Below are 67121 nucleotides of genomic sequence, written 5' to 3'. Positions count from 1 at the left end.
CAATGGAAACAGGATGCACCTGAGCTCAATTTCGTGTCTCAGAGCAAAGGGTCTAAATACTTATGTAAATAAGGTATCTGTATTTTATTTTTAATAAATGTACATTTGTAATTTATTTTTAATAAATGAATATTTTTAATAAAATATTTCTAAAAACTTGTTTTCACTTTGTCATTATGGGGTGTAGATTTCACTTTGTCATTATGGGGTGTAGATTGCTGAGAAAAAAAGAATACATTTTAGAATAAGACTGTAACGTAACAAAATGTGGAAAAAAGTGAAGGGGTCTGGGTACATTCCGAAGGCACTACATTACAATAAGGTAATGAGCTTACCAAGACGTCCTGCTAATCAGAGAAAAGACTCCTCCTCATCCAGGAACAGTGTTACATCATGGGTGTCACGTTCTGACCTTAGTTCCTTTGTTTTGTCTTTGTTTTAGCATTGTCAGGGCGGGAGTTGGGGTGGGCAGTCTATGTTCTTTTTTCTATCATTTGGGATTTCTGTGTTTGGCCTGGTATGGTTCTCAATCAGAGGCAGCTGTCAATCGTTGTCCCTGATTGAGAACCATTCTTAGGTAGCCTGGTTTCACCTTTGAGTTGTGGGTGATTATTTTCTGTTATTGTTTTTGTTCAAGTGTTCAGTATTCGTATTAAATACAATATGGACACCTACCACACTGCTCATTGGTCTGACATTTCTTACTCCTCACCTGAGGAGGACAAAGACAAGCGTTACAATGGGCCACAACAGCGACCCTGCGGGTGATTTTTTTTATGCCCCCCCCAAAGTAAAAAAGACTGTAAAACCACCAGGAATTCAGCTAAAATAATTACTTACATTTAGGAAATCTGTTACCAAGTAGTCTCACAAATAAACATAAATAGACATATGTGATCGTGTCTTAATGTAATCAAGGTATTAAATTTTGTTATTTTCAAATACAATCTCTTATTGGGCTTAGTTGTGGTTTTTGCATACTCCTGTACTACAGAATTCATTAGCACATGTGGCAGGTGAAGCTGATTATATCTAAGCGAAATTACCAACTTAACAATCTTTCAGTCTGCTCCTTAGGGCAGTTTTATCCACTGATGAGTCCTGCTTTTTGGCTTCTCAAATCATCCAAGGGCTTTCTTAACTTCTCTTTAGCAACATATTGATGATGGAGAAAACAGCAGGCCAAAAATGAAAATGGGCAAATTGAGGGTAAAATTACAGCAAAAACGTGTTCCTCCAAGTGTTTCTGCACAATAATAGTTTTCATGTGTCCACAATTCAGCGGCTCCTTTTTCACACCCTCTCAGCCTCCCTCTCTCTTTTTTTCTTTCTCTCTTTCTCTCTTTCTTTCTTTCTTTCTTTCTTTCTTTCTTTCTTTCTTTCTTTCTTTCTTTCTTTCTTTCTTTCTTTCTTTCTTTCTTTCTTTCTTTCTCTCTCTCTCTCTCTCTCTCTCTCTCTCTCTCTCTCTCTCTCTCTCTCTCTCTCTCTCTCTCTCTCTCTCTCTCTCTCTCTCTCTCTCTCTCTCTCTCTCTCTCTCTCTCTCTCTCTCTCTCTCTCTCTCTCTCTTTCAGTATCTCTGGCACCCTCTCTCCACCGCTATTTATATAGACTTCTGCATTGCAGATGTCCCAGAGCCCTGCAGTCGTGTTGGAGCTCCTGAGGAATCCCAGCCAAATTCTGCCACTGACAGACAGTACAGCAAGACATCACACCACCGTGTACCCAATACGTAATATAGCATGACTGGGCAAAGTCGGGTGCCACACATTGCAGGGGAAGCAACGCCACATACCACAGATCACATACACAACACTGCAGTCATAATCCAAAAATGAAATGTAACATGCTGCACACCTGTATCGCTACAGATTGGTTTATCTCTTTCCGCACTACAGGGGTATTTGATGAGTCATACATATCAGTGCTGTGCTAAAGCATGGGCTACAGTGGTGAGAGGGGTTTCAGTGGACTTACGCAAGAATCAAATGAAGTAACAAACAAAAAACATTACTTCACAGTAGACCTATTTCACATGAGCACTGATGTTTCTGTAGAAGTTGTAGTTAATTATTAGCCTACTTTTCAGACTTTGAAGTTCTGTGGATGACACATAGATGACACATTGACTATTAAGAGGAGAAAAGAGGGGAAACGCCCTGGGAAGCTTAAAAACGTAGCATTTGTGTTTTGTCTGCAGTGCTGCTCTCCCTTCACTCTGACTCTGCAGGAAGCCATTAAGTATTTATACAGCTCTGTGACCCTATCACGCCACAGGGCTGAACACATCCCTGTGCTCCTGGGGAGGGAGAGGCACACATGCACGTATAAGCAAGCATGCAGGCACACACACACACACACTCACACAAGCAAGCACACACACACGCACACACACACACACACACACATGCACACTCACACAGTACTCATTCAATACATTTGTGGGCCTTTGCTGCCACATAGCGTGAAAAATTCCAATTGCAAAACAAAAATATATCATTTTCAAAATGCCTCCAAGGTCAGCCGGAATTGTAACCCACTACCAGCAGAGTGATATATACATTAATGTATATGAAATACGCAACCCAAAAACCACAACCAACAGACCAACTCTGGAATTCATTCAAGTCTAGATTAGAACAGACAAGAGAAAGTGGATTTTAAAGTGTTTCGCACCAATTGCAAAGCAACGTTACAAAACGTCGCGATACAGAATGCAACTCAGACCATTTAGCAACTTCGGGAAACGACTTTGTGGGAGGGGCAACGCAGAGAAAGGAACACACACACTCACACAAGCAAGCACACACACACACATGCACACTCACACAGTACTCATTCAATACATTTGTGGGCCTTTGCTGCCACATAGCGTGAAAAATTCCAATTGCAAAACAAAAATATATCATTTTCAAAAAGCCTCCAAGGTCAGCCGGAATTGTAACCCACTACCAGCAGAGTGATATATACATTAATGTATATGAAATACGCAACCCAAAAACGTCGCGATACAGAATGCAACTCAGACCATTTAGCAACTTCGGGAAACGACTTTGTGGGAGGGGCAACGCAGTGAAAGGAACGTGCATCATCTGGGGCGAAAAATAATTTATGTCGAACCAAACGGGCGTATTTGTTATTTAGCAAGCTAGCAAAGGTTATAAAATAGCTAGCAAGCCGTAACATACACTCCTCTGTAGTAGCCTGGACAAGAGTTGCACAAATGACAGAGCTACGGCACCGCGGAACGACGGAAAACGACCTGCAACATCAACAATCCGAAGACAAGGTACGGAGTGTTTATGGACTGCGGTTTGGACAGACCTCTAGCTAGCTAGCCAAGGGAAGAGAAACATCCGCTACATGCACATGATGCAGCGAGACCCTTCCACACATTATGATATAGTAATTATAGCACATGTTTTAGCTAGTTAACTATATCTAGTGTAAAATGCAAGTTAGCTAGTTGACCAGCCACGTCTGCAATTAATACATTTGCGCTAGCTTGCTATCAAAACAGATAAAATGTTAACAACACGATATGGATGCTGCTTTGCTGCTAACATTAGTTCTAACATGAAAGGCACTCGTTTACTTCAGTGGTTAGTTGTTTAGCTATCTTATCTAACGTTAACGTTTGCCTGTGTTGCCAGGTCAAAGAGGGCAGCTAAAGTTAGGTATTCAATTGATTAAATCGAAGATCGTTCCATGTCATTTCAGCAGGCCATAACACCCACCATCTCAGATGGTTCTGAAATCGTTTCTGTAGTTAGAAACAGGTACGATTAGTATTCACGCAAGATTATTGTGTTTAAATATAATTTGATCTCTGAGAAATCAATGCACTTGATCAAATTATATTTCAACAAAATAATGTTGCTGGAATGATAATCTTATCTGTTTACTTTCTATCAACAGAAACTATTTCAGAACAATCTGATGGTGGGTGTTAATCCTCTTTCTTGTGCTTTTTGAGGTGGAACTACCTTCAATTTAGTCATAAACTCTGCCTAGTTTTTCCAATGTATGGGTTGGATTTCAACTCATAAGGTAGCTAGGCTGAAATGAAAAGGCCAATCAACTCTGCAGGAAGGACATCCCACATACACATTTGTAGCCAGATACAAATATACTTCCACAACTGCCTCAACTTAGCTAGTGTGCACCAACAAACTAACATGGTTCAAGCACACCAAGACAGTCGTGAAGAGGGCACAACAAAACCTATTCGCCCCCAGGAGACTGAAAAGATTTGCCGTGGGTCCTCAGATCCTCAAAAGGTTCAACAGCTGCACCATCGAGAGCATCCTGACTGGTTGCATCACTACCTGGTATGGAAACTGCTTGGCCTCCGACCGCAAGGCACTACAGTGGGTAGTGCGTACGGCCCAGTACATTTCTGGGGCCAAGCTTCCTACCATCCAGGAACTCTATACCTGGCGGTGTCAGAGGAAGGCCCTAAAAATTGTCAGACTCCAGCCATCCTAGTCATAAACTGTTCTCTCTGCTACTGTATGGCAAGCGGTACCGGAGCACCAAGTCTAGGTCCAAGAGGCTTCTAAACAACTTTTACCCCAAAGCCATAAGACAACTGAACATCTAATCAAATGGCTACCCAGACTATTTGCATTGTCACCCCCCCCTTTTATGCTGCTGCTACTCTCTGTTATTATCTATGCATAAGTCTATACATAAGTCACATTAATAACTCAACTAACCGGTGCCCCGCACATTGACTCTGTTATTTTACTGCTGCTCTTTAATTATTTGTTTCATTTTTTTATATATATTTTTTCTTAACTGCATTGTTGGTTAAGGGCTTGTAAAAGCATTTCACTGTAAGTTGTATTTGGCGCATGTGACAAATAAAATGTGATTTGATGCCAGTTGTGGGCTCTTTTGAAGAAAGAAACATGAGTTATATGTTAAAGTCAAGGGTGTTCATAAGTTCTATTAAAAACAGATGGTGTCCAGCAGCTTTGGTGTGTATTGCCTGTTCTCTAATTCGACACAGTTCCACTTTGGGGCTTTATTAGATTTTCAGTGCCCCTACACTTGGCTTGGCATAGGGCCTTTCATTGTGGTTTTTGATCAGTAATTGACATTACCCCCAATCTGGGTTTGACTGCTGAAGAGAAGGATAGTGTTAACAACTGTCAGGCAGGCCTCATGCAGCTGTGTTGTGCTAGTGGTATAGAGCTGTGGTGCTGTGCTGTCGATGGTTCGGTGTAGTCATATGTCACTGTAGGAGTTCCCTGACTGCAGATGCAACTTTCCATGGAAAACAAGTTGTCTGTCATCTGCACCCTCAATTTTTGTTGATGTTGAAACCATATGAGCCAAATTTAGAAGAGTAGGCCTAAGCTTGCATGATTGACAGGAGTCAAAAGACAAGGTAGAAATAGCATAGGCACATGGTTGAATAAATCTTTTGATTCTGATGTGAAATGGGAAAGAGTGTAGTGGTACTCTTTCCTACACAGGAAGCATGAAAATGGTCTCTTCAGTAGCAGGAGTGTTTGTGTGAAAGGAGGGGCTATTTTTAACCAAGGCATCCTGACTGACGTGATATGGTCTCCATGGAAACCAGCGAGCCTGGAGGATCCATCAGCTTGATGGCTACTGCTGTGTGTGTGTGTGTTTGCAACCAACATAGCTGTTAGCCTACACTATTTATATCTGTTGTGTTATTAGGAGGTTAGACAAATGCGTTACTTTGGTAGCGCCCGGGGGGGGGGGAGCGACAACGAGGACTTTACAGCAGTCTGCTGTCTCCTGATAACACATTTTGGTGACTGTTACCACGGAAAAGTAGAGGGTCATCCAGATTAATGCAGTTTCACAACAAAAGCTCTCGGAGCATCAAGGGGCAGACAGACACTGAAATATATTGATTTCTCTGTCGCTATCAGACCTACATTTATCATGCAGAATATCCTAACACCAAATCAGGAAAGCTCTACAAGATTCCTTGCAATGTTTTTATTCACTGACAAAAAAATAGAGCTAGAAAGGAAGTGGGAGAGCATTCCTCATAGGTAGCTAGCTGTGTTTATTTACATTGTCTGACTCACTCTCTCCCCGTCTCTCTGTCTGTCTGTCTCTCTCTAGGGATCTGAGAGTGAGGGGAAAGCAGAGAAGGATGGGGTGTCTGACAGTGAGAGCAAGCCTGATACAGGACCCCCGGGGGTGCCTGTCCCTGCTGATGACACCCCCGAAGTCCTCAACAAAGCCCTGTCTGGACTGTCCTCACGGTAAACACTACCAAAGTAACAGATTTCTATTTACTGTCTTCTCATGGTAATCCCAACATCTCCAGTTTGGGAATTGTTTAGAGCAAGGGAAAGATCATAGTTTCACAACACACGGTGCCTGAGTCCCACAGGGTTCGGGTTAAAAGTAGTGCCACTTTATAGGGAATAGGGTGCCATTTGGGACACACGAAGCCTATAGAATTTTTTTGTTGTACTGTCTTCTGTTTGCTCCTCCTTCCTAACAACATCCTGCTGTTCAGTCATGAATAATTGAATGCTTATGAAACCGCACCTGAAATACTCAATAGAACTCCTATTGATCTGTGTCGGCCTATATTGACATTCTTTAGGAATGTGTTGGTCAACAAATATCTTGGATGCTTATGGTTCCCCTCTTCATTTCACTGTGTTAATTTCACAATCTATTAAACACAGCATACGGGTATTAACTGTGTGTGTTCTCAGATGGAAGAACTGGTGGGTGCGAGGGATCCTGACTCTGGCCATGATCTCCTTCTTCTTCTTCATCATCTACCTGGGCCCCATGGTGCTCATGCTGATTGTGAGTGCTCCTCCTCCCTAAGCCTTCTGTCAGTCCAGTTTGTTAGCCGATCCCAATTCGCTCCCTACCCCGCTCCCTTGGTCCCTCGCCGTTTCCAGATCAGTAGGTTCAGGATAGGTAAAAGCAGTGCATCGGTGGTGCTTCTACCATGTTGTTAACACACCTTACAGATCTGCAGAAACAAAGCGTTAGGAGAGGGTGAGGGATTTAATTGGGTCTGTCCTTTTAATAGTTTCAGGTTCAGAGTGTAGGTCAGTGGAAATAACATGCTTTTCTTTGCTCTGCTTTAATGGTCTGTTGGACTTGTTGGGAGGGAGAAAGCATGCTGCCACATCCAGACACTGCAGGAACTAAATCGAGAGCAAAAAAACAACTCTAAATGGTCATAGCACAAGACATGTCCAAATGTGTGTGATTAAATTAGATGGTTTTGAGCAATGAGGAATCATACACAGACCAGATGCTGTTGTCAGAGCGATATCAAACGTGTGGTAGGGGAATTCCATGTAGATGATACCAACACTCAGTCATCGGCAAACCTCAGTAATTTATTACAGACCCGTTGCATATTTGCAGTAATATTGGATTATCTGTCTCTGCCCAGGTGCTGTGTGTGCAGATCAAATGCTTCCAAGAAATCATCCACATCGGTTACAGTGTGTACCACTCCTACCACCTGCCCTGGTTCAGAACGTTGAGCTGGTGAGACACACACACACACGCACAGTTCTATGTCTGTGTTTAAGGTTAAACAGCAACTAACCATTTGGCCACCCAAAATAATGAATTGCATGTTTTATTTCATTGCAGACTTCCTGAGATTTGTTGGTCTTGGTAATGTTTACCCACTTTAGTGTTTATCTAGCTTATTAAACCAATCAGCAGATAGACTATATCATGTTTGTTAGCTGATCAAATTGAGTATATAGCAGTGTCGTTTTTTAACCAACGTAGTGGGGATAGTATTTGTAGTATGATTGTGGTCTCCTGCCATTCACATTGCACTATGTTGGAAAAACCTGGTGAAAGGCTCTTAACATTATTGATGTAAATATTGAACCCATAATGTCCCTTAATGACTTCAGATGCATGCAAACCCCAAAGTTCACCTTTACACCAGACTTTTCTAGACTGGAGTGCATAGTGCAGTTGATCTGTGTTCTGTGTTGCAACAGTTCTGACCTCACCTTCCTCCTTCCCCTCCTCATCCTCCCCCTCAGGTACTTCCTACTGTGTGTGAACTATTTCTTCTACGGCGAGACGGTGACGGACTACTTCTCTAATCTGGTGCAGAGGGAGGAGCCGTTGCGCATCCTCAGCAAATACCACCGCCTCATCTCCTTTGCCATGTACCTCACTGGTGAGGCTGTGGCTCAAGTTCTAACTAGCTTCCTTGTGTTTTCCTCCCTGATCACTGATCTGGGCAGGCAGGATATATGGATATATGCTTTCAGGGAGTATTGAGTGAGACTGGAGGGAGAAGGGCAGTCCTCTTTTCAACTTTTAGTGTTGCTTTAGTCACTATTGGAGCTTCTGCAATTTCTATCAGTTTTTACCTGACTACGGGTTTGGTACAAGTCTCAAACGGAAGATCCACTGTGTTTCACTTGCTCCTCGCGCTTTCAGTCAGTTGGTGCAGCAGTATGGCAGCAGGATGTGGTAAAGACAGGCAGCACTTGACTTGCTAACGGCTGTTTTAGACTGCATGATCACAACTCGACTCCGTGCCTCTCAAGGTGAAAGGAGAGGAAAGTAAATACCCACCCCTCCTCCATTCACTCCTCCCTTTGGGTACATATAAAAGCCAGGCCAGGTTGTTTACTGTGGAAATGCTGACAGGAAAAGTCTTAAGGTAATCAGGCCATCTCCCCACTGCCAGATAATATAGAATGAGCTCACAGGGTCAGCTAGTTCTATCAAGATACACTAGCAGAACACTGTGTGCTTTGTTCTAGCCTGGTCCCAGATCTGTTTGTGACGTGGCCGCCACAATGACCATAAAGTTGGCAAGACTGCACACACGGATCTGGGACCAGGCTAGCTTTGTTCTTCTCTGATGAAGCCCATCTAACCAAATAATGTGAATTGGATGGATGTCTTGCCATCCAATATTCAGATGGCCAAGTTGTCCTAACTGGATTATAGTCACATTGGCTTGATCTAATTTGTTTGATTCAGTAAAAGCATCTTACTCAGAAGGCTGTCTTCTTCCTCTGCTTTGGGCAAGAATAGAATTCTTGGAACTGTAAGAAATGAAGAGTTCGATGCTGCACATTCACGTGATTGTCTTTTTATCTGTTACTGACTTTGGCAGGCTTTTAACCTCGGAACACAGAACCAATTTGGCATTTATGCATCACTGAAGATTGAGTTTTCAGGATGATATACAAGCATGCAGTTACCGGTCCTCAGTTTGAAAGCAAAGAATGACAATAACTACTAAAAACAGGCTGACTCCAAAATGCTTTGTTGACTTGTTTCCCCTCTTCTTTGTGTTTTTTGCAGGTTTCTGCATGTTTGTGCTGAGCCTGGTGAAGAAACACTATCGCCTGCAGTTCTACATGGTGAGTGTTTGTGTGCATGTGTTGCGTAGTGTACTGGGCATAGTGTTTGTGTGTTCTGCATTATATGAGCCTTCTTCCTCTTGGCTACTATTATGTTATTGATGTGGCCCGGCCTAAAAACGTGTAAGCTCTCCAACAGTGTTCTGGGTCCGTTCCAGGACATAAGACCAGGGCCTCATCCACAGTAGGGGTTCTTCTCTCCACCACATTCCTACTTTCAACTTACTGTTGAAAGTTGTAATAGCAGAATGCACAAGGTTCCCCAATGCTGTAATGGGGGCCTGAGGGAAAAGGTTTGGGAACCCCAGATCTACAGTAACTTCAGAAAGTATTCATACCCCTTGACTTTCTCCACATTTTGTTGTTACAACCTGAATTTAAAATGTATTCAATTTATTTACATTTTTTTGCTGGCTTACACACATTACCCCATAATGTCAAAGTGGAGTTATTTTTAGAAAATTGTACTAATTAAAAGCTGAAATGTCTTGAGTTAATAAGTGTTCAACCCCTTTGTTATGTCAGGCCTAAATAAGTTCAGGACAAAAAAATTGCGTAACAATTTATTTTAGGATGAGGCCTGTTTTTCTTTGGAAGCCAGGACGCGGCTAGTATCAGCTACATTTATCCCTATACTAGACTATGGTGATATTTTATATATAATTGCTTCTGCTCAGTGTTTAAGATCAATTAACACCCTTTACCATGGAGCAGTGAGATTTATTTTAAACTGTAAAACCATTAAGCACCACTGCACTTTTATATACCAGGCTTGGCTGGTATTCTCTAGTCACTTGTAGTCAATGGTATACTTTTTATTTACAAAGCCATTTTGGGTTTACTACCATTTTTTTGAGGGCCTTTTTTATTCTCCAGAAATGTGGTGGTACTCTCTTCGTTCTCAGGACTTTATCCTGCTAACTGTTCCAAATGTCCGAACTGAATTTGGTAAAAGGGCTTTTATGTACTCTGTTCCATCGGTTTGGAGCATGCGTCCTCCGAAACACGACCCTGCCAAGCCGCACTGTTTCTTGACACACTGCTCGTTTAACCCAGAAGCCAGCCACATCATTGTGTCAGAGGAAACGCCATCCAGCTTGGCAACCAAAGTCTGCTTGCAGGCGCCTGGCCCGCGACGAGTTGCTAAAGCGCGATGGGACAAGGAAATCCTGTCCGGCCAAATCCTCCCGTAACCCAGACGTCGCTGGGCCAATTGTGCGCCGCCTCACGGGTCTCCCGGTCACGGCCGGCTCTGTCACCGCCTGGGATTGAACCCGGGTGACTTAGACTGCTGCGCCACTCGGGAGGCGTCCAATGGGACTCTAAAACAATTAGTTAAATGACCACAATACTAACCTAATTGACAGAGTGAAAAGGAAACGTACGGAATAAAAATATTTCAAAACATGCTTCCTATTTACAACAAGGCACTAAAGTAATACTGCAAAAAATGTGGCAAAGCATTTCACATTTTGTCCTGAATACAAAGTGTTATGTTTGGTGCAAATCCAATACAACACATTACTGAGTACCACTCTTCATATTTTCAAGCATAGTCGTGGCTGCATCATGTTAAGGGTATGCTTGTAATCATTAAGGACTGGAAATGGGAAACTGAATGATGCTAATCACAGACCAAGTTAGTTTTGACTTGACTCTGCTTGAAAATGTATGGAAAGACCTAAAACAAAATGTTTGTTTAGCAATGATCACCGGCAACCAATTTGACAGACCTTGAAGAATTTTGATCGGCAAATGTTTCACAATCCAGGTGCGGAGATCTCTTAGAGACTTACCCAGAAAGACTCACAGCTGTAATTGCTGCCAAAGGTGATTCTAATATGTATTGACTCAGGGGGTTGAATAGTTATCTAGTCAAGATATTAGTGTTGTATTTTTCTTCCACTTAGACGTTTGTTACTTGTGTAGATCGTTGACAAAGAATGACAATTAAATCAATTTGAATCCCACTTTGTAACACAACAAAATGAGTAAAAAAGGTGTGTGAATACTTTCTGAAGACACTTTATCTGCTGCCTTTCTCTCTCTCTCACACTCACACACAGCTCGGGGCTTTATGTTCTGAGCTCTGTCTTGACCATGTAAGGCAGTGAAAGAGCTGAGCGCTGCAAGGAAACACAGTGCATTCGGAAAGTATTCAGACCCCTTGACTTTTTCCACATTTTGTTACGTTACAGCCTTATTATAAATGGATTAAAACGTTAATCTACCCACAATACCCTATAATGACAAAGCAAAACCAGTTATTTTTAGAAATGTTTGCAAATATATATTAAAAAATAACTATCACATTTACACAAGTATTCAGACCCTTTACTCAGTACTTTGTTGAAGAACCTTTGGCAGCGATTACAGCCTCAAGTCTTCTTGGGTATGACGCTGCAAGCTTGGCACACCTGTATTTGGAGTTTCTCACATTCTTCTCTGCAAATCCTCTCAAGCTCTGCTTGGATTCCGAGACTCGGTTAGCTTTTAACAGCTAGGACCGCTATGTCTTGTCCCGGAATTCTGCTTAAAAGGTTGAAGCCTGCTTGATAGAGATGCTAAGCTGCTAGCCATCAAGCTAACGAAGTTGGTCCTAAATTAGTTTTGCAATGGAGCCCTTTTTGTCTGGAGAAATAAATTAATGGTTTCAGCGCTGTAGGAGCTGTATCTACTACGCTTTGTTTCGGGACAATCCGGATCACTGATAGTTCCAATGCAGCAATTGCTTCCTTGATCACGCAGGTCGCCAGCCTTCGTAAGAAACTGGAAAAACGCAGTGTGGAATGTGTACATTTTCTAAGCCGGTGGCTGGATGGCGTTCACGCTTGTTAGATTCCTTGTTTGTCGTTATCCGACTTGCCGGTGTTGCCCGGAGCTCCCCATTCAGTTGAAGGAGCACAGCAAGAGGAGCAAGGCAATCAACGATGGTCACATGTCACAAGCCGTGGAAGTCGAAGATAGCGGCCTCCTGCAAACTAGTTTAAACTCCCAACGAGAGGCCCAGAGTGGATTCAAACAAGGAATAGTTTTGCTCTCCTGGAGCCTGAGCTTCCTGCACTTTCATCGCTTCGGGTGCCTGTGTCTGCGGCCGCAGTGCCTACTACTACGATGTCGACAACCTTCAGCCCTGCTCTAGATCGAACGGGGCTTCTCCATCTGTCAGACGCCTGCAACGGGCTCAAATTATCCTGCCTCTCGCCCGTCCATAAAAGGTTCTCCGACTCCTGTGAACCGTGGGAGTGGGCAGATTCTCGTCCTTCTTGCCAGCTGTGATTTTTGGCAGCTCCATGGTAAGAAATGTGACCGCTCCTGGTGCAAAAACGATGTCCTATACCGGAGCTCAAGTAAATTTACATTACTAAGCTGCTCCCGAATGTACTACGTCAGGACATGGAAATCGACTCTATCGTAGTCCATGTGGGTTTTTAATGACATTATGAACGGCAGTTCTGAACAGTTGAAACTGGATTTTAAAAGAGCTGATTGACTCTGCTAGACACTAACAAAAGACCCATCATATCTGGACCTGTGCCCTCTCAATCGTGGCATTGAATGCTTTAGCAGGATTCTTTCTCCTCACAACTGGCTACGTGATTATTGCAGCTCAGTGAGTGTAACTTCTGACAATTTCGATAACTTTTGGAAACAAAACACATTTTACAAGGAGGATGGGATCCACCCAAATCATTTGGGTTCCTTTATCCTTTCACAGCGTTATAAGGCTGTGTTGAAATAATGACTTATCAATGACGCAAGCCCAGCTAATCCCTACCATTTGTGACGCAGAATTGCCATAATTCTTCAGCAAATGTACATTAAACCAGGGGCGTTGGTAGATGCAATGTAACTAACCTAATTTATGTCCCTCTAACTGCCCTGAATGTCTCTGCTGATCCTACAGCTATTGTATACTGTAATCATGTGCCTATGAACCAGAAATGTGCTTGAAAGCAGTATCCTGATCCACTAGCTGTAGTGATCATAATATAGTAGCCATATCTAGGAAAACCAAAGTTTATAATGCTGGGCCTAATATAGTGTATAAGATGTCATACAATACGTTTTGTAGTGATTCCTATGTTGATGTAAATATTTGTTGGTCCGTGGTGTGTAATGAGGAGCAAACAGACGCTGCACTTGACACATTTATGAAGTTGTTTATTTCAGTAACTACTAAGCATGCACCTATTAAGAAAATGTCAGTGAGAACAACGGTTACATCCCCTTGGATTGATGAAGTATTGAACATTTGTATGGTTGAGGGAAGAGGCAAAAGGAATGACATAAGTCTGGCTGTTCAAACAAAATGGCAAGCAAATTGCAAAAGCATGTGACTAAACTGAATAAAAAGAAAACTACACTATGAAACAAAGATAAATGACAAAGAATGACAGTAAAAAGCTTTGGAGCACCTTAAATTACATTTCGGAGAAAAGGAAAACTCAGCTCTCATTCATTGACTCAGATGGCTCATTCATCACAAAACCAACTGATATTGCCAACTACTTCAATGATTTTTTTTCATAGGCAAGATCAGCAAATTTAGGGATGACATGCCAGCAACAAACACTGACACTACAAATCCAAGTATATCTGAACAAATTATGAAAGACAAGCATTGTAATTTTGAATTCCGTAAAGTCCTTGTCTATCAACAATGACAAGCCACCGGGGTCTGACAACTTAGATGGAAAATGACTGAGGATAATAGCGGACGATATTGCCACTCCTATTTACCATATGTTCAATTTAAGCCTACTTACTATAAAGTGTGTGCCCCCAGTCTTAGAGGAAAGTTAAAGTAATTTAATTTATTTCTAAAACTAAAAGCATTGTAAGTAGTAAATACAATTTGGAACAAATCATTCACTAAACCCTAATCCTCAACTAAATCTTGTAACAAAACATGTGGAAATTAAGCAAGTTGAGGACTCATGGTCAACATATTGATACAACAGTACCTAAAAGATGGGGAGAAGTCTGTCCGTAATAAAGTGCTGCCCTACCTTCTTAACAGCACTATCAACAATGCAGGTCCTACAGGCCTAGTTTTGTCACACCTGAACAACTGTTCAGTTGTGTGGTCAGGTTCCACAAAAAGGGACTTAGGAAAATTGCAATTGGCTCAGAACAAGGCAGCACGGCTGGTCCTTGGACATACACAGAGATCAAATAATATGCATGTCAATCTCTCCTGGCTCAAAGTGGAGAGATTGACTTCATCACTACTTGTATTTATGAGCGGTATTGACATGTTGAGTACACCGAGCTGTCTGAACTACTGGCGCTCAGCTCGCCTACCCATACATACCCCACAAGACATGCCACGAGGTCTCTTCGAGTAACTGATGATGCCAGCAGTAAAATGTAGATTTAAATAAACAATAAGATAAAAATACACCTTATGGAACCGCGGGGACTGTGATTCCACACCAACATAGGAACAGACACATGCATACACTCACGATAACACACACGTACACATGGATTTTGTACTGTAGATTAGTGGTGGAGTAGGTGCCTGAAGGGACATGGTGTGTTGGGAAATGCTTTTAAAATGGTATAAACTGCCTAAATTTAGCTGGACTACAGGAAGAGTAAAGAGGATCCATTAATAAATACAAATGTTGAATGGGGAGCGTCGACTGCATAGCTATTTTCAGGTAATTTGGAGACTTGTCCCGAAGCCACTAATGTGTTGTCTTGGCTGTGTGCTTAGTGTCATTGTCTTGTTGGAAGGTACACCTTTGCCCAAATCTGAGGTCCTGAGCGCTCTGGTGCAGGTTTTCATCAAGGATCTCTGTACTTTGCTCCGTTCATCTTTCCCTTGATCCTGACTATTTTCCTAGGCACTGCCACTGAAAACCATCCATACAGCATGATGCTGCCACCACTTTGCTTCACCGTAGGGATGGTGCCAGTTTTCCTCCAGGTGTGACCTTTGGCATTCAGGACAAAGCATTCAATCTTGGGTTCATCAGACCAGAGAATCTTGTTTCTCATGGTCAGTTTCCTTTAGGTGCCTTTTTGGAGTGGCTTCCATCTGGCCACTTTACCATAAAGGCCTGAATTGGTGGAGTGCTGCAGCGAGGGTTGTCCTTCTCGAAAGGTTTTCCCATCTCCACAGAGCAACTGGAGCTCTGTCAGAGTGACCATCGGGATCTTGGTCACCTCCCTGACAAAGGTCCTTCTCCCTCGATTGCTCAGTTTAGCCGGGCGGCCAGCTCTAGAAAGAGTCTTGGTGGTTCCAAACTTCTTCCATTTTAAGAATGATGGAGAACACCGTGTTCTTGGGGACCTTAAACTGCAGATGTGTTTTGTTACCCTTCCCCAAATCTGTGCTCTGACACAATCCTGTTTCTGAGCTCTACGGACAATTCCTTTGACCTGATGGCTTGGTTTTTGGTCTGACTTACACTGTCAACTGTGGGACCTTCTATAGACCGGTGTATGTGCTTTCCCAATTCATATCCAATCAATTACATTTACCACAGGTGGACTCCAGGTTGTAGAGCTCAAAATGAGTTTCATAGCAAAGGGTCTGAGTACTTATGTAAATAAGGTATTTTTTTATTTGCAAACATTTATAAACCTGTTTTCACTCTGTCCTTGTGTGTAGATTGATGAGGAAAACAATTTATTTAATCCATTTTAGAATAAGGCTTTAACGTAACAAAATGTGGAAAAAGTTAAGGGGTCTGAATACTTTCCGAATGCACTGTACACTGCAGTAACACATCAATCAGTGAGAGGGAGTGAGCTCTAAACACTGCATTCAAGCTAAACTGCCACACACTGACTGGCCTGAGGACTTCGTCTACAGCGGTATTTAAATTTGACCCAATCACATTTATTTATAAAGCCCTTTTTTACATCAGCCAATGTTACAAAGTGCTGTACAGAAACCCAGCCTAAAACCTCAAACGGCAAGCAATGCAGACATAGAAGCACGGTGGCTAGGAAAAACTCCATAGAAAGGCCGGAACCTAGAGAGGAACCAGGCCTCTTCTGGCTGTGGAGATTATAATAGAACACGGGCAAGATGTTCAAACATTCATAGATGACCATTAGGGTCAGATGAGGTCCAGAGTACTGCTGGTTTTCTATTCTACCTGATAATTAATTTCACCCACCTGGTGTCCCAGGTCTAAATCAGACCCCCATTAGTGGACAAGAATGGGAGGGGGGGTTTAAGCAGTTAAACTGGCTTGAGGTCCAGATTTGAACGTGAGTGGTTCTAGGATATGTTTGTGTTGTTGCAAAGACCACAGAGCAATAATGACACACCTATAAGTAAGGATTGCTCTGCCAAATGCCATTCATGTCATTAACACTTAGAAATAAGCAGAGATTTGGCCAATGTGTAAATACCACAGTAATTGAATAATTTTCTTCCAACTTTTGGGTTCCTTAATATCACTTTTCTATAGAGATCCTATACTACATGATCTTAGCCTCTTGATCTTAGCCATCCCGGATCCGGGATCATGAATACACCCTCAGGCTCATTACCATAACGCAACGTTAACGATTTCTAAAAATCGCAAATGAAATGAAATACATATGCCTGCTCTCAAGCTTAGCCTTTTCTTAACAACACTGTCATCTCAGATTTTCAAAATATGCTTTTGAACCATAGAAAATCAAGCATTTGTCTAAGAGTTTTGATAGCTATTGTAGCATTTAGCACGCAACATTTTCAAAAACCAGAAAAGTAATCAAATAAAATAATTTACCTTTGAAGAACTTTGTTTTCAATGAGGAGACTCTCAGTTACATAGCAAATGTCCAGTTTTTCCTGAAAGATTCTTTGTGTAGGACAAATCGCTCCGTTTTGTACATCACATTTGGCTACCGAAACGAACCGAAAATTCAGTCACCAAAACGTCAAACTTTTTTTCCAAATTAACTCCATAATATCGACCGAAACATGTCAAACGTTGTTTAGAATCCATCCTCAAGGTGTTTTTTCACATATCTCTTCATTGATATGCCGTTCGTGGAAGCCTGCTTTCGTCTCAGAATCCCATGGAAAAATACCAGCAGCTGAGTTTTGCGCACCAATTTCCACGCAAGACACCGTGCGGACACCTGGCAAATGTAGTCTCTTATGGTCAATCTTCCAATGATATGCCTACAAATACGTCACAATGCTGCAGACACCTTGGGGAAACGATAGATTGGGCAGGCTCATTCCTGTCGCATTCACAGCCATATAAGGAGACAATGAAAAACAGAGCCTCAGAAATCCTGCACATTTCCTGGTTGCAGTTTCATCTTGGTTTTGCCTGAAGCTTCTGTTCTAGGGCACTCACAGATAATATCTTTGCAGTTCTGGAAACGTCAGTGTTTTCTTTCCAAAGCTATCAATTATATGCAGTCGAGCATCTTTTTGTGACAACATATTGTGCTTAAAACGGGCACGTCTTTTTATCCAAAAATGAAATAGCGCCCCCATAGACTTAACTGGTTTTAAGACAATATGTGTATGTAATTCTGTTTTTCCTCCCTGACAGTTTGGCTGGACTCACGTAACTCTGCTGATTGTTGTGACTCAGTCCCACCTCATCATCCACAACCTCTTTGAGGGAATGATCTGGTAAGGAATGTCCCTGTCTCTTCCTCTCTCACATGCGCACACACAGCCCACAACACATAGCACACAGAGAACATAACTATTGTAAACAGCAATGCTAATCAGATCTCTGACCACTAGTTGTTTTCCACTGTATGGGAGGGCAAATTCAGTGGTTGCGTCTTAAATGGGCTATATAGGGACTAGGGTGTCATTTGGGACATACCCAGTGTGTTTTCATTCAGCCCACACTTTCCGTTCTGTACAGTGGGAGGTAGAGGTCTTCACGGGCCCGTTCCCAAACAGACCTGGTCGGATCCAGACCTGGTCCAATCGCATCTGAGTGATGGAACAGCATAAAATAAATGTTTTAAGCTATTTTATAGGGATAGCTTTTTTAATAAAGTTTTCGCCCAAATCTAACTGCCTGCTCAGGCTTTGAAGCAAGGATATGCATATTCTTGGTACCATTTGAAAGGAAACACATTGAAGTTTGTAAATGTGAATTGAATGTGGGAGAATATAACACAATAGGTCTGGTAGAAGAAAATAAAGGGGAAAAAAAGGTTTTTTTTTCTACCACCATCTTTGAAATGCAACAAAGGTCCCAAATCTAGCCATCACAATTCCAATGGTGTCCACAAGAGGGCAGCAGTGTATGTGCCAAGTTTCAGACTGATAACTTGAAGTATGAGCAAGCTATATGACATTTAGTGTGAAGTCACCCAGGTACATTTAGGAAAATCGTGAAGGACACATTTATATTACATTGTTCTGCAAGAATACCGTCAAATCTGTTTACTTGGACTTTGATTTAGCTTTTCCAGTATTCGTAGCCATATTGTAAGTTCAGCATTTGCAAAACACAGTTTTCATAACTTCATAACTCTCCATATTCTTGCAGTTTTTGTCCAAAAGGAAAGGCTTGCTGTCGCACAAGGTTGCTGTCGCATACTCCTGTAAAGCCCAGCTCATTGGCTATCTAGCTAGCTTTGTTTGACCCGATTGGTGTTATTTGACAAAGTTACAGTCAATCAAGTGAAGACCGCCGGTGTCATCGGCGCGCAATGAAGGCATCACTCTCTGACCAAATATGGTGTCCTATAGGATATACTACACTCCTAATGATATAGTGAAGTCTGGTTAGGTTCTAGGATCTCTGTGAAATAAATCAAAGGTAATTTGACTGGTTGAAACAACATTTCGGGTTAGATTTTCAGATTCCTTTGCAAATTGAACGAGTGGAAATACAAAATTGATCATCCATGCTATATGGACCTTTTTTTAGGATATGAAAAATTATTTTATCTAACAAAATGACACAATGTTATCTCTGGGACCCTTGGGATGATACATTCTTAAATCTTGCTCTGATTTTAAGTACACATTTCACTCTCGGAGGTGAATTTATCAAATCAAATCAAATCAAATTTATTTATATAGCCCTTCGTACATCAGCTGATATCTCAAAGTGCTGTACAGAAACCCAGCCTAAAACCCCAAACAGCAAACAATGCAGGTGTAAAAGCACGGTGGCTAGGAAAAACTCCCTAGAAAGGCCAAAACCTAGGAAGAAACCTAGAGAGGAACCGGGCTATGTGGGGTGGCCAGTCCTCTTCTGGCTGTGCCGGGTAGAGATTATAACAGAACATGACCAAGATGTTCAAATGTTCATAAATGACCAGCATGGTTGAATAATAGTAAGGCAGAACAGTTGAAACTGGAGCAGGAGCATGGCCAGGTGGACTGGGGACAGCAAGGAGTCCTCATGTCAGGTAGTCCTGGGACATGGTCCTAGGGCCCAGGCCAGTTGAAACTGGAGCAGCAGCATGGCCAGGTGGACTGGGGACAGCAAGGAGTCCTCATGTCAGGTAGTCCTGGGACATGGTCCTAGGGCCCAGGCCAGTTGAAACTGGAGCAGCAGCATGGCCAGGTGGACTGGGGACAGCAAGGAGTCATCATGTCAGGTAGTCCTGGGGCATGGTTCTAGGGCTCAGGTCCTCCGAGAGAGAGAAAGAAAGAGAGAAGGAGAGAATTAGAGAACGCACACTTAGATTTACACAGGACACCGAATAGGACAGGAGAAGTACTCCAGATAAACAAACTGACCCTAGCCCCCCGACACATAAACTACTGCAGCATAAATACTGGAGGCTGAGACAGGAGGGGTCAGGAGACACTGTGGCCCCATCCGAGGACACCCCGGACAGGGCCAAACAGGAAGGATATAACCCCACCCACTTTGCCAAAGCACAGCCCCCACACCACTAGAGGGAAATCTTCATCCACCAACTTACCATCCTGAGACAAGGCCGAGTATAGCCCACAAAGATCTCCGACACGGTACAACCCAAGGGGGGAACCCAGACAGGCCGACCACAACAGTGAATCAACCCACCCAGGTGACGCACCCCCAGGGACGGCACGAGAGAGCCCCAGCAAGCCAGTGACTCAGCCCCGTAACAGGGTTAGAGGCAGAGAATCCCAGTGGAAAAAGGGGAACCGGCCAGGCAGAGACAGCAAGGGCGGTTCGTTGCTCCAGAGCCTTTCCGTTCACCTTCCCACTCCTGGGCCAGACTACACTCAATCATATGACCCACTGAAGAGATGAGTCTTCAGTAAAGACTTAAAGGTTGAGACCGAGTTTGCGTCTCTGACATGGGTAGGCAGACCGTTCCATAAAAATGGAGCTCTATAGGAGAAAGCCCTGCCTCCAGCTGTTTGCTTAGAAATTCTAGGGACAATTAGGAGGCCTGCGTCTTGTGACCGTAGCGTACGTATAGGTATGTACGGCAGGACCAAATCAGAGAGGTAGGTAGGAGCAAGCCCATGTAATGCTTTGTAGGTTAGCAGTAAAACCTTGAAATCAGCCCTTGCTTTGACAGGAAGCCAGTGTAGAGAGGCTAGCACGAGTAATATGATCAAATTTTTTGGTTCTAGTCAGGATTCTAGCAGCCGTATTTAGCACTAACTGAAGTTTATTTAGTGCTTTATCCGGGTAGCCGGAAAATAGAGCATTGCAGTAGTCTAACCTAGAAGTGACAAAAGCATGGATTAATTTTTCTGCATCATTTTTGGACAGAAAGTTTCTGATTTTTGCAATGTTACGTAGATGGAAAAAGCTGTCCTCGAAATGGTCTTGATATGTTCTTCAAAAGAGAGATCAGGGTCCAGAGTAACGCCGAGGTCCTTCACAGTTTTATTTGAGACGACTGTACAACCATTAAGATTAATTGTCAGATTCAACAGAAGATCTCTTTGTTTCTTGGGACCTAGAACAAGCATCTCTGTTTTGTCTTGAGTTTAATAGTAGAAAGTTTGCAGCCATCCACTTCCTTATGTCTGAAACACATGCTTCTAGCGAGGGCAATTTTGGTGCTTCACCATGTTTCATTGAAATGTACAGCTGTGTGTCATCCGCATAGCAGTGAAAGTTTACATTATGTTTTCGAATAACATCCCCAAGAGGTAAAATATATAGTGAAAACAATAGTGGTCCTAAAACAGAACCTTGAGGAACACCGAAATGTACAGTTGATTTGTCAGAGGACAAACCATTCACAGAGACAAACTGATATCTTTCCGACAGATAAGACCTAAACCAGGCCAGAACATGTCCGTGTAGACCAATTTGGGTTTCCAATCTCTCCAAAAGAATGTGGTGATCGATGGTATCAAAAGCAGCACTAAGGTCTAGGAGCACGAGGACAGATGCAGAGCCTCGGTCCGATGCCATCAAAATGTCATTTACCACCTTCACAAGTGCCGTCTCAGTGCTATGATGGGGTCTAAAACCAGACTGAAGCATTTCGTATACATTGTTTGTCTTCAGGAAGGCAGTGAGTTGCTGCGCAACAGCCTTCTCTAAAATCTTTGAGAGGAATGGAAGATTCGATATAGGCCGATAGTTTTTTATATTTTCTGGGTCAAGGTTTGGCTTTTTCAAGAGAGGCTTTATTACTGCCACTTTTAGTGAGTTTGGTACACATCCAGTGGATAGAGAGCCGTTTATTATGTTCAACATAGGAGGGCCAAGCACAGGAAGCAGCTCTTTCAGTAGTTTAGTTGGAATAGGGTCCAGTATACAGCTTGAAGGTTTAGAGGCCATGATTATTTTCATCATTGTGTCAAGAGATATAGTACTAAAACACTTGAGCGTCTCTCTTGATCCTAGGTCCTGGCAGAGTTGTGCAGACTCAGGACAACTGAGGTTTGGAGGAATACGCAGGTTTAAAGAGGAGTCCGTAATTTGCTTTCTAATAATCATAATAATAATCAAACGTCACGTGAAAAGTGTTTTGTTGTTAGGAGCTCTCAAACAATAGCATGGCATTTTTTCGCAGTAATAGCTACTGTAAATTGGACAGTGCAGTTATATTAACAATTTAATTTAAGCTTTCAGCCGATATAAGACACTTATATGTACCGACATTTGTTGTTTCTCTAAAATGTGCGATCATGACACACGGCGCTACATGATTTACAACTGTCCTGTTGACTGAACGCCTATCCATAAGAAGTTCCGGAGCTAAGAAAGTCTGTGAGGAGGGAGCGACGAGAGAGGTGCCGCTCTAGCATGCTGGGGAGGGGCCGTACGGTGAGCGAGTGATCCTGGGGAGCAGGCATGGAGAGAGGAGACTGCAACAAGCCGACTCGCACTATAGTAGCATCAAACCGGGAGAAGTTAGTTAAGCTAGCTGACGTTAGGCTAATTGAGGTTGCAGTTCATGCACCATCTCATACTACCGTTACAAATAACTTCATTCAGAATATAAAGTAGCAGCCTCCCGGTTGGCTTTTGGTCGTTGTAGCCTATCCTCCTCCTTTAACATTGAATTCTGTCATTTTAATTCCGTCTTCCATTGATTAGATGTCTCCTAACTTTCGCCACGCACGGTGGATCTATGACTGTAGCCTATTGACTGCTTTGTGATTGGACGGCAACACGCGCCACCCTCCACTCTCGTGAAAAGCAATAGCAGCAGCATACATTATAACATTTCTCTACTGCAGCAGACGTGTTCAGATCTGTACGGTCAGTCCAATTTACACATACCAGTGACAATCATATCAGATCCGATCCAGATCCATGACATTTATTTAGAGTTCTGGATCCGGACCCTCTCGGGTCTCAGGCCAGTTCTCGGTTATTCGGGTACGGTGGATCCGTGAAGACCTCTAGTGGGAGAGCCAGAGTGGAAAAATACTATAAGCTGATGTAATTGCGCCATGGCATGGTCCTTGTTACAGAACATTCAGGGAAATGAACTGTGTAGAAGAGACCTGCTCTGTCTCTTGTAGAGTAAATAGCTGTCTGCACAACGTACGACACTCCATTGAATGTGCCCCAGTTGTTGATACCAGTTCCTCTCTCCTTCTCTGTCTAGGTTCATCGTGCCCATCTCCTGTGTGATCTGCAATGACATCATGGCCTACATGTTTGGCTTCTTCTTTGGACGTACTCCACTCATTAAGGTTAGCAAGGCTGGCACTGTCAGTCACACAGCTATGGTCAACAGGCAACGTAGCGATCCCATGAATATGTCATGGGTATGTGGCATTTTGCCAAAGGGATACCGTTTGAACACTCTTTTAATGTGTTAACGTGACTGTGTTCCGTGCAGCTGTCTCCTAAGAAAACCTGGGAGGGCTTCATTGGCGGATTCTTTTCGACTGTTGTGTTTGGGATCCTGGTAAGAAATTGCCATAACTAAGTGCAAACGTTTGTATTTAAATGTCTCTATTAGTCTTCTCTTACTCCCTTTCCTCTGCTCTATCCAGTTGTCCTATGTGATGGCGGGCTACAGCTTTTTTGTGTGTCCGGTGGAGTTTAACAGCGACCGTAACAGTTTTGAGGTGGACTGTGAACCCTCTGACCTGTTCCAGCTGCAGGACTATGCCCTGCCTGCTGCCCTCGAGTCCCTCACTGGATGGGTGAGTCTGATCTGTTCTCTCTCGGTCTGGTCGGCTGGTCTCTGCTTATGATCTTTGTCTGGTCTAAGGTGCCCGAGAGAGAACATAAAAATGAAAATAAACATTTTTAGAGTGAATTTTGTGCAAGTCTACATATTTTTGCCATGGGGTGGAGAGAGAATGTTGCTGTTTTAAAGCTAGTTTGCTCCAATTATACACATTTTGCTATTGGGCAGAGAGAAGATTTGCAGTTTTTAATATGATATCTGAGTGAGACTGACTATCAAAATCAATGGTGGCCCCACGGGCTTTCATTTGACCTTGATTACTACGAGTTTAGAAAGCTGGCCTCTAGACTAAATTACCAATCTGAAAAAATGTTAGCCGACATGGGCTGAGTGACTATCAGTGACCGACATAACAAGAGAGAAACTGTTGATACACAACCACATTTTGAAATGGCACTTTATGCATTCTACTATTCTAACTCCCAACAGTAAGTTGAGACCCAGACTCAATACATTGATCTGAGGGCCTTCAAAACAGTGTCTCTTCTTTGTCCTTAAATGTCTCGTTTATTTGTCCTATTTTTGTAGAAACTGTTTGACCATATGTGAGACCAGTTTAACATCTCTCTTCTCTCTCGGTCTCCAGCCCACACTGCGCCTCTACCCATTCCAGATTCACAGCATCTCCCTGTCTGCCTTTGCCTCCCTCATGGGACCTTTCGGAGGCTTCTTTGCCAGCGGCTTTAAGAGGGCCTTCAAGATCAAGGTGACTGTCAGAACACCTCACCACTGTTATCACTGGGCCCGGTGGACTCACTAGAGTTGAGTAGCCTTAGTTGGCCGTGCTCATGATCTATGCTTCCGGAACCACTTGGTTGTTTCACCGTAGTTTGTGATCCACTGCAGTTTCACGCAGTCTCTGCATTGCCTTACTTTTGACTTTGCTTGAGCAAAGGGTTTTCGCATTGCACCAGCTGTGTGTTATGTTGTCCTCTGCTCTGATGCCCTATTGCCCTGATGTCACCATGTCCGTCTGGCCTGTTATTCCAGGACTTTGCCAACACAATTCCCGGTCACGGTGGCATCATGGACCGCTTCGACTGCCAGTACCTCATGGCTACGTTCGTCAACGTCTACATCGCCAGCTTCATCAGGTAACTAGCTAGAACACCACAGGCTTATTAACTGCTTTGGCTGACAATGCTGATGTGTTAACAGGTGAAAACATATATAATTATATTTAAGTAATACGGCGCGAGGGGGTGTGGTATATGCTCCCCAAGAACACAGTGGCCTCCATCATTCTTAAATGGAAGAGGTTTGGAACCACCAAGCCTCTTCTTAGTACTGGTCGCCCGGCCAAACTGAGCAATCGGGTGAGAAGGGCTTTCATCGGGGAAGTGACCAAGAACCAGATGTCAACTCTGAGCTCCAGAGTTCCTCAATCAGGCCTTTATGGTAGTGGCAAGATGGAAGCCACTCCTTAGTATAAGGCACATGACAGCCCGCTTGGAGTTTGTCAAAAGGCATGAGAAGCAAGGTTCTCTGGTCTGTTGAAACCAAGATTGAACTCTTTGACCTGAATGCCAAGTGTCATGTCTGGAGAGAATCTGACACCATCCCTACGATGAAGTGTGGTGGTGGCAGCATTATGCTGTGGGAATGTTTTTCAGCGGTAGGGATTGGGAAACTAGTCAGGGTTGAGAGAGGTGAACAGAGCAAAGTACAGAGAGATCCTTGATGAAAACCTGCTCAGGACCTGAGACTGGAAGGTTCACCTTCTAACAGGACAATGACTCTAAGCACACAGCCAAGACAATGCAGGTGTGGCTTTGGGACAAGTCTCAATGTCCTTGAGGGGCCCAGTCAGAGCCCGGAATCGAACCCGATCAAATATCTCTGGAGAGACCTGAAAAAAGCTGTGCAGCAATGCTCCCCATCCAACCTGACAGAGAGGATCTGCAGAGAAGAATGGGAGAAACTCTCCAAATCCAGGTGTGCCAAGCTTGTAGCATCATACCTAAGACGACTCGAGGCTGTAATCGCTGCCAAAGGTGCTTCAACAAAGTACTGAGTAAAGGGTCTGAATACTTATGTAAATGTGATATTTCAGTTTTTTATGTTTAATACATTTGCAAAAATGTATAACCAGTTTTTGCTTTGTCATTATGGGGGTAGAATTGTTTTAGTTTTTAAATATGGTGTTAATGTAACAAAATGTGGAAAAAGTCCAGTCTGAATACTTTCTGAATGCCATATCAAACTCCCCCGGGGTGCCTTATTGCTATTATAAACTGGTCACCATCGTTTGAACTACTGGCGCACAGCTCGGGCACCCATGCATACCCCCACAAGATGCCACGAGGTCTCTTCACAGTCCCCAGGTCCAGAACAGACTATGGAAGGTGCACAGTACTAAATAGGGCCATGGCTACATGGAACTCTATTCCACATCAAGCAACTCATGCAAGCAGTAAAATTAGATTTTTTAAATTTCTTTTTTTTAACAGATAAAAAAAAACAACACCTACTGGAACAGAGGGGACTGTGAAGCAACACAAACATGTACACATGGATTTTTGTACTGTATATATGTGGTAGTGGTGAAGTAGGGGCCTGATGGCACAGTGTGTGAATGTATTGTAATGTTTAAAAAAATGTATGAACTTCCTTAATTTAGCTGGACCCCAGACAGAGTAGGTGCTGCCTTAATAAATACAAACACAACAGTAAAAATAAAGGTTTTCATACCTGTGCTATATGGTCTGATATACCACGGCTGTCAACCAATCATCATTCAGGTCTCCAGCCACCCAGTTTATAATTTGTGATTCTCTCCCAGTGGATCTGCTATTGTATAGAGACATGAGCTGCAGTCTCAACCAGTTTGACTAACCAGGCGTTTCTTGGAGACCTCTTTGTGCTGTCAAAATATTACTGTATGTGATCCGTTGTGTAATCTTCTGTCTCCAGGGGCCCTAACCCTGCCAAGGTGGTCCAGCAACTCCTAGCCCTGCGCCTGGACCAGCAGCTCCACATCTTCAACTCGCTTAAGACCCACCTGACAGAGAGGGGTCTGCTGGAGGACGAAGCCTAGGACCCCCATGGTCAGGGCCGGGGTCACCCTACTGGGGCCGGGAGGGCAGCCCCCTGGCACCAGAAAGCCCTGGAGGTGTGGGAGAAGTAGTGTGGCGCTTGTGTGAGAAAATAACTCCAGCCTTTGGGTCATTCCATTTTGTGTGTGTGTGTGTGTGTGTGTGTGTGTGTGTGTGTGTGTGTGTGTGTGTGTGTGTGTGTGTGTGTGTGTGTGTGTGACAGAGAATGTGTACGTTATGACAGTGTGTCCTAAACTGTTTTCCTTCAGTGTTTCAGGTTGTCTGAGTTACTGTACCTGTTTATTTAGTCATGTCAGCCATATTATCTACAACAGTCATGTCACTTTGTGTACCACAATGTACCACAATGAGGTCAGATGTACATTTCCACACGTATACAGGATATTCTATACCTTTAGTGTGTGTGAGAATATTTCATGATACATATGTTTTAATGCACTGCTCAACATACTCGCACTGTATTGTCCTCATCCTGTCACCCTGCCTGTTTTATTCACTTAATTTGTTGTAATAATTGTTTGTATTTATAATATTGGTGGTTAAGTTTTTACATTGGTATCTTCCATTAAATCTGTGTTTTGTCTATGTGCATTTTACCCTGCAGAGATTCATTCTGCTAATGGCATATGTCATGCTGCATATGTGTGTGTCTCTCTGGTTCCCAAATGGCGCTCTATTTCCTATACACTACACTACTTTTGATCTGAGCCCTATTGGCTGCCTGCTCAAAAGTAGTGCACTATAAAGGGTGTCATTGTAGCCACTCATGCTTCACCTGCAGCTTCTTTCACATCCAGCCAAATGGTGTGTGTGTGTGATGTCATGTGGGGGTAGAACCATTAGAGGAAGTGGACTGTCTAAATTAGGAACAAAACACCACTAGGGATTTGACCGGATTATTGAGTATGTCATTAGTGTTACGGAATAGAGGTCAAGGGTCAAACTGTTTCCTGCACTGGATGGAGTACACCGTTGTAAAATGACAAATGAATAGTATAGGAAGACTTGTTGGTATTTCACAAAATATTTCATTGCCATTTCTGATAGTTTACGACACAGTTGTCTACCTTAATGTAAGAGGTTTTATGTAAAACGGTTCTTTTTGTGTGGGACTGATATGTTAGGGTTTTAGCGATGGTTATTTATTTGCCAATCAAGTTCCGTTATCAAAGATCAGTTGATGGTGGATGACAGCCAAAGCTGTTTTGAACAAAAATATAAAGTTAACACTTTCAAAGATTTTACTGAGTTACACTTCATAGAAGGAAATCAGTCAATTTATAAAAATTCATGAGGCCATAGTCTATGGATTTTGCATGACTGGGCAGGGGTGCAGCCATGGGAGGGCATACTGTAGGACCCACCCACTGGGGAGCCAGGTCCAGTCAATCAGAATGTGTTTTTCCACACAGACGCTCCCACAGGTGGAGGTCCTGGGCTGGCGTGGTCTGCGGTTGTGAGGCCGGTTGGCTGTACTGCCAAATGATCTAAAACGATGTTGGAGGTGGCTTATGGTATAGAAATGAACCTTCAATTATCTGCCAGCTGCTCTGTTGGACATTCCTGCAGTCAGCATTCCAATTGCACACTCCTTTGAAACTGTGGAATTGTGTTGTTTGACAAAACTGCATATTTTAGTGGCTTTTTATTGTCCCCAGTACAAGGTGCACCTGTGTAATGATCATGCTGTTTAATCAGCTTCTTGATATGCCACACCTGTCAGGTGGATAAATGATCACTAACAGCGATGTAAACACAGTGTACAAAGTTTGAGAGAAATCTGTTTTTTGTTCATATGGAACATTTATGGGATCATTTATTTCAGCTCATGAAAAATGTGACCAACACTAGTAGTAGTGCTGTCTGATCTAGGATCAGATAAGCCTTTAAGATCATAGTGGCTAAAATTATATGAACAGCGAGGACAAAATCCTAGATCAGCACTCCGACTCTGAGATGCTTTACGAATACGGCCCGAGGCTCATCTATCTATGAATATTAGGATGTGATGTGTTTAATTGAATAGATGGGCGTGTTGCAGGCTGACTGACCCACATACAGATGATCTTTCACTCTGACTGATCACATAGGGCCCAATGCTGATTTACTGTATACCAGTCAATCATCAATTGATGCCATATGTGTACAGTAACTCGGGATTGGGCCCATGTTGTAGACTGATACATTATATTTGGAGTAGCCTAGGTCTAATTACATCAAGCCCCATGCATCTTGAACTTGAACAATCACTAGCTACAACAAAAAAATATTGAAAAGGTACCTCCGTTTCTGTCAGTAAAATGTTTTATGTAGGATTTGAGTATCATAAGTATCACGTTTTATTCCGTGAATGTAAACAGGAAAAGAAACAAAGCAATATCAAGTATAAATGTAGGCTGTGATAAGTCCGTGTAGGATCCTATACTTACAGGAAGGAGGGATAATAGGGAATCCGGTGACTAAAAAGACAATGAGGTATGTTTCATATTGGGCAAGCGTCTGCATTTCTCTACACCTCCACTGCCATTATGTCTCTGTGCTTCACATCCTCACCTTCCATCTCATCTGTCTCCACTGATACGGAAAGCCCCTCAACAGAGGGAGACCTCTACACACCAAAAACCATGCAGCTCTACTCCTTGAAATGCCTACTTTAAACACAGTACCCACATGTTACATTATATTTTTCCCCTTATACATTTTTGTGATAATTATTTGATGTTATGTCAGTCTTCTTTACCTTGCCTGTTATTGTTATTCTGTGAATTGTATACTCTAGTGTACTGGTATTAAACTTACCTTTGTTTTTCTATATTATTATTATATCATCCAAATCCAGCAGTTTAGAAATTATATTCTCTATATTCTTCTGTTTTGTACATTTACATAACTCACACATTTAGCTAATGTTCAGAGAAATATTCAGGTAATATAGGACTAGAGGAGAGACTTTGTTCAAATACTCGTGTCGCTATGTTCTCTCTTATTGCTGTGGTATCTGGTGCATTAGCTAGTCTTGTATTTCCTGATATTGGCTGGTGTTATCTGTCTATAGAAGCTCTTACTGAGTATGTGCTATCTGTGTGATGCGCTCAAGAAAGGGAACCTATTGCGATGTCTCATGATGTGTAGTTAAGGGAGGTATTAATAGAAGTAAAGTCGGAACCCAACCAGTGAGAAGGGGGTACATTTCCCTTGGACTTCATTGGTGGTACTAACAGTACTGTGCCAGTACCATGTCTGTATTACGGATAGCTGCCACTAGAGTGCGCTAAAGGCTAAAATAGCTTTTTCTTAATTGAGAGTCCTCTTTGGCCTATTTTTTGAGCCTCTGCCAGTATTGCACTTAAAAGCAGAACGGTTATTATTCCATCTGCATCACTGCAGTTCGATGCATTCCATCTCCTGAAGGTTGAAAGAAAATCACTTATAGGGGGAAATGGGCATCATTATTCCTCCTTAGCAACTTGCTTTTACATAAATTACAATTTCCCTCAGCAATAGGTTAATCATAATATTGAGCATACCTATTTTATGCAGCTCATGAAATAGGCTATCATTGTGCAATTTCCTATCACACAGTTCTATTTTAATAGTGTATGAATCTTACCAAGCTAGCCAGGACATTATGGAACGTGTATGCATACTGTTGAAGTCGGAAGTTTACATACACCTGAGCCAAATACATTTAAACTCAGTTTTTCACAATTCCTGACATTTAATCCCAGTTAAAAAAAATCCCTGTTTTAGGTCAGTTAGGATCACCCCTTTTTTATGTGAAATGTCAGAATAATAGTAGAGTGATTTATTTCAGCTTTTATTTCTTTCATCACATTCCCAGTGGGTCAGAAGTTTACATACACTCAATTATTATTTAGTAGCATTGCCTTTAAATGGTTTAATTTGGGTCAAACGTTTCAGGTAGCCTTCCACAAGCTTCCCACAATAAGTTGAGTGAATTTTGGCCCATTCCTCCTGAATGGGTGCAACTGAGTCAGGTTTGTAGGCCTCCTTGCACGCACACACTTTTTCAGTTCTGCCCACAAATTTTCTATGGGATTGAGGTCAGGGCTTTGTGATGGCCACTCCAATACCTGGACTTTGTTGTCCTTAAGCCATTTTGCCACAACTTTGGAAGTATGCTTGGCGTCATTATCCATTTGGAAGACCCATTTGCGACCAAGCTTTAACTTCCTGACTGATATCTTGAGATGCTGCTTCAATATATCCATAATTTTTTCCTCATGATGCAATCTATTTTGTGAAGTGCACCAGTCCCTCCTGCAGCAAAGCACCCCCACAACATGATGCTGCCACCCCCACAACATGATGCTGCCACCCCCATGCTTCACGTTTTGGATGGTGTTCTTCGGCTTGCAAACATAACGATGGTCATTATGGCCAAACGGTTATATTTTTGTTTCATCAGACCAAAGAACATTTCTCCAAAAAATTATGATCTTTGTCCCCATGTGCAGTTGCTAACCGTAGTCAGGCTTTTTTATGGCGGTTTTGGAGTAGTGGCTTCTTCCTTGCTGAGCGGCCTTTCAGGTTATGTCGATATAGGACTTGTTTTACTGTGGATATAGATACTTTTGTACCTGTTTCCTCCAGCATCTTCACAAGGTCTTTTGCTGCTGTTCTGGGATTGATTTGCACTTTTGGCACCAAAGTACATTCATCTCTAGGAGACAGAACACGTCTCCTTCCTGAGCGGTATGACGGCTGCGTGGTCTCGTGGTGTTTATACTTGCGTACTATTGTTTGTACAGATGAACGTGGTACCTTCAGGCATTTGGAAATTGCTCCCAAGGATGAACCAGACTTTTGGAGGTCTACAATGTTTGTTTTATTAGGACTTGGCTGATTTCTTTTGATTTTCCCATGATGTCAAGCAAAGAGGCACTGAGTTTGAAGGTAGGCTTTGAAATACATCCACAGGTACACCTCCGATTGACTCAGATTATGTCAATTAAAGCCATGACATCATTTTCTAGAATTTGCCAAGCTGTTTAAAAGCACAGTCAACGTAGTTACCTAAACATCTGACCCATTGGAATTGTGATACAGTGAATTACAAGTGAAATAATCTGTCTGTGAACAACTGTTGGAAAAATGACTTGTGTCATGCACAAAGTAGATGTCCTAACCAACTTGCCAAAACTTTAGTTTGTTAACAAGACATTTGTGGAGTTTTCCAACCTAAGTGTATATAAACTTCTGACTTCAACTGTACCTGCTATGTTTTGCTGTTCACATGTCCCATATACCCTCCTGTGGGTATTGTTTCGCTTTTGCTGTGATAGATATTGATATTTTATGATTTCTATGTTTTATTATCATTATCATTGTATATTGTGTAATGATTTGTTTTCAATTGTATTTGATTTAGGAAACCGTTTGAAGTTGTACATTCTTGATCATGCCAGAAAATGTGCTTTGCCTTTCAGTAAATACCCTGTTCATGTTAGATGGCATGATCTGTGTGTTCTTCCCTGTGTCTCTGAACTTCCCCGTTTTCTTATCTGCTAACAGCTCCAGTTATCATTAGCCCTCTAGAGTCGATTGACGCATTGGTGCATCAATCTAAGAAACATAATAAAATAATCTCCCCTTTGTCGTCGGAGGCGTCTCAATCCACTGCATCCACCGATGTCGCACTTCCGCATCTGCGGTGAAAGGAGGCAGTGCTAGAGCCGTGTTTCTCAGACCATGAGACATCTGCGGTGAAAGGAGGCAGAGCTAGAGCCGTGTTTCTCAGACCATGAGACATCCCGAAAAATATTTTATTATCTACTACTATTATGACCACTCTATGGAAAGGGGAAACTCTCACGAACACGATGACAGGTGTCACGGGACTCATCTGAAGGAAACCGGTATCAGTTAAAAACATGATGGAAGTATGAAGGTAGTTTTGTGCCTACCCAAAAAAAGGGGTTAAATATTTGTTTAAAAAATGATATATATACAGTACCAGTAACATGTTTGGACCAACCTACTCATTCAAGGGTTTTCCTTTATTTATTTTATATATTTTCTTCTACATGGTAGAATAATAGTGAAGACATCAAAACTAGGAAATAAAACATATTGAATCATGTAGTAACCAAACAAGTGTTAAACAAATCAAAATATATTTTATATTTGAGATTCTTCAAAGTAGTCACCCTTTGCCTTGATGACAGCTTTGCACACTATTGACATTTTCTTAACCAGCTTCACGAGGTAGTGACCTGGAATGCATTTCAATTAACAGGTGTGCCTTTGTAAAATCTCATTTCTGGAATTTCTTTTCTTCTTATTGCGTTTGAGCCAATCATTTGTGATGTGACAAGGTAGGGGTGGTATACAGAAGATAGCCCTCTTTGGTACAAGACCAAGTCTATATTATGGCAAGAACAGCTCAAATAAGCAAAGAGAAACGATAGGCCAACATTACTTTAAGACATGAAGATCAGTCAATGCGGAAAATGTTCTTTGAGTGCAGTCGCAAAAAAACATCAAGCGTTATGAAACTGGCTCTCATGAGGACCACCACAAGAAACAAAGACCCAGAGTTACCTCTGCTGCAGTGGATACGTTCATTAGAGTTACCAGGCTTCAAAATTGCAGCCCGAATAAATGCTTCACAGAGTTCAAGTAACAGACACATCTCAACATCAACTGTTCAGAGGAGACTGCGTGAATCAGGCTTTCATGGTCGAATTGTTACAAAGAAACCACTACTAAAGGACACCAATAATAAGAAAAGACTTGCTTGGGCCAAGAAACACGAGCAATGGACATTAGACTAGTGGAAATCTGTCCATTGGTCTGATGAGTCCAAATTGGAGATTGTTGGTTCTTTGTGAGACTCAGAGTATGTGAACGGATGATCTCCGCATGTGTGGTTCCCACCGTGAAGCATGGAGGAGGAGGTGTGATAGTGTGGGAGTGCTCTGCTGGTGAGATTGTCTGTGATTTATTTAGAATTCAAGGCACACTTAACCAGCATGTCTATCACAGCATTCTGCAGCAAAACGCCATACCATCTGGGTTGCGCTTAGTGGGACTATCATTTGTTTTTCAACAGGACAATGACCCAACACAACTCCAGGCTGTGTAAATGCTATTTGACCAAGAAGGAGAGGGATGGAGTGCTGTTCAGATGACCTGGCCTCCACAATCACGCAACCTCGACCCAATTGAGATGGTTTGGGATGAGTTGGACCGCAGAGGGATGTAAGAGCAGCCAACAAATCAAATCAAATCAAACCTGATTTGCCACATGCGCCGATTACAACAAGTGAAGACTTTACCGTGAAATGCCAACAGTGCAGTTCAAGAAGAAGAAAATATTTACCAAGTAGGCTAAAATAAAAAGTAATAATAAAAATGAACACAAGAACAATAGCGAGGCTATATACAGGGGCACCGGTACCGAGTCAGTGTGCAGCGGTACAGGCTAGTTGAGGTGATCTGTACATGTAGGTGGGTCGAAGTGAAGGTAACAAACAAACAGAGAGTAGCAGCAGTGTACGGGGGGAGGGGGTCAATGTAAATTGTCCGATGGCGGTTTTTATGAGTTGTTCAGCAGTCTAATTGCTTGGGAGTAGAAGCTGTTGAGGAGCCTTTTGGTCCTAGACTTGGAGCTCCAGTACCGCTTGCCATGCAGTAGCAGAGAAAACAGTCTTGGGTGACTGGAGTCTCTGACAATTTTATGGGCTTTCTTCTGACACTGCCTATTATATAGGTCCTGGATGGCAGGAAGCTTGGCCCCAAACTTAATGATGGTGTTGGAGTTGTGTTTGACCACGCAGTTGTGGGTGAACAGGGAATACAGGAGGGGACTAAGTACACACCCCTGAGGGGCCCCAGTGTTAAGGATCAGCGTGGCAGACTTATTGTTGCCTACTCTTACCACCTGGGGGTCGGCCCGTCAGAAAGTCCAGGATCCAGTTGTAGAGGGAGATGTTTAGTCCCAGAGTCCTTAGCTTAGTGATGAGCTTCGTGGGCACTATGGTGTTGAATGCAGAGCTGTAGTCGATGAACAGCATTCTCACATAGGTGTTCCTTTTGTCCAGGTGAGAAAGGGCGGTGTGGAGTGCGATTGAGATTATGTCATCTGTGTTGGGGCGGTATGCGAACAAGTGCTTAGCATATGTGGGAACTCCTTCAAGACTGTTGGAATAGCATTCCAGGTGAAGCTGGTTAAGAGAATGCCAAGAGTGTGCAAAGCTGTCATCAAGGCAAAGGTTGGCTACTTTGAAGAATCTAAAATCTAAAATATATTTGCTTAACACTTCTTTGATTACTACATGATTTCATATGTGTTATTTCATAGTTTTGATGTCTTCACTAGTAAAATAGTAAAAATAAAGAAAAACCCTTGAATGAGTAGGTGCGTCCAAACATTTGACTGGTACTGTGTATATATATATATATATATTTTTTTCTGATCTTTTTTATATCTCCTAGATATAGGACAAAACTTCAAAATCGTGTTCCTTATTAAGTATTTTTTGACTGTCTTTTGCCATTAATGAATATGTTATTCAATGAGTTTCTCTGGGCTACAGTAGTAAAGGCCAAATTCAATATTTTATCAAAATCCTAAAATATCAAATCAAATAGCTAAATGATTTATAGTATGACCATCTTAAAACAATTCTATATGTCAGCTTGGAACCCCCCGCAATAGCTTAGACTTTTAAGAATGAATGCTGTATCTTTTAATGTTGCAGGAACACTATAGTCTACTTTCACCCCTAACTATAGTTTTCCTCAGAGTGTGTTGGGCTGTGGTTCTCATTAGGGCAGTTTTGTAGCATATTAATCAGTGCACAACTTCTAAAATAAATCACCAATGCTGTAACAGCAAGCCACAATGTTACAATTTTAGATGTAAAAAAAATCTAGTTGAAATGTATGGCTGTGAACACATACCGTAGGCTGCATGTTGCCGTTAAGCGACATTGCCACAGCTTGAAGAGACTGCAACCCAGAAACAAAACCCACTTCCTCCTGAGAGAGAATAAAGGGAGACCAGTGGTTAATTGACACTGGTGAATGGTTCGCCGTTTGAAACCTTCTATCGTAGAGCACTTGCTATGATATACCTACCTGGAGAGGGGGTATTTACATTGCGGCGAAGTATTAGATTAGCAGAACATGTATCTAGAGGGAAGTAGAGGGAACATGAAAGAACGTGTTTTGACATGTTGAAAAAAAAAATGAAAAGATAGATTAGCAGCTATACAGGAAGTAGGAAGTCAGATACAGAGAGGTTTTAGTGTGACAGACAGACTGGAGATCTACAGCAAAACCCCTCATACATGTGTGTGTGCTGTGTGTATATATGTGAGTGTGTGTGTGAGTGTGTGTGTGTGTGTGTGTGTTGTTAAGTGAGATACTGATCTTTTCTATGAAGGAGGAATAATGTCTCTCAAGCTACCTCGGAACTGGGACTTCAGTACCCTCAAAGCTGAAACATCTAGAATAGGTAAGTTACTGGATGTTATCCTAAACATTTAGCTATTCTTGGGAGTCATTGCATTTGCGTAAATAGGATAATGTGTTGTTGTATCATCAGTTGCATTGTACACTAGTGCATGTGTGTTACATGCGTCTATGAAGAGGTATAGAGACTGGACCTGTGGGTTTAACGGCCCAGTGCAGTCAAAAATGGGATTTTCTGAAGTAATATTTCCACACTTTGTGGTTGGAATAATAACAATTGCTGTGAAATTGTAAGAATGTAGAAAAAACGCTTAAAATTTCAGCCTGTTTTGGTGGGATGGAGTTTTGGCTTGCCTGGTGATATCACCAGGGAGTACATTAGCTACTTGACCAATAAGAGAGTTCTAAACCTCTCTGCCAATAACAGCAAATGTTCAGTTTTCCCCTCCCCACTCTGACCATTCCCAGAGTCCGTGCAAAATTCTTGCTTGAGAAATGGCTCTTTTCTAAGAAGCTACTTTTGTTTCTTTTTGACCAGTTTAATTTAAAACAATCACATTAAGGTACTTAATTGTTACCCAGAAATGAGTTGATAATGAGATAAAAACAGCTGCATTGGACCTTTAAATTTGATCCATCTGAGTGGGTATGACCCCAAGTCAGAGACTACTATGATGACACACCGAATGCATTTGATGGATCCCTTCTGTCTTCTTCTAATGCTCTTTAAAAGGAAAGTAATCCAAAATAACTGAAAGTAATCAGATTACGTTACTGAGTTTGGGTAAATCCAAAAGTTACGTCAGTGATTACAATTTTGGACAGCTAACTAACTAGTAACTATAATGGATTACATTTACAAAGTAACCCAGCCATCCCTAGACATGAGGTTGACTGTCGCACTGTGTGTGCCAGTGGCATACTGAGAGTGTTTTATTTAGACTGTTGATCTTATACTTGGTTATATTTCTGTGTTAAACTGTGTTTGTGGTCCAGGGCCCTGGCTTACAGAAGGATCATGCACCTGATTACAGCAGGTGTGGTGCACCTATAACTTAACAAAACAGTGCATGAGTGCATTTGAATACATATATAGCCGTTATAGCCTTATATGGCAATGTCATGACTTCATGCTGAAACTGTTAGTGGAATGGTGCAGTTGTCCTCAATCTGTCAGTGAAAACAGTGTGGATACTTCTATTTATGATGAACAGGTTTATGTAGTTTAGTGGATACACATCAGCATTGCTGGGAGACAAGTTACTTGTTATTTCTATGAAAAGAAGTGACTTCGTATGCTACGAGGGCCACCCCTCATAGCCTGGTTCCTCTCTAGGTTTCTTCCTATGTTTCCGGCCTTTCTAGGGAGTTTTTCCTAGCCACCGTGCTTCTGCACCTGCATTGCTTGCTGTTTGGGGTTTTAGGCTGGGTTTCTGTACAGCACTTTGTGATATCAGCTGATGTAAGAAGGGCTTTATACATTGATTGATTGATTTGATTGATTGATTGAATTCTATGGTTGCTTAATTTATCACACGGTATACTTTACCAGTCAGTTACTCACAACCCTGAGAACTTAACCCCAGTCCTCATCTCAAGAAAATGTAGTGCTATAGTTCAGGCAGCAAGGCGTTTCTCATTTTCTCTGTGCCCTTTGGGTACTTTCAGCAGGAAGTTGATGAAATGTCAGAACAGTAGTTGTGACTCTGCAGTGTGTGTGTGTGTGTGTGTGTGTGTGTGTGTGTGTGTGTGTGTGTGTGTGTGTGTGTGTGTGTGTGTGTGTGTGTGTGTGTGTGTGTGTGTGTGTGTGTGTGTGTGTGTGTGTGTGTGTGTGTGTGTGTGTGTGTGTGTGTGTGTGTGTGAGAGTGACTGTGTGAGAAGGCCTGATGACTTCTATAATTCCTCCTACACCTGACTTCTATAATTTCTCCTACACCATGGCTGCCCTCGATTGTTCATCAGAGGATCAAAAGCCATACATGTCAATGGCATTATATGGGGATAAGAAATATGTACACAGAATGAATATGTATAGTCATGCAACTGAATGGGGCCAGTGTGTTCTGTCATTTCAACTGCTGAAGTTAGAACGCTATTCCCTATTTAGTACCCTACTTTTGACCAGGGCCCATGAAGCTCTGGTCAAAAGTAGTGCACTGCATATGGAATCTTGTGCCATTTTAGGACTGGTCTCTAGGGGTTAAATATTCACGTAACTGAGATACTTATTTGGAACTACATGTATTTCTGCTGACTCTTTGTACACTCAATAGGATTGTGCCACGGCCACGCACTTTCAACCCCTCACTATTCCCACTGACGTGAAAGAGCTGGCATTCTTGCAACAAGCTCCGTTTGATTGAGAAGTTGAACATCTTATTCATGCCTCCATTGGGACTTCTGGGTCTAGGAGGTCCCGCGTCCAGTTGAAAAGGTCCTCAAGGGTCTGTGTCCGTCTTTCCTTTTTTCGTGGCGTCTCATACTTCACTGTGTGTGGGCCAGAGGTTCGTCCAGAGTCCTTTGACATGGCCCTCTTCAAGACCAAAGGGTCTGCGTTTTAGGTGGGGGCCTTCAAAGTCATTCCCCCATCGATGCAGTCACTTCCTGTTTATATAGCCAGGCTCGTCTTCTTCTCTTCTTTCATCTGGACGGGGAGATCACGGTGAATTACACAACAAGTGAGCGAACGCTCTCAATCACAATCACACCATCTGTCCGGCGAGCTACAGTACCACCCTGCGTGCCAATCCATGCGTGATTTTTCTCTCTCCATCGTGTGCCACGTAGCCTACAACTCGACCCCCATCTCCAGCCGTTCTTCATACTCTTCCGTTTATCTCTCTCATGCTCTCTTCTGAGATCGTCCACAGACAACTTAGACAGTAAGTCATCATGTTGTTGAGCAATGACTGGCCTGTTAGTAAAGGACAAATGACTCAACCGTGTCTACATTTAGGCCCAGTCGAGACCATGTACTGTGTTATTGTTCCTGTGTTGCCCTTCCCTGTAGTCTATTGCACATGATTGTTGAAGGCACAGTGTATTTGTAGGTCACTATTTCCCTACCGTTGAACAATCACGACTAGAATCTAGAAGCATGCACCTTAAACAGGAAGCTTGGCAGGTCAGACAGGGGCGGCCTGTTTCCTGCCAGGCCACCACTTCTATCTGCCGCAAGTCAGATTGATGCGTGTTCAAAGTAATAAAAGAGGAAGACCTGACTTGACGGATGTTGAGAGCCTTGTTGACGTCCTGGCTGTGTTTAGTGAAGTGTCTCTTAATAAGGCTCTCGTTAACAGTACGGCTGCTCTGTTTGTTTCCACTCCGCGGCAGCGCGGTCTAGGAGTGTGATGCCTGGAGAGGGCAGCCCAGGGTTAGGCTCGCCCGGCTCCACCAGGAGGTCCATGGAGAGGCCTCTGAAGGCTGGCTGGCTGAAGAAGCAGAGGTCCATCGTAAAGAACTGGCAGCTGCGCTACTTTGTGCTGAGAGGAAGCACACTGACCTACCATAAAGACGAGAAGGAGGGGACTGTCCAGGTGAGAGATGAGGTAGAGAAGAAGGCAGATCGGTCTGGGCTCTAGTTATAGCCTTTAACTTTGGCTTTTCCTGATCTGGTCATGTGGTTAGGAAAACCTTCAAGCATCCAAACAACACTACTGCTGTCAATATTCAGTTAACTAACATGTTTCCATCTTTATTGAAGTCCTTCCCTGTGTTTCCTGAAGCCTAGACGTGTATGCGTTGTTTACTAAGATGTCAGTGACAGTCTGTCTCTCTGTCCCCAGGGTGTAATCCAGCTGAGGTTCAGTAAAGTCAACGAACTCCCACAGAATCAAGATGATCCAGGGAAATTCCTCTTTGAGATTATACCACGTAAGCAGAAGACGGTCTCAGTCTGACTCTGTCTCTGTCTCTGTCTCTGTCTCTGTCTCTGTCTCTGTCTCGCTCTCTCTCTCTCTCGCTCGCTCATTCTCTCTCTCTCTCTGTGTTCTCAATTCAATTTAAGGGCTTTATTGGCATGGGAAACATGTGTTAACATTGCCAAAGCAAGTGAGGTAGATAATATATACAGTGAATATATAAAAATTAACAGTAAACATTACACATAGAGAAGTTTCAAAACAATAAAGACATTACAAATGTCATATTATATATATACAGTGTTTTAACAATGTACAAATGGTTAAAGGACACAAGATAAAATAAATAAGCATTAATATGGATTGTATTTACAATGGTGTTTGTTCTTCACTGGTTGCCCTTTTCTCGTGACAACAGGTCACAAATCTTGCTGCTGTGATGGCACACTGTGGAATTTCACCCAGTAGATATGGGAGTTTATCAAAATTGGATTTGTTTTCTAATTCTTTGTGGATCTGTGTAATCTGAGGGAAATATGTCTCTCTAATATGGTCATACATTGGACAGGAGCTTAGGAAGCGCAGCTCAGTTTCCACCTCATTTTGTGGGCAGTGAGCACATAGCCTGTCTTCTCTTGAGAGCCATGTCTGCCTACGGCGGCCTTTCTCAATAGCAAGGTTATGCTCCGTCTGTACATAGTCAAAGCTTTCCTTAATTTTGGGTCAGTCACAGTGGTCAGGTATTCTGCCGCTGTGTACTCTCTGTGTAGGGCCAAATAGCATTCTAGTTTGCTCAGTTTTTTTGTTAATTCTTAGTTCTCTCTCTCTCTCTCTCTCTCTCTCTCTCTCTCTCTCTCTCTCTCTCTCTCTCTCTCTCTCTCTCTCTCTCTCTCTCTCTCTCTGTGTTCTCTCTCTCTCTCTTTCCCTCCATCTCACCATGTCTCTCTCTCTTTCCCTCCATCCCACCATGTCTCTCTCTTGGCTTCATCTCACCATGTCTCTCTCTAGTCCTCCATCTCACCATGTCTCTCTCTAGTCCTCCATCTCACCATGTCTCTCTCTAGTCCTCCATCTCACCATCTCTCTCTCTAGTCCTCCATCTCACCATGTCTCTCTCTTTCCCTCCATCTCACCATGTCGCTCTCTCGCCCTCCATCTCACCTTGTCTCTCTCTTGTCCTCCATCTCTTCATGTCTCTCTCTAGTCCTCCATCTCACCATCTCTCTCTCTTGTCCTCCATTTCACCATGTCTCTCTATCGCCCTCCATCTCACCATGTCTCTCTCTTGCCCTCCATCTCACAATGTCTCTCTCTCGCCCTCCATCTCACAATGTCTCTCTCGCCCTCCATCTCACCATGTCTCTCACTCACCCTCCATCTTACCATGTCTCTCTCTCTCTCACCCTCCATCTCACCATGTCTCTCTCGTGCCCTCCATCTCACCATGTCTCTCTCTCGTCCTCCATCTCACCATGTCTCTCTCTAGTCCTCCATCTCACCATGTCTCTTTCTAGTCCTCCATCTCACCATGTCTCTCTCTTTCCCTCCATCTCACCATGTCGCTCTCTCGCCCTCCATCTCACCTTGTCTCTCTCTTGTCCTCCATCTCTTCATGTCTCTCTCTAGTCCTCCATCTCACCATCTCTCTCTCTAGTCCTCCATCTCACCATGTCTCTCTCTTTCCCTCCATCTCACCATGTCGCTCTCTCGCCCTCCATCTCACCTTGTCTCTCTCTTGTCCTCCATCTCTTCATGTCTCTCTCTAGTCCTCCATCTCACCATCTCTCTCTCTTGTCCTCCATTTCACCATGTCTCTCTATCGCCCTCCATCTCACCATGTCTCTCTCTTGCCCTCCATCTCACAATGTCTCTCTCTCGCCCTCCATCTCACAATGTCTCTCTCGCCCTCCATCTCACCATGTCTCTCACTCGCCCTCCATCTTACCATGTCTCTCTCTCTCTCACCCTCCATATCACAATGTCTCTCTCTCGCCCTCCATCTCACAATGTCTCTCTCGCCCTCCATCTCACCATGTCTCTCACTCGCCCTCCATCTTACCATGTCTCTCTCTCTCTCGCCCTCCATCTTACCATGTCTCTCTCTCGCCCTCCACCTCACCATGTCTCTCTCTCAGCCTCCACCTCACCATGTCTCTCTCTTGTCTCTCTGTTGAGAGAGGGATGAAAGATATACCTTTCAATCTATGTATGATGTATCCCAGTATGTTGGAGAGTCATACCCTCTCTGTATTCCAGGCAGCAGTGGTGATCGGGAGCGGCACCCGTACGTCCTCATGGCCAACTCCCACAGTGAGATGGAGGAGTGGGTCCGCACGCTGCGCAGGGTGGTTGGATCACCCTCTAGTGGAGGTACAGATAGTTTAGAGTTTTCCCTGACCAAGGGACCTGACCAGGAACAAAACATATAACTAGGACCCACAATAGGTTTTTCCTGGTCAGGTCACATGGTCAGGAAAAAGCGGGTCTCTAGTCATCTGAACTTATTTACTTGACTTTTGGTACAAGGACTCTTTTTCGAATTGTCCTCGGGCCCATGACATAAAGCCGCAACCCATGAGGATCTAGCCACAAACTTGAAAAACCCTGTCTCTGATTCTCCAGTTTGGTCTGTGACTTACTCTAACCGCTCTCCTTCCCTCTCAGCAATATTTGGCAAGGGCCTGGGTGATACGGTAACCTACGAGCAGCGATTCGGCCCCCACATGGTGCCCATCCTGGTGCAAAAGTGTGCAGAGTTCATCAGAGAACACGGACTAAGCGAGGAAGGCATCTTCAGACTGCCGGGACAAGACAACACAGTCAAACAGTTCAGGGACGCGTTCAACGCCGGAGAGAGACCTTCCTTCCCAATGTGAGACGCCTCAGCGCTAAACTAAGCTAAGCTAACTTACATAAGAGCGTTTGAAGGAACGTTCAAGGGCGCCAACGTACAAACAAGACAATTATTACGCCCTTTTTATACAAACTGAAATCCCGTTTGCTTCTTTTCTAAAGGTTGCATAGTAAGATGAGAGAGATGCAGTGAGGATGATAGTACAGAGATGCCTGATACACTTTTCTGCTGTTAGTGCTCTGTGGCTTACACCACATCCTGTCCTAGTAGACAGAGAAAGACAGTTTTACAAGAACCTTCTCCCCACGCGGAACTCTCTATTGTGACACATTTGTTGAAAAGGGGGACAAACTGATTTGTAGCTGGATTCAACACAAAATAGAAATACACTCAGCACAACTGTATGTTTTTTGTGTGTGTGTGTGTGTGCATGTGCATGTGTATGCATGTGTGTGCACGTGCGACTGTGTGTGGGTGTGCTCGTGCACTGTTCCTGACTGTTTTGTGCCTTGCAGTGACACAGATGTCCACACGGTGGCGTCGCTGCTCAAGCTGTACCTGCGGGAGCTGCCTGAGCCGGTGGTGCCTTGGACACAGTACCAAGACTTCCTGGACTGCAGCCCCATGCTGGACCCCAACAGTGCTGCAGTAGGAACTAATATTTACTTCAATAAAGAAGTTAGCCAAATATTCTTAGAAATCAACATGTCCCCTAGGCTACAATTTGTGATTTAGCTCTATATCTGTCCACGGTGCCAAAATGAGTATGTACTGAGTCAAAGTGTTGTGACTTCCTTTAATGATGACCGTAGCCAAATGTTCATGGGCATTTTCTTTCCTCTCACAATCATTTGTAATTTAGCTATATTTCTATCAACTGTGCCAAAATGACTACATGCAGGCCTGCTGAGTAAGAGTGTGTTTAGTTGAACTTTGTATATTCCAACTCACTTTCCACCCAGGGTCGTGAGAGACTGGAGAAGCAGATCAGCCTCCTTCCTAGAGCCAACTACAACCTCCTCAGCTACATTTGCAGGTGAGCTTATACTTACACAATCACACATCAGGGTAGGGAATATTCAATTGAATGACATATCATAGAACCTATTGACGAACGAGCTTCTATTGAAACATTTGAAAAGCAATTTGATTACTACCCCGTAATGATTAGTCTACAGCTTTCGCTCACACAGCATTTTGTGTTTGACCCCCAAAAAATAAAAGCATCTGCATGGTGAGTGATTCTAAGTCCTAACTAGGGCACGTTACAAGGTATAATTTGGTACTCACCCTGTGTGACTTTGCTGTCTAAACTGTGAACTGTGTCTGTGAAAGGTTCTTATTTGAAGTGCAGCAGAACTCCAAGGTGAACAAGATGAGTGTTGAAAACCTGGCCACGGTCATTGGGATCAACCTGCTCAAGCCCCAGATTGAGGACCCCATCACCATGATGAAGGGTGAGACCAGACCACGTGGGCTTAAGAAACTGCAGTGTGAAACCCGGGTTGACGTTAATTCCATTTCAATTCCAGTCGATTCAGAAAGGAAACCAAATTCGAATTCCAGCATTTCCTCATTGAAAAACATTGGAAAGGATTTGAATTTCAGTGTACTTCCTGAATTGACTGGAATTGACATGATTTTGACCCCAACCCTGGTGTGAAAAGGCCTTTAGTGCATGCTGTGACGGGGTGTAATTGTCATTATCAGCACGCAGTAGGCCTATGCCTTTATTTTGAAAGTCATACCTTTATTTTGACATACTGCTGCTTGACGCAATGACAAACTGACCTTACTGTACAGTTTGATTATTTATGAAATGAAGATGCATAGATACGGTATCATTTATGTCAACAAATGGTTTCTGTATCCTCGTTCCCTTTCAGATCTGTCTTTTGTATGAACCGACTGTGCGCTTGGCTGTGTCTCTCCTCACAGGTACTCCTCAGATCCAGAAGCTGATGACAGTGATGATCAGGCAGCACGAGGCTCTGTTCCCTCCGTCTAAAGACGTGGCTCCTTCACCCCCCATCGAGAAGAGTGACAAGAAGACGAACAGCGCTCCACGCAGCTTTGTGGGCTGGGAGTCTGCTGAGGTAACAACATCACACAATCATTTTCAACGCAGCCCACAGGGCTCTGGTCAAAAGCGGTGCGCTATAAAGGGAATAGAGTACTATTTGGGACGCAACCTTAAAGAGGTTCTTCTCTTATTTCATACCGGGAACGTGGTACAACACATGCACAATTAAAGGAGCAATACAGTGAGTACACCAAACATTAGGAACACCTTCTTGATGCGCACGGGACAATTTCAGAGCGAAAAACCCAACAGCGTTGCAGTTCTTGACACAAACTGGTGCATCTGACACCTACTACCATGCCCTGCTCAAAGGCACTTAGATCTTGTGTCTTGACCATTCACCCTCTCAATGTATACTCCGTGTATATTATGATGCATTATTATATCAGTAAGCATTGCATAGCTACACTTCTGTAAATGTTAATGTGTGTTGCAGTGGGTAAGAACACTTTAAACAAAGCTTGATTCAATTTCAGAATGTTTTGGAGAAGAAATTGATATCTCTCTCTCATTTTAGTTCTGTGCTCTAAATCCATTCTGTCTGTCCTTGCAGTGTTCGGGGTCTCTGTCCGAGTCTCCAGAGGAGGAAGAGGACACAGACACACTGGGGCCAGATCCAGTGACCATCTCCATCCCCCAGGCAGGGCCCCAGCAGCCCCACGCCCCCTCTTCATCCTCAGCCTTGGACCCCTGGTCCGGGAGCCCCCGCAAACGCACCCAGACCCTGCCAACCCTGAACTGCCCAGTCCCCGGGATGGCCGGCAAGCTGGAGGCCATAAAGTGCTGGAGCCACATCAATGAGTGCAGCGAGGAGAAAGGGGAGAAGGGGGAGAAGACTCTCTCAGAGGACATCTTTAAGATCCTGGACTTACAGAGGACCTCTCTGTTCGGAGAGGTCCAGACGAAGGACGGGGAGGACAGAGGGACGGCCAGGAGAGGAAGTGACATCACAGTCACCTATGATGAAATCACAGTCCCCTATTCCAAACCCAGCAGGGACCACCAGCGGAAGTCTCAGCCAGCGACCCCTGAGAAGAAGACAGAGGCCAGAAGAGCTGGGGTTTCATCTTCAGCCCAGCAATCAGACAGTAAGGTTGAACAGCAGGAGGACAGACCGGGAGACACAGAGCACCTCGTTACCAGGTCTGTATTATGGAATACTGTCTCTTTCCCAAATGACAATCTACTCCCTATATAGTGCACTACTTTGACTAGGGCTATAGGGAATAGGGTGTCCTTTAGAATGCGGAATACTATTTTATTGGAAAGGACACGATGTCAACACAAGTGTACTGTACTCTGCATTCATAAATGCAATCTCTCTCCCTCTCCTCTCCCCTCCCATGCAGCCTGCAGCAGAGGAACAGAGAGCTGAGTGCCACAGTAGCGGAGCTGCAGTCGGCCCTGGATACAGAGAAGCGCTGTGTGTCCACTCTGGAGATCCGGCTGAGGAACACAGAACGCAGCCGAGACGAGGCCCAGAGACGCAACCAGGAGCTGGACCAGGAGATACAGCAGTTCCTCTCCAGAGAACCAGGAAGACCAACTTAGAACCACAAAGGGGCCAACCTAGATCCAGTAGTTCCCCACCAGAGAACCACGAGGGCCAACCTAGAACCCAGAACTGCCTTTACCCTTAAGTTATCAAAGAGATCCCTCAATACAGTATATGGATATTTAACATAGAGATCTATTAACAAGGGAGAGAGAGGTAGAGAGTCAGTCTCTTGGCCAGAGCTGTAACCCTGGCTGGGACCTGAAAAATGTTGCTAGCTTGTCAAGTTTGTTTGGTGGGAAAAACCATGTATAAACTCTTTATCTAAAGCAGATGTTGACTACACTTCACATTCATAGACATACAATGAGGATTGCTGCAAATGTATGTAAATGGCCTTTGCTTGGTGTAGCTGATTATGGACGTGATGTGTGTATTATCCTATAAAATGCTGATGGCTACTGACCATGCAGGGGCTGTTACACTTCTATTGTTGGATAACTTACAGCATGTAAATGCAATAGCTATTGGTGCACAGTGTCCAGGTTAAGATCATGTCCAGGACACTTGGACTATAATGTACTGTATTAGTATGGATGCGGATTCAATTCATCGCGCAGAGCGCTGGACAGCCAACAATACGGCTTTTAAAGGCATTTTGCTGCGCATGTCGGCTCAATTGTTAAGGTCCGAATCATGTTTAAATTTCTTTGATCAGCAAATTAATAAAGAAGAACAGATTAAGTTGACTGACCAACAATCTGCACAGTTTGTCATTATTATGGTTGAACTACAACCTTTTAAGGGGGATTGCATGTGATATGTGTAAATATGCACGTGAGATAGAGAGAGACAGAAAGAATGAATGAGATCAGGGCCAAAGAGAATGTCGTCACACACTGAAGGGGTCAGAAGAAAGATAGTGTAAGGCCAGTGGGAAAATGGCTGGAATGTGTGCGCATGTGTGTGCGTGCGCGTGTGTGCACGTCTGTTTGTGCATTCTGTGTGTGTGCGTGTGTGAGCACGTTTGTTCGGGCATGTCTGTGCTTGTGAGAAAAACAGGGAGCTAGTGAAAGTGGGACACTGGTGTTATCAAGCATTCTTCAGCATTGCAGGAAGATTGAAGAGAGATGGGGACTGGCGGTGTACAAAGGAGGCATTGCGTAAAAGGGACCGCATGGGGAGATAACGGCATGTCTGTCAACTGTCACCCTGGAAGATGGGTAACAGGGGGGGGGGGGGGTGATCCTGTTCCCTCCCATGTCATCTCCTCCTCACTATCAAGAATGTATCTTTGCAGGTCACTGTCAGAGACTCGGGAATGAGGACCCCTGAATTAATGTGGAAACAAACAGTAGCATCCATACAGATTCTAAAAGTGCAGTTAAATTATACGTCCAAATTGAGAATCTGGAATTGGCGGTAAGATTAATGAATCTAGCGGAGTCCATCTTTAAAGGAAAATCTGAGATGACGAGGTGTTATGATGAGGTATTGAGGGGATTCTCAGGTTTTGGAATCCCTCATTAAAATACCGTTCGTGCCTTCATCTTAAAAAGAGAGGGAAAGAAAAGAGAGAGTGGGCACGTGACTTTAAAGGGGAGGTTAGTGTAGATTACTCCTCTGGTCATTGGTCAGTGGAGATGTGTTCTAGCTTGAGCCATCCAGGTTCTAGTTCCATTGTCACCTTTGACTCCATGCTGTCTCCCTAATCACAGTGGAATGTAAGGAGACTAGTCTGCCCTTACAAAGCATGGAGTCTGCTCTTGCAAAGCCCTCTCCCTCCTGCACTCCATTCTGGGCTGTGGAATCTGGACTAAAGCTGACCTCAGAACCGCTGTACTGATGTCTGACGGACATGTGAGGGCATAGCACAGAGCACACTGGAAACTGTACGTCTTGGCTCCTGTGCATTCAATGGGCAGTTGGGCCTCTTGGTCAGACATTCAGACAGAGATAATCCATTTGAAACACTCCAGTGACATCTGCAACGTGTTCGCCAACTAAAAGAGGAAGTGCACTTAAGTGCTGCAAACTTTGAAACACAAGTGGGTAATGAGTAGATTATGGAAAAGTTGTGTTGTGTGGTCGACTTTGTTTCCACAACAGACGAAGACATAATTTAAATTCTTGCTCTCATAATACAACTTTTTTTTCTCCAACTGAAATAAATGCTTTTCAAGTTTTTATTTTGAACTATTACAACTTATGTCATAAAATACTAATGAAATGCACGGTCATCTGCGCAGTGCTGTTCTCATCAGCTGATCTCAATTGGTTTGTTATGTGCTCTCCAGACTTGCAGAAGTCCATCATTTCTCATCACTGCCCATTACATCTCACACCTCATTACATTTCAATTTAATTTGGGAAGGCACTGTCCAACAGACATATCATGTAGCATTCAACATCAATAGACCCTTTATGGATTTTGTCAAAAACAAATGGTCAATGGAGCAAATTCCTGTTTCCGCAGTTCCCCCATTTACCAAACAAATAAACACATGAACAATCTCATCTTTGCCTGGTGCTCCGACACAAAACAAAATATCCCTTTTACAAGGAACAGGCTACAGGACATTGTTTACAAAGTCCTCATTAAGGAAGTGGTGAGATAACACACACACACACACACACACACACACACACACACACACACACACACACACACACACACACACACACACACACACACACACACACACACACACACACACACACACACACACACACACACACACACACACACACACACACACACACACACACACACACACACACACACGCACACAGGGACACAAACACTGAGAAATGCAGAGCTTACCATATCATAGATAACAGACAGAAAGAAAGAGAGCTTACCATATCTAGATAACAGAGAGAGAGAGAGAGAGAGAGAGAGAGAGAGAGAGAGAGAGAGAGAGAGAGAAGCGAGAGAACAGAGGGAGAAACTGAGAGAAAAAACACAAGGGATGCCTCCTTTGGACACAGCAAAGCCACCCTCTAGCTGGGACTCCAACTCTTTAGAAAACAACATCAAAAGGTGTGCATTAGGATAAATGGTGTGAGATCTGGAATGAGAGTCGTTTATCAGGGTTCTACACATTCAGCAAGAGGAACACACAGGGAGAGCTACAGAACACAGACCTCCTCACTGGTCAACTCCAGGGGTCAACCGAACCTTTTGAGTCACCAGAGAACCGACAACCACCCGGATCAGCAAGAGAAAAACACGGTTGTTGTTTCTCACCCTTCATCAAGCTGAATCCAACCTCCAGTGGACCATTGGATTAACACATTTGATAGATATAATTCTGTTTAATCTCAACATTGGATAGTCCCTGTGGATATACCATACAACACAAGAACAGTCCTCTCCATGGCGGACAATGGGCTCTCCAGGTTAGAGGCTACCTCTATCACCAGGACCCCCTTCCCCCTGCTCCCCTTGCTGCTCCTGATGTGGCCCCTGTCTGGGCAGGGCAGCCCTATCTCCCTGGCCCCAGAGAGACATCGCCCTGCTCCAGGTCTGGGAGACGGCCACGGGGGCGTCATAGACCCATCTCTGTTGGAGCAGGACAGGGACGTGGACATGCAGAGCCTGCTGGAGAGCTTCCGGACCTTCAATTTGTCTGGCCTGGGCCCTCCTGCCCAGGCACCTGGCAGTGTCCGTGTGGAGCCGCCCGAGTACATGATGGAGCTGTACAACCGCTTCGCCAACGACCACACCGCCATGCCCACCGCCAACATCATCCGCAGCTTCAAGAACGAAGGTAGAGAGCCACTATACTGTACTCTGTATCCTTATGCCGTACTAGCTTCACATTATGCTGTGGTGTTCTTTGCTTTGGAATTTTTGTAATTAAAGTACTGTAAGCCCTTTATCCCTGTGTAATGAGAGTATTAATATCAGAACTGTTCATCAGAAATGTATTATGTATCAAAATGTACCTGTAGAAGGTCAACATGCATAGTGTAAAAACAATTAAGTATAATTTATGCATTTTCATTTATGTTTGTTTTTCATCTTACAAATACTGTAGCACCTTACATTTTTGAGAGTCTGCACTGTGCAAAAAAAAGAAGAAAAGTGTTTTATTTATTTGGACAAGAATATGAAACTGAATTTCTCATTATTCATTTATATTTTTTTACAATAATATATTCATTCAACTTGATCTAGTTTAATGTTAATTGGGATGCTAAATTGCCTCAGAAGTGTTTTGGACAAAATCTTGGCTTTTGCTGTACTGTCAATTCTGCAGTGTATTCAAAGCATCAACATGGAGAACTACTGATTAATTAACAGCGTTTATCTCTGTGTATTCCTCTCCCCCAGACTTGTCTCCCTGCAGTTTGGATAGTAGAGGGGTGAGACAACACCCTCTGCTCTTCAACGTATCCATACCCCACACTGAGCGTATCACCGCAGCAGAGCTGCGTCTCTATACTTTGGTCCAGACCGATCGCAACCTCTACGCTGGGGTCGACCGCAAGGTGACCATCTACGAGCTGGAGCAGCAGGACAGAACTGGAGAGGACAACAGAACAGCGAAGGACACCGAGAGAGGAGGAGCAGGAGGAAGAGGTGGAGGACGGGAGGCGTTAGTAGAGCTGGCATCACGGCAGGTCTATGGTACTGATAACGGCTGGGAGGCCTTTGACCTAACTGCTGCCGTGCAACACTGGCGCAAGTCAGAGTACAGCACCACCCACAGGCTGGAGGTCCACATAGCAAGCCTGACTTCCGAGGGGGAAAGAGGGCCGACACTAGCAGACGGTAAGGGAGAAGGAGAGGGGAGGAGGATACTCAAAGAAGTCATGGAGATAGACACCAGCCCAGATGACAAACACAAACCCCTGATGATTATCTTCTCTGACGACCAGAGCGGTGATCACCGCGATGACAAGCGGGAGCTGAACGAGATGATTGGACACGAGACCTCAGAAGCGGTGCTTCAGGGTGACCTGGAGCTGAATAGGCTGTGGGGGGAGCTGGGCCGGGCGGGCGAGGAAGATGAGAAGGAGCAGGACGAAGAGGCCCTGCTCCAGATGCGCTCCAATCTGATCTATGACACGGCCTCCAGAATCCGCCGCAACGCCAAGGTCAACCAGTGTAAGAAGCAGTCGCTGTACGTGGAGTTTAAAGACATCGGCTGGGACAGCTGGATCCTAGCGCCTGCCGGGTACGAGGCCTTTGAGTGCAGTGGCATCTGCACATACCCGCTGACCAAACACGTGACGCCCACCAAGCACGCCATCGTCCAGACACTGGTGAGCATGAAGAGCCCACAGAAGGTGACACGGGCCTGCTGCGTGCCCACCAAGCTGGATCCCATCTCCCTGCTTTACATGGATGACACCGGAGTAGTCACGTACAAGTATAAGTTTGAGGGCATGGTGGTGGCAGAGTGTGGCTGCAGATAGCTAGTCCACCCTGCTGTTCATATGGACACGGAGAGAGACATTCGTGAAGAGAAATGACAGGGTGAGGCTGGAACAAAGCAAAGACTACATTTTTTAAAGCAGGATTGGTATTAGAATAGATGGACTCTGAAATGAATCAAGAATCACCGTTGAGAACAGTTGACAAGAAAAACAGCTATGACATGTATGTGTATATAAGATGGATCTAAACTAAATAGTTTGTACATTGTGTATGTATATTTTGTATTTCAGGAAAATGTATATTTTGTTTTGTACAGTAAAATATCTATGATACCAATTCATAATTCTGTAATAGAATCAGTTGGATGCCATTTGAAGCTAAATAACACATTTGGAATTTGCTAAAGAATTTGAGGAAAAAAGTTTGGACCTTTAGAAATAAACTATCCTTAGGTCTCTCAAAGGGTTCCGGCAATATAGCAACCAACCATACAGTGATGTCCAATAGGCCTAGCTGGTGGGACCACATGGGGTTTTCCACAGTTAGCTCTCCACTGACATCGATCTCCTGTCTTCCTCTCCACTTATCTCTGTTTTCCCCCTCCCTAGACGCTAGCACTAATCCACACCTCATTTAGCATGTCTCCCTAACAGCAACAGGCCTCCCAGGGGAAATACAAACCTGACTGGACTGGACTTCTGGTAAGGGCCTGCCCTCATCCTCATCCCCACCACCTCCCCCTGGCATTTAGGACAGTGGGCTGAGGTCAGGGCAGCAGTTATGGTGGGCTGGGTTATCACCCTCGAGCCCTCACCCACCTTCCCACATCGGCCTCAGAGTCAGTCACATGCCGTGCGAGCCACTTTCTCCCACTCCTCCGCACCGTGCCGATAAGGAGGTGTTGGCGGTGAGAAACATGTGCTCCACCACTCAGGACTGGAGGTGCTGGGGGAGCGGAGGGGGGAGGAGAGGGGGGGATGGCCTGTCAAGATTCCATGGTTACTAATAGAAACAGATTCTACAGGCTCAACTCACTGACCTACCCCCATCATGTGCCCCCTCCAACCTCCTCTCCCTCCCTTTGTGTCTTTACCTTCCATACATCCCTCTCCTCCTGGCCCTGAAATCCTTCACGTTTAAGGAAAAGATTTCCATATATTTGGCCTGTTATCATGGACAGGCTGAGAAGATGAGTGGAGAGTATGGCACTTCATGTCTCTCCTCTCCTCCCCTCCCCTGAGAGTCCTGTGTGGAGTCCTCTCTTGTTGTTCTGTGTTCTTGTAATACAAATGGAATACAGTTCTCTGCTGCTTGGGTAACGTGAAAGCCTATTTATTGATTAATTTATTGATTTTACTATGACAAGTAGGTGATTATGTAAAATTGTACAACATGGATATGCATACAGAGGGTGAACATACAGTACATACCCTGACCATATTGTAGAATATGTCTTTAATTTATAAATATTTTATGAATATTATATTTTGTTACCTGTTGTTGTGGTTCCTTTGTGAATCGTTTTGTAAAATACTGAAGAGGCAAAACTTAAACTTAGTGTGCATAGGCTTCACAAATCATTATATTTTCATACAATGAATACTTTAAAAAAGGACTATTGTACATATATTATCATAATAATATCTGTATCGGAAACCATAATTAATTTCTCTCCTGGCCCCGGCAACTATAAACAGGTTGCAAAACTGAACCTCCCTACTAGGCCTAATTATCTTTAGAAAAGAGCCCAGTTAGCACATTTGGTTCCTTGTAAGTTGCGGGAATGTATGTTTTTGGTTTCCTGACCAGTAAAACTGAAAGATTTTTAAACGTTCTGAGAACAGAAGTGAAAATGTTGCCTGTTCGGGCAACTTTTATTTTTATGTTGCAGGGAGGTTCAGATAATATTTTACTCTGGTTATTTGAAGGTTTTCCTGGGAAAGGTTTTATTAGCGTTCTGAGAACGGAAATTATAGGTTGTTCGGAGGCTTTTGAATCATTTCCTTAACGTTTCTCACTTTTAATAACACTGGTAACTTATTTTGGATGAACTTTTTAGAACCACAAGCACAGATAGGACACATGGAAATGAATTTCCTGAGGTATTAATCATGCAAACACATTTATTTTGTATTGTGACACGTCATCAGTGCGATTCAAACCTATCTTCTGCTGCGGCACCAGGCTGGAGCTAGCATGCCATGTTTGAACTATTAGGAAACGTTCTATTGAAATACCAAGAAAGAAAGAAAAACGATTTTTATGTTAAGTTCCTTATATGTGCTGAGAATGTGCTAAAGCCAAGGAATTATCCTGCACCATTCTCAGAAAGTTGTGGGAAGGTTGTATGCAAAATAACCACAGGACAACCATGCTCTCACCAGGCTTTAAGAAACATGGTTCTCAGAACATTATGTGCTAGCTGGGGGGGCTTTCCGGGCTGGGGGTATGACTAGGATGCATAACTCCGAGGTTAGGACTGTTGTGTACCATAGTATCAGCTCACAGGCCATAGTTTACACACGTCACACAAACACAGTGGGAAACTGACTGGAAGCCCAGCTAATGAACACAATGGATGGTCTTCCTGATGATCTGCCTGCTGCTCGCTATAACAAACTGCAGATGCAGACAGCTGCTTTGGATGGAAAACCTGTTCTTCACCTTTTTTTTTGAGAGCTAAAAAAAATGGAGAAAAATGAACTATAAACATGTTTCCTTCACTTCCAATGCTCTTCCAAAAACATGCCTGATGGACTTATATCAACAACAGCAGCAGCAGTGCCAAGGAATGTTGACACTACACATAGTGAATGTAAATAAAAAGCATGTGCTCCAAAACACTGTGTAAAGATGCATGACTTTTACTTGGTAGACTGTAGTAGTAGGCTGTAGTAGTAGGCTGTAGTAGTAGGGCGTGGTAGTAGGCTGTAGTAGTAGGCTGTAGTAGTAGGCTGTAGTAGTAGGGCGTGGTAGTAGGCTGTAGTAGTAGAATGTAGCAGTAGGATATAGCTGTATGATGTACTAGTAGGATGTAGTATTAGGCTGTAGTAGTAGGAAGTAGTAGGACGTGGTAGTAGCCTGTAGTAGTAGGATGTAGCAGTGGGATATAGTAGTAGACTGTAGTAGTAGGAAGTAGCAGTGGGATATAGTAGTAGACTGTAGTAGTAGGAAGTAGTAGGACGTGGTAGTAGCCTGTCGTAATAGAATGTAGCAGTGGGATATAGTAGTAGACTGTAGTAGTAGGAAGTAGTAGGACGTGGTAGTAGCCTGTAGTAGTAGGATGTAGCAGTTTGATATAGTAGTAGACTGTAGTAGTAGGAAGTAGTAGGACGTGGTAGTAGCCTGTAGTAGTAGGATGTAGCAGTGGGATATAGTAGTAGACTGTAGTAGTAGGAGTAGCAGTGGGATATAGTAGTAGACTGTAGTAGTAGGAAGTAGTAGGACGTGGTAGTAGCCTGTAGTAGTAGGATGTAGCAGTGGGATATAGTAGTAGACTGTAGTAGTAGGCTGTAGTAGTAGGGTGTGGTAGTAGGCTGTAGTAGTAGAATGTAGCAGTAGGATATAGCTGTATGATGTACTAGTAGGATGTAGTATTAGGCTGTAGTAGGAGGAAGTAGCAGTGGGATATAGTAGTAGACTGTAGTAGTAGGATGTAGTAGTAGGATGTGGTAGTAGCCTGTAGTAGTAGGATGTAGCAGTGGGATATAGTAGTAGACTGTAGTAGTTGGATGTAGTAGTAGGATGTAGTAGTAGGATGTGGTAGTAGCCTGTAGTAGTAGGATGTAGCAGTGGGATATAGTAGTAGACTGTAGTAGTTGGATGTAGTAGTGGGATATAGTAGTGGGATGTAGTTGTATGATGTTGTAGTAGGATGTAGTAGTAGGCTGTAGTAGTAGGATGTAGTAGTAGGATGATGTAGTAGGATGTAGTAGTAGGCTGTAGTAGTGGGATGTAGTAGTAGGCTGTAGTAGTAGGATGCAGTAGTATGATGAAGTAGTAGGCTGTAGTATTAGGATGATGTAGTAGGATGTAGTAGTATGATGAAGTAGTAGGCTGTAGTATTAGGATGATGTAGTAGGATGTAGTAGTAGGCTGTAGTAGTGGGATGTAGTAGTAGGCTGTAGTAGTAGGATGTAGTAGTAGGCTGTAGTAGTAGGCTGTAGTAGTAGGCTGTAGTAGTAGGCTGTAGTAGTAGGATGTAGTAGTAGGATGTAGTAGTAGGCTGTAGTAGTAGGATGATGTAGTAATAGGATGTAGTAGTAGGATGTAGCAACAGGACGTAGCAGTAGGCTGTAGTAGTAGGATGTAGTAGTAGGCTGTAGTAGTAGGATAGTAGTAGGATGTAGTAGGCTGTAGTAGTAGGCTGTAGTAGTAGGCTGTAGTAGTAGGCTGTAGTAGTAGGCTGTAGTAGTAGGATGTAGTAGTAGGATGTAGTAGTAGGCTGTAGTAGTAGGCTGTAGTAGTAGGATGATGTAGTAGTAGGATGTAGTAGTAGGATGTAGCTGTAGTAGGCTGATAGTAGTAGGTGTAGTAGTAGGCTGTAGTAGTAGGATGTAGTAGTAGACTGTAGTAGTAGGCTGTAGTAGTAGGATGTAGTAGTAGGATGTAGTAGTAGGCTGTAGTAGTAGGCTGTAGTAGTAGGATGTAGTAGTAGGATGTAGTAGTAGGATGTAGCAACAGGAGTAATAGGATGTAGTAGTAGGCTGTAGTAGTAGCAACAGGATATAGTAGTGCTGTACCAGTAGGCTGTAGTAGTAGGATGTAGTAGTAGGCTGTAGTAGTAGGATGTAGTAGTAGGCTGTAGTAGTAGTAGTAGGCTGTAGTAGTAGGATGTAGTAGTAGGATGTAGTAGTAGGCTGTAGTAGTAGGCTGTAGTAGTAGGACGTGGTAGTAGCCTGTAGTAGTAGGATGTAGCAGTAGGCTGTAGTAGTAGGCTGTAGTAGTAGGCTGTAGTAGTAGGCTGTAGTAGTAGGATGTAGTAGTAGGCTGTAGTAGTAGGATGTAGTAGTAGTAGGCTGTAGTAGTAGGCTGTAGTAGTAGGATGTAGCAGCAGGATGTAGCAGTAGGACGCAGTAGTAGGTAGTAGGATGTAGCAGTAGGGATGTAGTAGTAGGCTGTAGTAGTAGTAGCAGCTGTAGTAGTAGGATGTAGCAGATGTAGTAGGATGTAGTAGTAGTAGTAGGATGAGCAGTAGTAGTAGGCTGTAGTAGTAGGATGTAGTAGTAGGCTGTAGTAGTAGGATGTAGCAGCAGGCTGTAGTAGTAGGATGTAGTAGTATGTAGTAGTAGGATGATGTAGTAATAGGATGTAGTAGTAGGATGTAGCAGTAGTAGGAGGAACAGGACGTAGCAGTAGCTGTAGTAGTAGGGTAGTAGGCTGTAGTAGTAGGATGTAGTAGTAGGGATAGGATGTAGCAGCAGGACGTAGCAGTAGGCTGTAGTAGCAGGATGTAGTAGTAGGCTGTAGTAGTAGGCTGTAGTAGGAGGAAGTAGTAGGATGCTGTAGTAGTAGGATGTAGTAGTAGGAGTAGTAGGCTGTAGTAGTAGGATGTAGTAGTAGGCTGTAGTAGTAGGACGTAGCAGTAGGCTGTAGTAGTAGGATGTAGTAGTAGGCTGTAGTAGTAGGATGTAGTAGTAGGAGGATAGGCTGTAGTAGTAGGCTGTAGTAGTATGGCTGTAGTAGTAGGATGTAGCAGTAGTAGGAGTAGTAGCAGTAGGCTGTAGTAGTAGGATGTAGTAGTAGGCTGTAGTAGTATAGGATGTAGTAGTAGGCTGTAGTAGTAGGCTGTAGTAGTAGGCTGTAGTAGTAGGATGTAGTAGTAGGCTGTAGTAGTAGGATGTAGCAGTAGGAGGTAGTAGTAGCAGGATGTAGTAGTAGGCTGTAGTAGTAGGATGTAGTAGTAGTCTGTAGTAGTAGGCTGTAGTAGTAGGATGTAGTAGTAGGCTGTAGTAGTATGATGTAGTAATAGGATGTAGTAGTAGGCTGTAGTAGTATGATGTAGTAGTAGGATGTAGCAGTAGGCTGTAGTAGTAGGATGATGTAGTAGTAGTAGGATAGTAGTAGGATGTAGTAGTAGTAGTAGCAACAGGCTGTAGTAGTAGGCTGTAGGAGCAGCAGGATAGTAGCAGTAGGCTGTAGTAGTAGGATATAGTAGTAGGCTGTAGTAGTATGATGTAGTACTAGGATGTAGTAGTAGGATGTAGTAGTAGGATGTGGTAGTAGCCTGTAGTAGTAGGATGTAGCAGTGGGATATAGTAGTAGACTGTAGTAGTTGGATGTAGTAGTGGGATATAGTAGTGTAGAGTAGATAGTAGTATGTAGTAGGTTAGTAGTAGGCTGTAGTAGTAGGATGTAGTAGTAGGATGTAGTAGTAGGATGTAGTAGTAGGATGATGTAGTAGGATGTAGTAGTAGGATGTAGTAGTAGGCTGTAGTAGTGGGATGTAGTAGTAGGCTGTAGTAGTAGGATGTAGTAGTAGGATGTAGTAGTAGGATGATGTAGTAATAGGATGTAGTAGTAGGATGTAGCAACAGGACGTAGCAGTAGGCCGTAGTAGTAGGATGTAGTAGTAGGATGTAGTAGTAGGCTGTAGTAGTAGGCTGTAGTAGTAGGATCTGTAGTAGTAGGCTGTAGTAGTAGGCTGTAGTAGTAGGCTGTAGTAGTAGGATGATGTAGTAATAGGATGTAGTAGTAGGATGTAGCAACAGGATGTAGTAGAGTAGGATGATGTAGTAGGAGTAGTAGGAGCAGGCTGTAGTAGTAGGATGTAGTAGTAGGATGTAGTAGTAGGCTGTAGTAGCAGGCTAGCAGTAGGCTGTAGTAGCAGTAGTAGCAGCAGTGGGATATAGTAGTAGGCTGTAGTAGTAGGATGAGCAGTGTAGTAAGTAGGATGTAGTAGTAGGATGTAGCAACAGGACGTAGCAGTAGAACGTAGTAGTAGGCTGTAGTAGTAGGCTGTAGTAGTAGGCTGTAGTAGTAGGCTGTAGTAGTAGGCTGTAGTAGTAGGATGATGTAGTAATAGGATGTAGTAGTAGGATGTAGCAACAGGACGTAGCAGTAGGCCGTAGTAGTAGGATGTAGTAGTAGGCTGTAGGACGTATGAGTAGCAGGGTAGTAGTAGGCTAGCAGCAGGATGTAGTAGAGGCTGTAGTAGTGGGATGTAGTAGTAGGCTGTAGTAGTAGGATGTAGTAGAGGCTGTAGTAGTAGGATGTAGCAGTAGCTGTAGTAGACTGTAGTAGTAGGATGAGTAGCAGGCTAGTAGCAGGATGTAGTAGTAGGCTGTAGTAGTAGCAGTAGGCTGTAGTAGTAGGCTGTAGTAGTAGGATGTAGTAGTAGGCAGTAGTAATAGGATGTAGTAGTAGGATGTAGCAACAGGACGTAGGCTGTAGTAGTAGGATGTAGTAGTAGGCTGTGTAGTACAGGACGTAGTAGTAGGACTGTAGTAGTAGGATGTAGTAGTAGGCTGTAGTAGTATGGTAATAGGATGTAGTAGTAGTAGTAGGAGTAGTAGGATGTAGTAGTAGCTGAGTAGCAGCTGTAGTAGTAGGCGATAGCAGTAGGATGTAGTAGTAGGAGTAGCAACAGGACGTAGCAGCAGGTAGGATATAGTAGCAGGATGTAGCAGTAGTAGTGACTGTAGCAGTAGGCTGTAGTAGTAGGAGTAGCAGTAGGCTGTAGTAGTAGGATGTAGTAGTAGGAGGCTGTAGTAGTAGGCTGTAGTAGTAGGCTGTAGTAGTAGGATGTAGCAGTAGGCTGTAGTAGTAGTAGCAGCTGTAGTAGTAGGCTGTGTAGTAGGATGGAGTAGTAGTAGTAGGCTGTAGTAGTAGGCTGTAGTAGTAGGATGTAGCAGCAGGACGTAGCAGTAGGCTGTAGTAGTAGGATGTAGTAGTAGGACGCAGTAGTAGGCTGTAGTAGTAGGATGTGCAGCAGGAGTAGCAGTAGGCTGTAGTAGTAGGATGTAGTAGTAGGATGTAGTAGTAGCAGCAGCAGGGAGTAGTAGGATGTAGTAGTAGGATGTAGTAGTAGGATGTAGCAGTAGGCTGTAGTAGCAGGAGGATGTAGTAGTAGGTAGTAGTAGGATGTAGTAGTAGGATGTAGTAGTAGGATGTAGTAGTAGGATGTAGTAGTAGGCTGTAGCAGCAGGCCAGGCTGTAGTAGCAGTAGGCTGTAGTAGTAGGATGTAGTAGCAGGATGTAGATGTAGTAGTAGGCTGTAGTAGTAGGCGTAGCAGGATGTAGTAGGATAGCAGGTACGTAGTAGCAGCAGATGTAGTAGTAGGATGTAGTAGTAGGATGTAGTAGCAGGATGTAGTAGTAGGCTGTAGTAGTAGGATGTAGTAGTAGGACTGTAGTAGTAGGATGTAGTAGCAGGCTGTAGTAGTAGGATGTAGTAGTAGGGATGTAGTAGTAGTAGGATGAGTAGTAGCTGTAGTAGTAGGATGTAGTAGTAGGATGTAGTAGTAGCTGTAGTAGTGGATGTAGTGGGATGTAGTAGTGTAGTAGTAGGATGTAGTAGTAGGCTAGTAGTAGTAGGATGTAGTAGTAGTAGGATGTAGTAGCAGGATGCAGCAGCAGGACTGTAGTAGCAGTAGGACGTAGTAGTAGGAGGAGTGATGTAGTAGCAGGATGTAGTAGTAGGCTGTAGTAGTAGGCTGTAGTAGTAGGCTGTAGTAGTAGGATGAGTAGCAGGATGATGTAGTAATAGGATGTAGTAGTAGGATAGTAGCAACAGGCTGTAGTAGTAGCAGTAGGCCGTAGTAGTAGGATGTAGTAGTAGGCTGTAGTAGTAGGTAGCAGTAGTAGGCTGTAGTAGTAGGTAATAGGATGTAGTAGTAGGAGGCTGCAGTAGTAGTAGTAGGATGATAGTAGGATAGTAGTAGGCTGTAGTAGTAGGATGATGTAGTAATAGGATGTAGTAGTAGGATGTAGCAACAGGACGTAGCAGTAGGCCGTAGTAGTAGAATGTAGTAGTAGGCTGTAGTAGTAGGGTAGTAGATGTAGTAGTAGGGTAGTAGATGTAGTAGTAGGAGGCTGTAGTAGTAGGCTGTAGTAGTAGGATGATGTAGTAATAGGATGTAGTAGTAGGATGTAGCAACAGGACGTAGCAGTAGGCCGTAGTAGTAGGATGTAGTAGTAGGCTGTAGTAGTAGGATGTAGTAGTAGGCTGTAGTAGTAGGATGTAGTAGTAGGCTGTAGTAGTAGTAGGATGTAGTAGTAGGCTGTAGTAGTAGGATGTAGTAGTAGGCTGTAGTAGTAGGCTGTAGTAGTAGGATGTAGCAGTAGGATGTAGTAGTAGTAGGCTGTAGTAGTAGGCTAGTAGGAGTAGTAGGATGATGTAGTAATAGGATGTAGTAGTAGGATGTAGCAACTGTAGTAGGATGAGGAGTAGGATGTAGCAACAGGACGTAGTAGTAGGCTGTAGTAGTAGTAGGATGTAGTAGTAGGCTGTAGTAGTAGGATGTAGTAGTAGGCTGTAGTAGTAGGCTGTAGTAGTAGGCTGTAGTAGTAGGATATAGCAGCAGGACGTAGCAGTAGGCTGTAGTAGTAGGATGTAGTAGTAGGCTGTAGTAGTAGGCTGTAGTAGTAGGCTGTAGTAGTAGGCTGTAGTAGTAGGATGTAGCAGCAGGGCGTAGCAGTAGGCTGTAGTAGTAGGATGTAGTAGTAGGCTGTAGTAGTAGGCTGTAGTAGTAGGCTGTAGTAGTAGGATGTAGCAGCAGGACGTAGCAGTAGGCTGTAGTAGTAGGATGTAGTAGTAGGCTGTAGTAGTAGGATGTAGTAGTAGGCTGTAGTAGTAGGCTGTAGTAGTAGGCTGTAGTAGTAGGCTGTAGTAGTAGGATGTAGTAGTAGGCTGTAGTAGTAGGATGTAGTAGTAGGATGTAGTAGTAGGCTGTAGTAGTATGATGTAGTACTAGGATGTAGTAGTAGGCTGTAGTAGTATGATGTAGTAGTAGGATGTAGTAGTAGGCTGTAGTAGTATGATGTAGTAGTAGGATGTAGTAGTAGGCTGTAGTAGTAGGATGTAGTAGTAGGCTGTAGTAGTAGGCTGTAGTAGTCAATCAAATTAAATCAAATGTTATTTGTCACATGCGCTGAATAGAACAGGTGTAGGTAGACCTTACTGTGAAACAGGGCCGTAATTATAATATATATTACTACAGCCCAATATTAAAATAAGCTATAAATGTCCCCCACAATATATTGATATAAAAAATATAAATCTATATATTTTTTTGCTATGCTACGACAGGCAACCACGCAAATGTTCATAATCATAACTAAACTTAACAAATTGCCATTATTATTACTACCGGTTCCAGTATTACTGTGTACTGCAGTTCTGCGTGTGGTTTGTCCAAGTGAAATTGCCATACCCCAGCAGAAGCCGTTGCTCGACTGCTGTGGCTAGGTACAAATCAGTAATTGTGGAAATAAATCATATTTTGTTAAAACGTTTCAGTAAATGTATGTAGTGGAAACAAACGTTTTTGGTGAAAACGGGCTAATCAATCAACCATCACTAACGTCAGGTATCATAGCTAACTTACCTGGAAAGTTAATTAGCCACACATTCATCCAGTATTCAACTAACGTTAATGTCCTGTATTACGTTATATTTGTCAGAAAGCCCAGGTGAAGTCTTGAGTAAAGTGTCAATTGTTTATGTTGCGCTGCATGTGTAATTTATGTAGACAGTAGTAGCTTTCATTTATTGCATATTCGTATAGTATACTGTATAGCTTGTACTTGATTATGATTAATAGCATTATTAGTGGTTGTTTGATTAAAGTGCAAGCAGTTTTATTACAGTCAGCTTTTATTCACAGTCAGTGTCATCGTGAGCAAGAGGAAGGGTGGCAGTGACATTCGTCAGTTTTTTGGGCAGCCTCAAGAAAATAAGAAAAGTAAGTTGAGAGCAGTGAGAAAATCAGTACCAGTCAGATGTTAGAGGTATACAGTAGTAGAAGAGATGAGTCAATGTTTCTTGGTATAATAATCATTGCCATTCAGATCAGAAATGGTTAGTAATTCATTCCTGAACATCATGGCAAGAAACACCACTTGTTTACTGATAATATTTATTTCATGTTCACTCTGGTGCTTTAGAGTAAAGTGAGAGAGAGAGGGAGGAGAGAGAGAGAGAGAGAGAGAGAGAGAGAGAGAGGGAGAGAGAGAGAGAGAGAGAGAGAGAGAGGGAGAGGGAGAGAGAGAGAGAGGGAGAGGGAGAGAGAGAGAGAGGGAGAGGGAGAGAGAGAGAGAGAGAGAGAGAGAGAGAGAGAGAGAGAGAGAGAGAGAGAGGGAGAGAGAGAGAGAGGGAGAGGGAGAGAGAGAGCACGAGGATGCCGACAGGACAGGGAGAGTAGGTGACATGGAGGTGAGTGAGAAAAGGAGCACATGTTGATGGTTTAGACCGAATAATGACATCACAGCAGTCTAGTCCTAATGTTCATTTAAGCTGAGATATTCCTCTAAAGTATGCCTTTTCGTGTGTATTTCAGATAATACAATCGAGCAGGGAGAGTGAGTTTGAGACAATGACAGACAGAGAGAGAGAGAGAGCAGACAGGCAGGCGACGATGAAGGTGCAGGAGAGGGTGGTGAGGAGCTTGGACCTCGCCCAAATCATCCAAATGTGAATGTCATACTTAGTCAAACCCTATCAAATTCCACAAGCTGTAGCAGCTTGAAAATGACGGCTACGGGAACGTAAAGGGAGAAGAGTTCTGATTGCGGTCCCAATCACTCACTCAAGGATCCCACCTTGGATCTGATGAACTCCGGAAGTCCCCGGCGTCTACGTCCCCGAGAGGATCCGAGCTTACCCGAGTTCCTCCAAGAGCCTACGATTTACCTCTTCCCGAGCGTACGCAGACATAACACCCAGAGTTGTCTGTATTGCTGTACTGCCGGTCATTATGTGTCTACCTGTCCCTTCAAGAGACCTAGCTCATTTATGGGAATGAGTACTCTGGTGGGTCTTAAGGATAATTTTGCTTCTCCCCTTACTCGCCCCCCTCTCTATGCCACCCTGCTGTGGGGCGACCAGTCCAAGTCTCTCCAGATGCTCATCGACACGGGGGCCGATATGATTCTTATGGACATTACCCTGGCGTCTGAGCTGGGCTTCCCCACTCAACCCCGCTCCATTCCCATGGGTGTTAGAGCGCTGGACGGGCGCTCTGTGGGCCGGGTAACCAACCGTGCCACCCCCATCCACCTACGAGTGTCGGGAACCACAGCAAGATGATCCAATTCCTGCTAATTGAGTGTCTGCAGGTTCCTATGGTATTGGGATTCTCTTGGCTCCAGTGACACAATCCCTTTATTGGCTGGTCTACTGGTGCCATTGTGGGCTGGAGCCCGTTCTGCCACACCCATTGCCTGCCGTTAGCTCTTCCTGCCCCGGACCTCTCCGCCATTCCCGCAAAGTACCAGGACCTCCGGGAGGGGTTCAGTAAGGCCCAGGCCACTTCGTTTCTGCAACTCCGACCGGTACCCAAGAATGTCAAGCCTGAATGGCACGCCACTATAGCCCCGCGGCTACACCTCCGGAAGCCAAGACCCTTCTCCCCTGCTCCAAGATCATTAGCACCTCTGCTCTTCGTCCTCTGTTGCCCCATACCCTCCGTATACTTCCTATTTTACATGTGTCTAGATGTAAACCCATTTCTCACAGCCCTTTGTTTTCTGTTTCCACCCCCCTCCAGGTGTCGCCCATCTTCCCCATTATCCCCTGTGTATTTATACTTGTGCTGTCTGTGTACAGTTCGTTTTGTTTCGTCAAGCCTACCAGCGTTTTCCCCTCTGTTCCTGTCTCTTGATTGTTCCTGTTTCTCCCGGTTGTTACCTTTCTGCCCACCCTGACCCTGAGCCTGCCGTCCGTCCTGTACCTTTGCCTGACCTGACCCTGAGCCTGCCTGCCGTCCTGTAAATGATGTATTCGACATAGACAAGAAAAATACAATAATTTGCGTATTAGTTTAAGCACAATGTGTTTAGCTATGGCTGTGACTTAGACAAAGATCACATTTTATGACACATTTATGCAGAAATCCAGGTAATTCCAAAGGTTTCACATGCTTCTTCTTGCCGGTACCGAGTCAATGTGCGGTGGTACAGGTTCGTTGAGGTCATTTGTAAAGTGACTATGCATAGATAATAAACAGTGAGTAGCAACAGTGTAAAAACAAAGGGGAGGGGGCTTTTGATCCTAGACTTGGTGCTCCAGTACCGCTTGCTGTGCGGTAGCAGAGAGAACGGTGCAATGGTGCAGCTGTAGACATTTTTGAGGATCCAGTAGCTATGTACTGTAGTAGGCTGTAGTAGTGGGATTTAGTAGTAGGCCTACCGTACTAGAGGTCGACCGATTAATCGGAATGGCCAATTAATTAGGGCCGATTTCAGGTTTTCATAACAATCGGAAATTGGTATTTTTGGGCTCCGATTTTGCCGATTAAAAACAATATTTCATTTGTATTTATTTTTATACCTATTTAACTAGGCAATTCAGTTTAGAACACATTTTTATTTTCAATGACGGTCTAGGAACGGTGGGTTAACTGCCTTGTTCAGGGGCAGAACGACAGATTTTAACCTTGTCAGCTCGGGGGATCCAATCTTGCAACCTTACAGTTAACTAGTCCAACGCTCTAACCACCTGTCTCTCATTGCACTCCACCAGGAGCCTGCCTGTTACGCGAAAGCCAAGGTAAGTTGCTAGCTAGAATTAAACTTATCTTATAAAAAACAATCAATCAATCATAATCACTAGTTGTAACTACACATGGTTGATGATATTACTCATTTATCTAGTGTGTCCTGCGTTGCATATAATCGATGAAACGCTGGGGGAATGATTTAACAAAAGCCCATTAGCGAAAAAAGCACAGTCGTTGGACGACTGTACCTAACCATAAACACCAATGCCTTTCTTAAAATCAATACACAGAAGTATATATTTTTAAACCTGCATATGTAGCTAATAGAAATCCAGGTTAGCAGGTAATATTAACCAGGTGAAATTGTGTCACTTCTCTTACGTTCATTACATGCAGAGTCTGGGTATATGCAACAGTTTGGGCAGCCTGGCTCATTGCGAACTAATTTGCCAGAAATTTACGTAATTATGACATAATATTGAAGGTTGTTCAATGTAACAAGAATATTTAGACTTAGGGATGCCACCCGTTAGATAAAATACCAAACGGTTCCGTATTTCACTGAAATAATAAAGTTTTTTCTTTCTAAATGATAGTTTCCGGATTTGACCATATTAATGAAAAAAGGCTCGTATTTCTGTGTGTTATTATGTTATAATTAAGTCTATGATTTGATAGAGCAGTCTGACTGAGTGATGTTAGGCAGCAGCAGGCTCGTAAGCATTCATTCAAACAGCACTTTTGTGCGTTTTGCCAGGAGCTCTTCGCAAGCGCAGCACTGTTTATGACTTCAAGCCTATCAGCCTAATGGCTGGTGTAACCGATGTGAAATGGCTAGCTAGTTAGCGTGGTGCGCGCTAATAGCGTTTCAGATGTCACTCGCTCTGAGACTTGGAGTAGTTATTCCCCTTGCTCTGCAAGGGCCGCGGCTTTTGTGGAGTGATGGTTAATGCTGCTTCGAGTGTGGCTGTTGTCGATGTGTTCCTGGTTCGAGCCCAGGTAAGTGCGAGGAGAGGGATGGAAGCTATACTGTTACACTGGCAATACTATAGTGCCTATAAGAACATCCAATAGTCAAAGGTATATGAAATACAAATGGTATAGAGAGAAATAGTCCTATAAATACTATATTAACTACAACCTAAAACCTCTTACCTTGGAATATTGAAGTCTCATGTTAAAAGGAACCACCCAACTTTCACATGTTCTCATGTTCTGAGCAAGGAACTCAAATGTTAGCTTTTTTACATAGCACATATTGCACTTTTACTTCTGCAACACTTTGTTTTTGCATTATTTAAACCAAATTGAACATGTTTAATTATTTATTTGAGGCTAAATGGATT

General features: G+C 43.5%; 3 protein-coding genes across 5 annotated transcripts; all 3 read left to right on the top strand.

Annotated features, from left to right (window-relative positions):
• The first annotated feature begins 2924 nt into the window (after nt 1-2924).
• On the top strand, nt 2925-27122 carry LOC124034160 (phosphatidate cytidylyltransferase 2-like). Its single transcript, XM_046346951.1, has 13 exons — nt 2925-3286; nt 6109-6251; nt 6717-6813; nt 7418-7515; nt 8034-8173; nt 9319-9377; nt 17900-17982; nt 23346-23433; nt 23583-23651; nt 23740-23892; nt 24526-24645; nt 24930-25033; nt 26853-27122. The coding sequence occupies exons 1-13, from the start codon at nt 3221-3223 to the stop codon at nt 26974-26976; spliced, it is 1344 nt and encodes a 447-aa protein (XP_046202907.1). The 5' UTR covers nt 2925-3220; the 3' UTR covers nt 26977-27122.
• Nucleotides 27123-36037: 8915 nt separating this feature from the next.
• Nucleotides 36038-47482, top strand: LOC124034159 (rho GTPase-activating protein 25-like). 3 transcript variants are annotated; one of them, XM_046346950.1, is made up of 11 exons: nt 36038-36479; nt 39780-39984; nt 40222-40309; nt 42553-42666; nt 42961-43168; nt 43666-43798; nt 44113-44186; nt 44486-44607; nt 45089-45246; nt 45787-46376; nt 46583-47482. In XM_046346950.1, exons 2-11 carry the CDS (start codon nt 39787-39789, stop codon nt 46782-46784), a joined length of 1887 nt encoding a protein of 628 aa, XP_046202906.1. In that variant the 5' UTR covers nt 36038-36479; nt 39780-39786; the 3' UTR covers nt 46785-47482. The 3 variants fall into 3 exon arrangements, with proteins under 3 accessions (XP_046202906.1, XP_046202904.1, XP_046202905.1); XM_046346948.1 differs by having other exon boundaries at nt 39770-39984; XM_046346949.1 differs by having other exon boundaries at nt 36040-36479; nt 39770-39972.
• Nucleotides 47483-49709: 2227 nt separating this feature from the next.
• On the top strand, nt 49710-53053 carry bmp10 (bone morphogenetic protein 10). Its single transcript, XM_046345234.1, has 2 exons — nt 49710-50501; nt 51068-53053. The coding sequence occupies exons 1-2, from the start codon at nt 50108-50110 to the stop codon at nt 52153-52155; spliced, it is 1482 nt and encodes a 493-aa protein (XP_046201190.1). The 5' UTR covers nt 49710-50107; the 3' UTR covers nt 52156-53053.
• Nucleotides 53054-67121: the final 14068 nt, after the last annotated feature.

This window comes from Oncorhynchus gorbuscha, linkage group LG04 (assembly GCF_021184085.1).
Source record: "Oncorhynchus gorbuscha isolate QuinsamMale2020 ecotype Even-year linkage group LG04, OgorEven_v1.0, whole genome shotgun sequence".
NCBI lineage: Eukaryota > Metazoa > Chordata > Actinopteri > Salmoniformes > Salmonidae > Oncorhynchus > Oncorhynchus gorbuscha.
The sequence above is the reverse complement of the archived record's forward strand: the minus strand, read 5'-3'. Positions and strand labels throughout refer to the sequence as shown.

What these genes read in the sequence shown, in the direction of transcription:
- LOC124034160 (XM_046346951.1), top strand. Translation starts at nt 3,221, where the DNA reads ATGACAGAGCTACGGCACCGCGGAACGACGGAAAACGACCTGCAACAT. An exon ending in CTCTTTGAGGGAATGATCTG is followed by an intron (nt 17,983 to 23,345) that starts GTAAGGAATGTC and finishes TTCTCTGTCTAG; the next exon opens with GTTCATCGTGCCCATCTCCT. An exon ending in TCGAGTCCCTCACTGGATGG is followed by an intron (nt 23,893 to 24,525) that starts GTGAGTCTGATC and finishes CTCGGTCTCCAG; the next exon opens with CCCACACTGCGCCTCTACCC.
- LOC124034159 (XM_046346948.1), top strand. Translation starts at nt 36,416, where the DNA reads ATGTCTCTCAAGCTACCTCGGAACTGGGACTTCAGTACCCTCAAAGCT. An exon ending in AGCTGAAACATCTAGAATAG is followed by an intron (nt 36,480 to 39,769) that starts GTAAGTTACTGG and finishes ACTCCGCGGCAG; the next exon opens with CGCGGTCTAGGAGTGTGATG. An exon ending in GAGAGACCTTCCTTCCCAAT is followed by an intron (nt 43,169 to 43,665) that starts GTGAGACGCCTC and finishes TGTGCCTTGCAG; the next exon opens with TGACACAGATGTCCACACGG.
- bmp10 (XM_046345234.1), top strand. Translation starts at nt 50,108, where the DNA reads ATGGCGGACAATGGGCTCTCCAGGTTAGAGGCTACCTCTATCACCAGG. An exon ending in CCGCAGCTTCAAGAACGAAG is followed by an intron (nt 50,502 to 51,067) that starts GTAGAGAGCCAC and finishes CCTCTCCCCCAG; the next exon opens with ACTTGTCTCCCTGCAGTTTG.